At 48.0% G+C, this 68,823-nt stretch overlaps 4 protein-coding genes across 11 annotated transcripts in view; 1 reads left to right on the top strand and 3 right to left on the bottom strand.

Annotated features, from left to right (window-relative positions):
- The first annotated feature begins 34,879 nt into the window (after window positions 1–34,879).
- On the top strand, window positions 34,880–35,504 carry SFTA2 (surfactant associated 2). The gene is made up of 3 exons (XM_047103058.1): window positions 34,880–34,940; window positions 35,180–35,268; window positions 35,418–35,504. The coding sequence occupies exons 1-3, from the start codon at window positions 34,880–34,882 to the stop codon at window positions 35,502–35,504; spliced, it is 237 nt and encodes a 78-aa protein (XP_046959014.1).
- Window positions 35,505–38,935: 3,431 nt separating this feature from the next.
- On the bottom strand, window positions 38,936–50,681 carry VARS2 (valyl-tRNA synthetase 2, mitochondrial). Of its 5 annotated transcripts, none has more exons than XM_047101962.1 (30): window positions 50,522–50,681; window positions 49,871–50,097; window positions 49,650–49,731; window positions 49,433–49,533; window positions 49,007–49,128; window positions 48,821–48,887; window positions 48,627–48,724; window positions 47,827–47,908; window positions 47,533–47,652; window positions 47,141–47,252; window positions 46,433–46,521; window positions 45,827–45,917; window positions 45,466–45,593; window positions 45,222–45,325; window positions 44,148–44,229; window positions 43,756–43,832; window positions 43,601–43,676; window positions 43,206–43,311; window positions 42,936–43,006; window positions 42,680–42,805; window positions 42,354–42,458; window positions 42,144–42,212; window positions 41,940–42,018; window positions 41,691–41,818; window positions 41,418–41,570; window positions 40,837–41,043; window positions 40,021–40,132; window positions 39,687–39,862; window positions 39,386–39,514; window positions 38,936–39,291 (listed from the first exon to the last, which is right to left on the bottom strand). In XM_047101962.1, the coding sequence occupies exons 2-30, from the start codon at window positions 50,069–50,071 to the stop codon at window positions 39,196–39,198; spliced, it is 3,189 nt and encodes a 1,062-aa protein (XP_046957918.1). In that variant the 5' UTR covers window positions 50,072–50,097; window positions 50,522–50,681; the 3' UTR covers window positions 38,936–39,195. The 5 variants fall into 5 exon arrangements, with proteins under 5 accessions (XP_046957918.1, XP_046957920.1, XP_046957919.1 ...); XM_047101964.1 differs by having other exon boundaries at window positions 50,496–50,681; XM_047101963.1 differs by having other exon boundaries at window positions 49,871–50,681.
- A 91-nt stretch (window positions 50,682–50,772) lies between these two features.
- GTF2H4 (general transcription factor IIH subunit 4) lies at window positions 50,773–56,785 on the bottom strand. 3 transcript variants are annotated; one of them, XM_047101968.1, is made up of 14 exons: window positions 56,571–56,785; window positions 55,797–55,939; window positions 55,434–55,538; window positions 54,953–55,084; window positions 54,578–54,674; window positions 54,401–54,489; window positions 54,093–54,204; window positions 53,889–53,957; window positions 53,603–53,686; window positions 52,811–52,943; window positions 52,494–52,585; window positions 51,772–51,819; window positions 51,546–51,624; window positions 50,773–51,075 (listed from the first exon to the last, which is right to left on the bottom strand). In XM_047101968.1, the coding sequence occupies exons 2-14, from the start codon at window positions 55,934–55,936 to the stop codon at window positions 50,903–50,905; spliced, it is 1,353 nt and encodes a 450-aa protein (XP_046957924.1). In that variant the 5' UTR covers window positions 55,937–55,939; window positions 56,571–56,785; the 3' UTR covers window positions 50,773–50,902. The 3 variants fall into 3 exon arrangements, with proteins under 3 accessions (XP_046957924.1, XP_046957923.1, XP_046957925.1); XM_047101967.1 differs by having other exon boundaries at window positions 52,494–52,624; XM_047101969.1 differs by lacking the exon at window positions 51,772–51,819 and having other exon boundaries at window positions 52,494–52,624.
- A 5,468-nt stretch (window positions 56,786–62,253) lies between these two features.
- The window catches only part of DDR1 (discoidin domain receptor tyrosine kinase 1), a 14,982-nt gene continuing 8,412 nt past the window's right edge, over window positions 62,254–68,823 (bottom strand). For both annotated transcript variants that reach the window (XM_047102850.1, XM_047102849.1), the window contains 8 exons: window positions 68,049–68,214; window positions 66,966–67,076; window positions 65,607–65,851; window positions 65,306–65,433; window positions 64,842–65,060; window positions 64,129–64,363; window positions 63,376–63,525; window positions 62,254–63,269 (listed from right to left, as the gene is read on the bottom strand). In XM_047102850.1, the coding sequence (XP_046958806.1) occupies window positions 63,129–63,269; window positions 63,376–63,525; window positions 64,129–64,363; window positions 64,842–65,060; window positions 65,306–65,433; window positions 65,607–65,851; window positions 66,966–67,076; window positions 68,049–68,214 (1,395 nt within the window). In that variant the 3' untranslated portion in view covers window positions 62,254–63,128. The remainder of the gene's footprint in view (window positions 63,270–63,375; window positions 63,526–64,128; window positions 64,364–64,841; window positions 65,061–65,305; window positions 65,434–65,606; window positions 65,852–66,965; window positions 67,077–68,048; window positions 68,215–68,823) is intronic.

Below are 68,823 nucleotides of genomic sequence, written 5' to 3' on the forward strand. Positions count from 1 at the left end.
CAAAATAAAATAAATTTAAAAAGATAAGGGAAGGCCCATGAAGAGCCAAAAGTTGAAGAACTGGCTTTAAACTGTAGCTAAGAGCATGGGCTCTTCAGTCAAGCTGACTTGGATTGAAGCCTTGCCCTGTGACCTTTAGCAAGTTACCTTAGTCTCTGACTCTAGTGTCCTAGTCTGTGAAATGGAATAATAAAAGTATGTTCCCCCAAGGTGGTTATACAGAGTAAAAGAAGGACACGGCTATTTTGCACTCTCAGCTCTGGACCTTGCACCTAGTAAATAGTTAATAAAGTGCTAGTTATTATTGTTACATCTTTATCTTTTTTTGAGAGAGAGAGAGGGAGAGAGAGGAGCTGAGGGGGAGAGAGAGGGAGAGAAAGAGAGAGAAGAAGGAGAGAGAATGAATCTTAACCAGGCTCCATGCTGAGTGAGCCTCAATGCTAGGCTCTATTCCACGACCCTAAGATCATGACCTGAGCCAAAATCAAGAGTCAGACGCTCAACGACTAAGCCACCCAGGTGCTCCTATTACATCTTTATTTTAAACATTTGAAGAATTGCTCATGGCTGGAAAGTTGTATTTTGTTGTCACCATGGTGAACAATCAAGATTCTGAGGTAAGAAACTCAAGTAAACCGATTGGAAATTATGCCAGCCATTTGTGGCTAGTGTGTAAATTTCTCATTTATTTTTGTGGGTCACTCTAGAAATGCTGAAGACTACTTCAAGGAATACATAAAACCAAAAGAGGAAATTATAAATATATTTTTAAAGATAAAACAAGAAAAATACATTAAAATAGAAGATTAAGACCAGGATAGAGAATAGAATGCAGGGATGCAGTCTGCTGCTAGTATGTGGGCATCACACCACAGAGAAATGCAGGGGGCTCTGGGCCTCAGAACATGTCGCTTCTCAGAGCATCAGAAGCCTCCCCTACAAGACAGTGGGTGTTTCTGTGGTTTCTGTCCTTGAGAAGGGTATTTCCTTCTTATCTGCCCTTTTAGTATTTAGTGAAGTGTTTTGAAATGTCCAGCCTGTTTGAGCTGTGCTAAGAGGTACCTAGAAAAGTGAATTTCCTTTCACTTGGGTAAAATCACAAAAGGAGGGGGAAAGAACACATCTTCACCCCCTCACCTTCAGAAGCAACATCTGCCATGGAAATGAAAAACCTGTTGGAAGTTCAAATGTTCATCACTTTCTAAAGATCCTTTTTCCAGTGCTATTGTTTTCAGCAACCTTATAAAATATAAGCTTGCCCTTGTATTCTTGACTGTCTTCCATTCACAGCACATAGACTCATACACTTACCTCTCCCATAGACTCCACTTCACCTTTCTTCTTCCTTTTACTGCTTCTCACTACATCTGTAATTCACATTTTCTGTCTTTCCCTCTCTCATGGTCTTTATATCATGCTATTTGGGAAAATGAAAAACACACTGAGAAAGTAACAGTCTGTCCTGCCATTCCTCAGGCTGGAATGACAACATGGATAAAGCCAGCTGCAAGGTTCACAGGAAAGAATATTTTCCCCAAAGACACATTGCAGCTGTAAGCCTTCATAACAGCCCCCATCTTTCAGTGACTTACTTTCAGTGACTTTGTCAATGAAAAATTTGATTCTCTAAACACATAGACTATCACAAATTTCCTGTTTGAAATTATATTAGTAAGAAGCAAATCCTATTCTTGTCTGGAGAATCTAAGTTACTTTAACACAGAGAAATAGTTTCGATTTCCAACCAAGGGGCAGATAAGAGTTTCTGAATACATTTGACCCTTGAACAGCATGGGTTTGAACAGTGCTGGTCCACTTATATGAAGAATTTTTCAATAAATATAGTACAATACTGTAAATCTATTTTCTCATCCTTAGAATTTTCTTAACATTTTCTTTTCTGTAGCTTATTTTATTTTTAGAATAGAGTATATAATACATATAACATACAAAATATGTGTTAATTATTTATGTTACGGGTATGACTTCCAGTCAACAGTAGGCTGTTAGTAGTTAAGTTTTGGGGGAGACTAAAGTTATACAGATTATTTACTGTGAGGAGTCAACTATACAGCATTTCCCATCTATTGTAACTTTGTCATCCCCAAGGAAACCAAGTCCAGTTCACAGTCTGGAGCAGTTGTTGACCCTGTACTCATCCTGCATAGTTGTGAGCTTAAGAACACTCTGCTTCATTTAACTTTGACCCAAACTCCACACTCCCCCAATACTATAATGACTCTTTTCCTTAGTTTGGTACAAAGCTCCTTAGTCTCTCTGGTGTACAGTTTCTCTTACTGCAATGACCTTACAAAGCTGACTTTGTGAGATTACAGGTGTGCTCCTGCTGCTCTTGTGTTGACTGGGCTAGGGTGTATGTGATCTCCACAAACTGCTTTCCTGTCCTGAACATCCTAGCAGTTCTATTCTCATTATCCTATTCCCACTCATGATCCATCATGTAGGTGGTTCCTGCATCTCTACTCACAGTAACTCACCATACAGAAACTCAGTCCCACTAACAGTCCAATAGTCACTACGACTCCAGACAGATGAGAATGATGCCCCAAGGGTGCAAATATCCACTTGTTTACTCTCATTTGTTGGCATTTGACTCTTGGTAACTGTGTTTGTGCCTGTGGTGACTGGGCCTATTTGGGGGGAGGTAATGCTTCTTCCAGGAGTGGAGATTGACTCCTGGGTGGATCTCATCCTGGTGTTCCTGGTACCTGGAACAGAGGTGGTAGATGGTGCTCCAACAGTGGATGTGCCCAGGTAAGAGCATTTGGGGCTCTCTCAGGGACAATATTCCTGGTGGCAGGGGGTGTAGAGTCCATTGCAAGGGCCATGGTGATGGGGTGGGGGGAGGTACTTTCCCTGACTCCAGAGTCCTGGTGCCTAGGAAACAGGTAATCAAAAGGGAGGCGGGTGTACTTAGAGAAGAAAAGTTGATATAACCCACTAATGGGAGTGGTGGTTTGAGAAGAGCTGTTGTGGTGAGAGGAGAGATGTTAGAAAGTGATTCACCTGAGACCATGGTCCCCAGAGTAGAGGTGAGTGTCTTAGAGAAGAGGACGTAGACTATGTCCACTGGTGATGGTGAAGGTTAAGACTGAGGAAATGTGACTGTGATTGATGTAGGAGAAGATTTATTCAATTTTAGAAGTGATCACCCAAATAGAGAAGGTGGGCCGGGATAAAAGGGGCAGAGTCTGATATTCTTGTGATGTACTCAACTGGGCATAAGGACATTGCTGGAAGACGGGATGATGGACTCAGATTTACTCAGGGGTGAGACAGTGGCCATGGCTGGGAGCACAGGTTACATAATCTAACACAATCGTGGTGGTCAACAAAGGTGAGGTGAGTGTGCTCAGAACTTGTGTGGAAGAACCTGACTCACAGGGAGGAGGCTGGCCCTAGGGACAGGAGAGGCTGGCTCAGAATAAGGCGGGGGGAACTAATACCTACAGCAGGTGGCATTGGCAGCAAGGATTGTGCTTAGACTGGAAGTGGTTACCCTGATACAAGAGCAGTGTCAGTCACTGGAATAGCAGTGAGTGGCTCAGAACAAAATGGGTTGAATCACATTCTCCATGAGTGCTGATGGCAAGTGCAGAGGTGATTTTACTCAGAGCAAGTGGAAGAATATGAAAAAAAAATCACTTTGGTCTTAATCAACCTTGGAGCAAGGGTTGGCAAACTTCTTGTAAAGCGTCATCAGGTGGCATATGTTTAAGCTATTTGAGTCACAAAGTCTCTCTCACAAGTATGCAAAGTAGCTGGAAAGCAGCTATAGACGTAAAGGACTACGTGCACCTGTGCTCCAATAATACCTCATTTGAGAAAGCAGGTAACAGGCCAGATTTGGTCCATGAAGTGTAGTTAGCAGCCCCTGGGCCAGCGCTCAATACATTGAAGATGAGGTGGCAATGTCACAGGCGGTGGGTGGGACAGAGCTGATTGGGCTTGGCACAGAAGTGATAGCATCTAACAAACTGAGATGTTTGTCGCAGTTGAGGCGAGTTCCCTCTAGGCAGAAGTGATGGAATATAATTAATGTGTGTGTGTTGGGGTGGGGGGGGCGGTTATTTGCAAAGAATCTGATTGGGATGGAAATGAGGAACACTGAACAAAAGAAAGTGAGACCAGAACAGAAATAAGTGAGATTCAAAAAGAGGGAACAGAATTATATCTAATAGGAGTGGTGGCTTGACTAGAGTCTAGAGCAGAAATGACAGAAACAGGCAAAATGTGATGGTTGTCACTGGAGGTAAATGTGTGTGCTTAGAGAAGACATGGTGGTCAGTACCCGATAAAGCTGTGTTGGTGATGGTCTGAGTAGAAAAGTCAGTGACCTTGGTGGGCACCAAGGTGATAGAAGAGACCATGAAAGGTCCAGAGACACTAGTGGAGACTGTGGGGACCTCAGAGGCAGAGGTAAAGGCCAAGGTAGGTGATAAGGCCAAAGTAAAAGGTGTGGTGACCTCTGAGGCTGTGGTAGGTCCAAAAGGTGAGGTGGAAGCTTCGGTGTTGCCAGAATCTGTTGAAGAATATATGATGGACCCGGATTCTGAGAAAGAAACTGTGGTGCCCATAGAAGCTGTCGTTGAGGGGCGCCTGAGTAGCTCAGTTGGTTAGGTGCAGGCTCTTGATTTCTGCTCAGGTCATGATCTCACAGTTTGTGAGTTTGAGCCCCACATCAGGCTGCATGCTGACAGCACATAGCCTGCTTGGGATTCTCTCCCTCTCTGCCTGTCCCAGCCCTACTTAAACACTTTCTCTCTCTTTCCTTTTCACTCTCAAAATAAATAAATTTTTTTTAAATAAAGGGGTGAGTTAAAGAAAAAAGAAGAAGCTGTAGGTGAGACAGTTAGGGTCTCTTCAGACATTGGAATAGCTGCGGAGGGCACAGATTCTTCTGGTGTCAGAGACTTTAGTGGATACTGTCATTGTCTCAGAGGCCAAGGTAGACACCACACTGCTGTCAGAGATCAGTGGTGGCCTTAGTGGTATCAGCAGTGGTGGTAGATGCCATGGTGGTCTCAGAAGTGGTGGGGGAGGCCATGGTAGTCCCAAAAGCTGTGTTCTTAGAGTCTGTGGTGGGCAGAGATGTAATTGTGGAGGCTGTGGTGGTCTCAGAGACCTTGGTAGAGGCCCCAGAAGCCTCAAAGTCTGGGATAGAGGGTATCATTGACACAGATGCTGCAATGGTGGACCTGAGGGCCTCAGAAGTTATTTGAGAGACTAGGGTAGTTGAAGAACTTATGGTGACTTCAGAGGCTATGCTGAGGGCTGTGGTGGGCACAGATATTGTAGTGGAAGGTGTGATGATCTCAGGAGTTATAGTAGAAGCTATGGTGGTGTCCATGCTTATGGAGATTTCAGAGGCAAGGGAAGAGGCCTCTGTGGACATGGTGATCTCAGAGCCTGTGGTGGACACAGACTCTGCAGTGGTGTTTGAGCTGCGGTGAAGTCTATGGTGGCTCTAGGACCTGTGATGATTTCAGAGGTTGTAGTGAAGACTGTGGTGGGCACAGATGTCATCACGGTGGGAGCAGTGCTCTCAGAGGCTGTGAAGGACAGAGATGCTGTGGTGTCAGCAGTTATTGGGGTGACTGCAGAAGGCACAGACTTCAAAATTGTCACAAGAGCTTTGGTGGAAACTGTACTGATATCAGAGGCTGTGTTGGCAGGTATTGTAGTCTCAGAGGTGGTGGTAGAGGCCATGATGGTCTCAGAGGCTGTTGTAATCTTTGAGCCTGAGTTGTAGACCATGGTAGGCACAGAGGTTATTATGGAGGACACGGTAGTCTCAGAGGCTGGGGTGCAGGCCATCATTGGCACAGACAGTGTAGTGAAGGACTTCATGGTTTCAGAAACTGTATGGAAGACTGAGGTAGTCTCAGAGCCTGTGGTGGTTTCAGAGGCTGTGGGAGAGGTCATGGTGGATACAGATGCTGTGGTGGAGGGTGTGGTGCCTCAGAGGCTGTGGTGATGGTTGTGTGGTCTCAGAAGCTGTGGTGGAGACCTTGATGGCCTGAGAGGTTGAGTTGCTCTGAGGACCTGTGGGAGGAGCCCATTGTGGACACACACACTGTGGTGTCTCCTGAGGCCGTGATTGTCTTGGTAGTGTGCCTGGCAGCTGTGATCAAGGGTATGGAGGGCTCAGAGGCTATGGTGGACCCAGGAGTTGTAGTCCTCCCTAAAATACATTAATTTATATTTAGGAATAACCCTAATTTTTGCATTTTTTGGTACTTAATTAAGAATATTGTGCAAATTTGTCATTCTTGTTTCCTTTAAGTCAGCAGAACTACTGGTATCTAGACTGCAGTTAATCTCCGCCCCCCCCAATGTGGATGCTGTGGGCGCGCCTGCTGAGTCACTTGTGCTTCTGTGTTGAATGAATCGTTTGATCAGTCACCTCTACACTCTTCTTTCCTCAAGAATTTTGCTAATCAGGGTCCTCAGTCTTTTGGTTTCTGTGGGGTTTTTGTTGCTGTTCGCCTAGGTGAATCTTAAAATCTAACAGATGTTAAGGAGGCAACACAAACAGAAACTGCATATCATTTCTCTAACACGAAGGATTGTTGGAGCTCAGATGAAGGAGAAAATGTGTTGTTTGAAAACATAGAGGTCATCTGGACAGATATCCCCAGAAGCATTCCCTCAGCTGGGTGAAAGTAAAGGGGAGGTCACACCAAAACGGTAGGACACTTGAGCTGAGACCCTCAAGTGCAAATCCCCCCTTGATTCTTTGCAACCTTCAGCATACTGTCCCTGCCTGAGCGGAACCCACAGATTATTATGCATGAAATGAAGGCAGTCAGGTTGTAGCTTTTAGATGAGGCTAAATGCTGCATGGCCACTACTGGATATTTATGCAAAGAAAATGAAAACACTAGCTTTTAGATGAGGCCCAATGCTTCATCACCTCTTAGACAGTGAAGGTCAGAACTGATGTGTTAGGCAGTTTGTATCAGTTCTCTCAGTAAAAAGACACAAGGAAATGGTAAGGGAAAATCTTTGGAATAATTTCTTTCTTTTATTTAGTTACTTTTTAGTATAAATTGCTAGACCAAGTAGTAGCGGGGGGAATGGGTTAGAGAAGAATCTGGGAGATTGATCTAAATTTCTCTCTGATAGGTGCTCTCTGTCCCAGTACTTCATTTTCATCATTCAAAAATATTCCTCAAGAAACATCTGTAAAGGAGCGCCTGGGTGGCTCAGTTGGTTGAGCATCTGGCTTTGGCTCAGGTCATGATCTCGCAGTTTGTGAGTTCGAGCCCCGCGTCAGGCTCTTTGCTGACAGCTCAGAGCCTGGAGCCTGTTTCGGATTCTGTGTCTCCCTCTCTCTCTTCTTCTCCCCCACTCATGTTCTGTCTCTGTCTCTCTCTCAAAAATAGATAAACATTACAAAAATAATTAAAAAAAAAAGAAACTTCTATAAAGCATATAGGATTCCAGGCATGGGACACAGTGTTAAAAAATAGGTATGAAGCTTATATTCAAGTAAGGGAGAAAGACGATGAATAAATACACAGATAATATATGAAACAAAATAACCTATGAATCTCTGTCTAGGACTCTTTCAGGGTCCAAAAGGAAGATGCTGTCTTGCCCTTCAGACAGACTGTGGAAATAGTCGCTCAAAAGAAAGATGAAGGGTTGGAACATCTTATCAAAGCAGATAAATACTTGAAAACTGCTTTTTTTTTAATGGCAACTAGATACTGATGGTAACACTTCTGAATCTGGAGACATAAAGCTTCTGAGCAAGCAGGCATGATGTTGAAGGAGATGCAGGAACTACCAACTGATGGAGAAAGCCAGCACAATATTTCTAGAAAATATCACTCCCAACAGAGCAACCTTGAAGGAACTGAAACACAGCAGGCACTGGAACTAGCTGGAAAGCTCATAGAAAATGTCAATCTGGAAAACTCTGGACAATTTTATCAACAGACAGCCCACATGTTTGAAAATGAGAAACACTTCAACAGGAAGTTGAATGCTTAGGGAAAGCCTTGAGACTGCTGGCACAAGAATTGATCGGGCAGCACTCTATTCAGAAAGAAAAAATATTAATAAGGACAATAAGAATTATTCAATGGGGTATAAGAAAACAATTGCTCAAGTCTTAGTTTACCTATTCAGAAATGACTACATGGCTACAGAAAGCTATGTCAAGGAGAGTCTAGCACATAGGGTCCATGGAGGTAACAGCTGTGCTACCTTAGATCAGCTTCTGGAAGGGTATGAACAGCAAGACCAAGCTGCAGCATCAGAGGTCTGCCCCTCACCATTCACCATGTTTCAAGTACTTGGACAGAGACCACACTAAGCCAGGCCCGAGTGTGTTGGTTCTGGGAGGCAGAATCAGAAATCAGAAACAAGTCACCAGCAATGGTACACAACCATATGAATGTAGTTAATGCCACTGAACTGTTCACTTAAAATTGGTTAAAATGGTAAACTTTCTGTTATGTATGTTCTACCACAATAAAAATTTTGAGGAAAAAAGGAGGAAGAGGAGGAGGAGAATGAGAAGAATTAGACTGAAGAGGAAGAGGAGGAGGAGGAAAAGGAAGAAGAAGAGGAAGAAGGAGAAGGAGAAGGAAGAAAGAAGAAGAAGAAGAAGAAGAAGAAGAAGAAGAAGAAGAAATCAGTGACACTATGGGCCAAGCCTGATGGTGTCCCTACCACAGAACTGATGAAGCGGAAGGTGCATATGCAGAAAACTCTGCTAGCATTCTGCTTTGCAAAAAAAGAAAAGGAAAACTTCTGGTATACCATTTCATGGACTTGGAGCTTGTTGAAGAGCATTCCATACCTCACTACAACTAAGAAAGATTGCCATTTTTCGTTACCAATTCCCCAAATCACCTGTTTGTGCCCACTACCTGTGAAACATTTTTTTTCTTTCCATAAGTGCTTTCTTAAGACACAAGCAAGAGTTAACAGCCAATGTGCTGTCATGTTTTAACACAGTTGATTTCAAAATTTGTGAGCCAGATGTTAGATAAATTATTTTCTGAGAAAGTAGGATAATAGGTGTGGATATTCTCTCTTGGGCCTGTGTAATTTACTATGAGAGAATTTCTTTTTCACTTTATTTAATAATTGTTGCTAAAAATGAAGTTAACTGATAAGAAAATTAATTAGAATTTTAAAAACATGTTTTGTTTTGAAAAGGATATTTATTCCCCATGATATTGGATATATATAAATTATTAAATCTTTTCCGGGGGAAAAATTGGGATAAGAAGTTTTTGAGTCTTACAATATTATTTAGCCTAATTAAAAATGCATTCAAGATCTTTGTTAAAAATCCAGGAATAGCAATATAATATGAATGTGTTGTTTATTTTTCTAAAATTTTTTAATGTTTATTTATTTTTGAGAGAGAGACAGAGTGCAAGCAGGGAAGGAGCAGAGAGAGGGGAGACACAGAATCTGAAGCAGGCTCCAGGCCCTGAGCTGTCAGCACAGAGCCGGATGAACGGCTCGAACTCACGAACCATGAGATCGTGACCTGAACTGAAGTTGGACGCTTAACTGACTAAGCCACGCCGGTGCCCCTAAATATGTTGTTTAAATCTGTAGGTGCAAATACCAAGAGAAAAAGCTAAAAGTTGGAAGTTGCTGCCTCTGGACAGCAGGCATCAGGTGTGAAAAGGAGGGGTGCATCAGAGATGGCTATTTTCTGTAATGAGCCTGTAGGACTACTGGACTTCAAAAACTACATGAATTACTCTGATAAAATCTGCAAAGGAAATATATACACAGTGAGTAGGAGATGAGAAAATGAATACTGTGTTTATAGGGAATTATTTCAAGAAACTTGGCAATGACAGAGGGTAGAGCTGGGAAAGATATGGGCTTATTAAGGATGGATACTGGAAGAACAGAGTTTTCAAAGTGTGGTCACTAGACCACAGGCTTCAAGGTTGGTTAAGAGCTTGTTAAAATGCAGATCCCAGCCCCTATCCCAGATTTACCGATTCAGGAACCCTAAGGGACAGGGACCAAAACCTGCATTTTAGAAATGATCTCATATATATAGAATGAAATATTATTCAGCCATAAAAAAGAAAGAAATCCTGCCATTTGTGACAACATGGATGGACCTTGAAGACATTATGCTAAGTGAAGTAAATCAAACAAAGACAAATGTTGTATGATCTCATATGTGGAAGCTAAAACAAAATAAGCTTATGGCTACAGAGAACAGATTGGTGGTCACCAGAGGCAGGGGTTAGGAGTGAGCAAAATGCATGAACGGGATCAGAAGGTACAAACTTCCAATTATAAGATAAATAAGTCCTGGGGCACCTGGGTGGCTCAGCTGGTTGAGTGTCTAACTTCAGCCCAAGTCATGATCTCACGGTTACTGAGTTCTAGCTCCACATTGGGCTTTGCACTGGCAACGCAGACCCTGCTTTTGATTCTCTGTCTCCATCTCTCTCTGCCCCTCACCCCCCAAAAATAAAGAAATGTTAAAAAAAATTTTTTTTAAATATAAGTCCTGGGGGTGTAATGTACAGCATGGTGACTATAGTTAATAATACTGTATCACATATTTCAAAGTTGCAAAGAGCATAGATATTAAAAGTTCTCAACACACACATACACACAAATTGTAACTATATGTGGTGATGGATGTTAACTAGACTTATCGTGGTGATCATGTCACAATATATACAAATATCCAATCATCTGGTTGCACACCTGAAACTAATATAATATTGTATATTAACTATACCTCAATTATAAATAAATGGTTTTTAATAAATAAATAAGTAAACAAGTAGAATCTCTTCCAGGTGATTCTTGTGTACACTTTTCTAGAGCTTGTTTGGATGCTGATGGACGGACCCCAGAGAAAGAGAAGTAGTGTGGGAGGGGGAGGAGAAGCCTACTGAGAGGCAGGAAGTGTGGGATGGGAACCAGAACCCAGGTTGGAGAGACACTCCTCCAATGTAAAGGGGGAGCAGGGAGGAAGAGAATGAATGCCAATGAGGGAAACTATGAAGACCTGATAGTGGGAAGATGAGGTGGTGCTTGCCGGTATTTTTGCATACTTAAAAGAGTTATAAGTATTTGTGTGTCATTCCTTGTGTGATATCTGCCTTTCCTGGTGGATTGTGAGATCTTTACCTAAAGGCAGGACCTGTTGCTTGCTTTATTCACTGATGTTATCTTCAGATCTAGCACGGAGGAAATGCTCCAAAAATGTTTGCTGGACGAATACATGAGCCTCATGTTTGATATGATGTGACATCCAAGTGAAGATGTTATGGGAAAAATAAGCCTGGAAATACAGGACTGGATTTCAGAGCAAAGAGAGGCTAATGATGAGTCTGGAAGTCCTCTGCAGTAATAATGGTTCCAATCGAAGGGGTTCACAGAGAGGCAAGAAGGAGAAAGAGAACAGAATGTGCAAGACAGCTGTCTCCAGGAGACAGTCATTGGGAGGGAGCAGATGGAGGATGCAAGAAATAAATATCAAAAGAAAAAGAAAAACACCACCCAAAGTCCTTTTGCTAATCCAACCCAGGCCTACTTCTGTCAACTCCACACTTACCCTGCTACTCCCTTTTTAGGCATTCCATCCTACAGTGGAAATGAAGAGTTATCTGGCATTGTTTTTTTTTTTTTTTTTTTTTTTTTTTTTTTTTTTTTTTTTTTTTTGGCATTGTTTTTAATACTTAAAAAGAGAAACTTGAAAGTCTGGAGGAGTCTAAGAGAGAAGTCAGGTGAAATGGCTAGGAACATAGGAGCCCAGACTTTACTTCTCCTCTGGCTAATTTCATCCACAGTTCCCACTGCCCTGGGGTTTCTGTGGTCCCTCTGCATGTGTCTCTATCCAGGGAGAGCTGACCAAGGATTCACATTTAGGTAGCATTTCTGGTAGGGATATTTTCATTTCCCTTGGCTTTATTCAGACTTGGAGGCTAACTCTAATAAGGAATTAAGGATGACATAGAAACTAGGATTTTCATGTTAGATACAAAACATTTATCAAGCAGCTATTACACTCCAGGATTCTAAGGGAAAAATAAAAATAAAGTTGCTATTTGTGTTCCTGCTTATAGTTGAAGGTTGGAGGGAGAGGAGAAAGGTGGATTTGCTGCAAGGTGAAGGTGAGGGCCACAATTGTGGTCAATGGGGGCTAGGGTCAGTACTGACTTTCACAGAAATAGGAGAAAAGAAGTTTATCATCTTTGCTTCCAGAAAAAGAATGAGAATATGCAAGCAGAGTGCCTTGGACAGAGACCTTTGTCTCCTGACTTTCTGTGGCTTCCATATCCTCTGTGATTGATGGATAATTCATGTACCAGGTCCCAGGATTCCAAAGAGAAGCTGCATTAGGATGCAGGAGGCAGGCGATAATTTTCCTCTCTTCATCTTGAAATAATCCACATTGGAAGTTGTTATCTAGCATGGTGGGTTCTACAGCAGAAATGGACTACATAGGATGAATTGATGCCTGGAGTCTCACTAGGACATGAAGTTTCAGGAAGAATTAAAAGCTTGCCAGGGCCAGGGTTGTGGGAGGAGGAAGATCAACTGGGATGAGTTCCGTGGTAGTAGGGAGCCAGGGACTTGAACAGCTGGATTCTTGGATTCTAACACTTGCTCCACAATATGCCCAGCTTACTTTCTTGTCTCACTTGGCCATTGCTATGGGCTTTGTAGTTGCTGCTAAGCAGGGGAAGCCATAACTTTTGGCCCTCCCTCTACAGAGAGGGGTGCTTCTGGCAATTTAGGGGGGTAGGAACAGGGAGAGAGAGAGAACAAGGGGATCAAATGTGTCAGAAGAAAAGGAGACCCACCCTTGGGGCCAGAGATCAGCAAAAACCTGTTTTCTCTGGGGATGTCTCATTTCTGGAGCAGAGGTCTTTGTAGCAGGCAGAAGGGAGAAAAATGAGGGTGACTGGGTCCCAAATCATTCGATATTCTTACTGTGCCAGCATTCACTGTCCAGGAGCAGGTGGACAGAGAGTGCTAGCACAGTCAGCTGTAAGGGGGTCTGGGTGCTGGGAGGGAGGGCAAAGTGCTTCTGCCCTGTGGGGCCAGAAGAACAAAACTCTGGAAGTCCAAGGGGCTGAAAGGGGAACCTGGACTCCAGAAGAAGGAGCTGGACCTTTTCTTGCACAAACCTCAATTATACTTTTTTCCTTAGGTGGTCCCTATAAACATCCCACCCATCTAGATCATGCTGCCAAGTTACAGGGATCCTGGCTCCACTAAGGGACAAAGTAAAGTTGTGTTGGGAGAAAAACTCTGCTCCCAGGAGCTGTGTGGGTTTGAACAAGGTTCTTCGCTGAGCCTCGGTTTTGTCTTCTGTCAAACAAGCTTAGTAAGAAAGAACTCGCAGAGTTAACAGAAGATTGAAGCACGTGATGTGGTGAAAGAAAGCACAGCGAAAACTTTAGTTTTATTATGGATGGTGCGCAGATGGAAGGAAGCCGAGGCCTGTCAATCTGGCTCTCAGGGCAGGAAGCCAGGGCTAGGAACTGCACCCCAACTCCGAGGGTGGCTGGCGGTGCGGGGCGTGATCCAAGGGCGTGCTCATGGTGGCCAAGTAGAGGGGGCGCCTGGGTGTGGCTGGCCTTGAACCACCAATCCACTCAGTTACCCAGCGAGATCCAGGAGCCTCCAGCCAAGTGGAACCTAGAGCGAAGGAAGGAGGCTGCTCTGGTCCCCTGTCCCTCACCCCCGATCCTGGCCCGCCCTGCCCGGGCTCACCCCTCTGCCCTTGCACCTGTTGCCCACTTCAGCCCTAGAGGTCTTGGGCACTGATCTATCCTGGGGATGTGGGGATTAAGCTTGTGAGGAGGGAACAATTCCCTCCTTGCCACTCATTATGTAATTTTCTCTAATGAGAGCCCAACCCAAGAGCTTGTCAGAGGATTTCCCCCCGTAGATTTCCAAGTAAGCATTGTAGCGGGAGAGGGAAATGGGAAGGGAGACAATCAGCAGCTGTGGTGGGGCCCACAGTCCCTGCAGCACTTGTGAGATGGAGAACCTCCTATACACCCCCAAATACACACCCTTTGACCCCAGAGCTCCATTTGGGTCCTTTTGCAGGGAGGCCTCCGTGGGATTCAATGTTTGGCACTCTAGGGGCAAAGGTGCTCTTGCTTGGTTTTGTTTTAGTTTTTAAATTGGGGTCCATGCTGGAGAAATTCAGTGGTTATAGGCTAGGTATAGAGGGTATCTACTTTCCTCCCAGAAAGAGTGACACTCCTGTCCTGGCAGCTGCCGCATGCTGACACCATCTGCCCGGATGACTACAAGCCTGGTATCCTTTTCTTTTTTTCCCCAGGCACTCCAGCCCTTTCCAGAAACCAGGTGTTCTGAAGAGAGGGCTCTCTCCAGGGACCCAAGTCTGGGGTTCCTGTGGCACCTTTCTGGGATCCAAGCTACAATCCTGCCTTTAGCAGAGTAGAGCTCTGGTGGGAGATTCAGAGAGTTCCTGAGCCTGCAGTGTGCCCTGGCAGATAACTCAGTGGCATGAGTGTCAAGATTAAGACCACTGTCTGTGGTAGACTTCCAGATTCCTGAAAATGGGAATGCCAAAAGTAGCAGAGAGGGTTGCTATTTTATTCTCAATGAAGTTAAACTTGGAAGGCCTGTGCCTTTCTGGTCAGGAAAATTGCTGATCCTCCTTTGGTAAGAGTGAGCCAAGGCCATGTGGGTGATGGGCAGTTGGTCTGCTGGGAGTGATGTTTGGGCATGGAATGGCTTTGGAGCAGGGCTATTATCCTAACATAAATTTGGGATGTAGTAGTTGCCCATGAATATTGGGTTTAATTCATTAGAGTCATGCTTTATTCTATGTAGTACTGCCTTGTGAGAACTCTTACTGAATTATGTATTTAATTTCCCTATATTTGTGTCTCAGGTGGTAACTATATCTTATATTTATAATGCTCAACAGATTTTATAATAGGTACATGGAAATACTGGCTTATTAATGAATACATTTTCTCCTGCTTTTGCACCATGCAGATGGGCCCAGCAGGAACTCAGGCTGGCTCCTATCTAAATCCAGGAGTGACTCATTTTAGGAGCAGTAGAAATTCAGCCTAATTTTCCATGACACTCTAAAGAATTCCTGTTCTCTAGCCACTGCTGCTCAAGGTCATATGTAAGGTCACAGCAGCCAGAGTCAGGAACACTAGTCAAGGCTTCTCCCAACTGACAGTTCAATAATTATGGTGTACTTACTTTACAAATATTTTCTACTTTATTATAAAAAGACCAATAGATAGGAAGCTATCTATTATCTGTTCATTCTTTCCACTATGCCAAATCAGTAATAGGTGAAAGGGCTTTAATAAGTTGGAGAGAAAATCCAGATGATATGCCTAAAAGGGGGAATATCAAAATCTGGGGTGAAAGTGTGAGTAGAGAGAGAATGGGGGCAGTGGAGAAGGCAAGTGACTCTTCCAGGAAAAAGCCTGGACTGGCTTTTGGTAGAACTGACAGGAAAATAAATAATGAGTGGGGAACACCATCAGGGACAGTCTGGAATGGGGATAAATGGATAAGACTGCAGACCACACAAAAATCCCTCCCTCTGTGCCACCCACAACCCAGAAAGCCAGACCAGCAGGATGTCTACTGTAGACATTTAGAAAAAACTAAAGGATTCAGAAGGAAGAGGGAAGAACCATCTGGATGAGAGACATTTATGATCTTTTCTGGAATTTTCCTTTCTCCTTGGTATAGAGAGGGTGAAGGAAATAAGTTCTCTTTTCTTCTCAGATTCTACTTTTTTCATTTTAAAAAGGAGGTAGGCAAGTGTCCTGGGAAGTCAAAGACGAGCCTGCTTATACACAAAATCTAAGTAATAGTACATGGAAATATTATAGATTGGTCCTGACACCCAGGAGCTCTGTCCTCAATCTCCAACTCACAGTCAGATATGGGGCATTGCCTTCTAAGGCCCCCAAACTTCCTTTAGTCATGCTGCTCCTCCCAAGACTCAGTGTCCTATGTTGGTGTCTACCCCATGTGTCCATCAAACATGTTTTCATTCCAAGACCACCATCTTCTGCAGAGAACACTTGCATTATTCATTCTTTCTTCTTTATCTCCCTTCTTGCTTCTCCTTCTTGCTTATCACCTCATCCCTTGACCAGTTTCAATAAGAACACAGCTGATGAAGAGTTAATGCTGTTAACTGCCAGTACTCTGCCCTTCCTGGTGTCCAGGAAATAGGAATGGTGAGTCTAATTCCTCATCTTAGGAAGGGCATGGAAGAGCTGGGACCTTTCTGAAGGATCACCGTGGGGAAGGGATCTGGCCCTTGCCAAGAGTCTGCTGCTCCATCAGGTAGACTGGGTAGGAATTAGGGCCCCCATCATCCTCTGGGTCATTGTCCTCTGTGTTTTGGACCAGTGCACGGTGTGTTTTCATCGTACAGGCAATCTGTGATTAGGAGAAAGGAGGAATGAGTTTCATCTGCCATGCCACTTGCTTTCCTCAATACCCATAATCCTTCAATTCTATTCTCCCTGATCCTAGCCATTTAGCTTCCTTCTTTCCCAAGATTCCATCCAAACCTTGATCCTTATTACAGCCCCAGATCCCATGCACTAAGTCCCAGACTTCATCTCCAATTCCCTCCTCTGTCCAATTTTCCCTCTCCTGATATTCCCTGTTCTCATATCCCAGATTATATCTCCAGCCCCCAGTTTTTCCCTATTCTATTTCCTTTTCTCTCAGCCACAGACTTTTCTTCAATGCCACTGTTCATGCCTCATGCATCTATTGTCCTTCCCCAAAGTTTTCACTACCACTACCCCTTTATTACCATCCTCCCACCATGCCTCTTTTCCTGGGCTAATTACTGCCTCTTGTTCAGATCCATAATCTCTCATCAACTCCCTGTCTCATGGGTTCACTCCCCTGTAGCATCCCTGCCCCTTACCAAGAAGATAAGGCCAAGGAACACCAGGAAGAGAATCACAGCCACCAGGACCACAATAACTATGGCCCATGCAGGGAATGAATCATTCTCCCTCATTCCTCCAGCACGAAGACCTCCCTGTGAGCCATCTTTGTTCTGATATGGATGGTTTTGGTTGCCTGGGGCTTCTGACATGATGGAACTCAGCTCTATGTGAGATGTGGTGAGTGTAAAAGAACCAATGGGTACCCCATGGGTAACATCAGTTTTATTTGAACCAGGAGAGGTATTAGTGACAGATTTGTCTCCTGTGACATTGAATGGAGGTCTTATAGTCTCTGTGGAAGCTGTGTTTTTTCCTACACTTTCTTTAGGTTTTCTTGGGGGTTTTGTGGTCTCAGTGACCAATGTGGCCTTTACTCCATGTTTTATAGATTTGGCTTGAGTTCTTGTTGTCTTCTTATTGGCTGGAGTGGCATTTTCTCCATGTTCTTTGGGCCTCTCTGGGGCTCTTGTGGTATTGCTGTTGGCCGAGATGATCTTCTCCCCATGGTCTGTGGGAATTCCTGGGGCTCTTGTGGTCTTCCCATTGACCGTTGTGTTCTTCTCCCCATGGTTCTTGGGCTCTTCTAGGGCTCTAGTGGTCTTCCCCTCATGGTCCTTGGGGCCTTCTGGGGCTCTCGTGGTCATCCTATTGGCCAGTGTTGTTTTCTCCCCATTGTCCTTGGGCCCTTCTGGGGCTCTTGTGGTCTCCCTGTTGGTTGGGGTGGTTTTCTCCCCATGGTCTGTAGGAACTTCTGGGGCTCTCGTGGTCATCCCATTGGCCAGTGTAGTCTTCTCCCTGTGGTTCCTGGGCCCTTCTGGAGCTCTTGTGGTCTTCCCGTTGGCTGGGGTGGTCTTCTCCCTCTGGTCCTTGGGCCCTTTTAGGGCTCTGGTGGTCTTCTCCCCATGGTCCTTGGGGCCTTCTGGGGCTCTCGTGGTCATCCCATTGACTGTTGTGTTCTTCTCCCCATGGTCCTTGGACCCTTGTAGGGCTCTGGTGGTCTTACCCCCATCATCCTTGGACCCTTCTGGGACTCTTGTGGTCTTACCATTGGCCAGGGTGGTCTTCTCCTTATGGTCGTTGGGCCCCCCTAGGGCTCTAGTGGTCTTCCTGTTGACTGTGGTGGTCTTCTCCCCATGATGCTTGGGACCTTCCAGGGCTCTTGTGGTCTCCCTGTTGGCTGGGGTGGTCTTCCCATGGTCCTTGGGCCCTTCTGGGGCACTCGTCTTCCCATTGGCTAGGGTTGTCTTCTCACCATAGTCTTTGATCCCTTCTAGGGCTCTAGTGGTCTTCCCCCTATGGTCCGTGGGCCCTTCTGGGGCTCTTGTCGTCTTCCCATTGGCCAGGGTGTTTTTCTCCCTGTGGTCCTTGGTCCTTTCTAGGGCTCTAGTGGTCTTCCCCACATGGTTCTCAGGCCCTTCTGGGGCTCCTGTGGTCTTCCCATTAGCTGGCGTTGTCTTCTCACCAGAGCCCTTGGGCCCTTCTAGGGTTCTTGTGGTTTTCTTCCCATATTCCTTGGGGCCTTCTGTGGCTCTCGTGATCATCCCATTGGCAGATGTAGTCCTTTCCTCATGGTTCTTGGACCTTTCTGGGGCACTTGTGATCTTCCTGACTGTGGTGGTCTTCTCCCTGTGGTCCTTGGGCCCTTCTGGAGTTCTTGTGGTCTTTTCCTCATGTTCCTTGGGCCCTTCTGGGACACTTGTGGTCACCCCATTGGCTGATGTAGTCTTCTCATCATGTCCCTTGGGGCCTTCTGGGGCACTTGTGATCTTCCTGTTGACTGTAGTGGTCTTCTTCTCATGATCCTTAGGCCCTTCCGGGGATCTTGTGATTTCCTTGTTGGCTGGGGTGATCTTCTCATGGTCCTTGAACCCTGATGGGGCTCTCATGGTCTTCCCATTGGCTGGGGTGGTCTTCTCCCCATAGTCCTTGGGCCCTTCTAGGGTTCTTGTGATCATCCCGTTGGCTGATGTAGTCTTCTCCCCATGATCCTTGGGGCTTTCTGGGGCATTTGTGGTCTTCCCGTTGACTGTAGTGGTCTTCTTCTCATGATTCTTAGGCCCTTCCACGGGTCTTGTGACCTCCCTGTTGGCTGGGGTGGTCTTCTCATGGTCCTTGGGCCCTGCTGGGGCTCTCATGGTCTTCCCATTGGCGGGGGTTGTCTTCTCACCATAGTCAGTGGGCCCTTCTGGGGCCCTTGTGGTCCTTCTGCTGTCCGGAGTGGTGTTCTGTCCATGTTTCTTGGACTTTTGGGGGGTTAGTGTGGTTTTCTTATTGGTTGATGTAGTCTCTTCTCCATATTTTGTAGATTCTGTTGGGACTCCCGGAGTCTTCTCATAAGGCAATGTGGCAACTTTTCCATGTTCTAGTGAGTTTTCTAGTGATTTTGTGATATTTATATGAGCTGATATGGTGCTGTGTCTATGTTCTCTAAGTGTTGCTGGTATTTGTGTGGTCTTTTCAATGGCTGATGTCCTGTTTATACGTCCTGTAGTCTTCATTATCGTTGTGCCTGAGGCAACTGTAGTTCTGAGATTAGCAGCTATTGTATGATCTCCAGCTCTTTCTGACCTTCGTGGGGTTCTTGTAACCTCATCTGATGGGGCTGTTGTGCTTTTGCCTGAGGAATACATAGGTATTTTTTTGCTCTCCGAATTTCCTGAGTTGTGGACAGGATTTATGGTCTTCTGTGAAGTAGCGCTTTTACTCTCTGAAGTAATGTTTCTCAAAGATGTTACACTTTTATCTGTTCCCGTACCTGATTTGAACTTAAGGCAAGTTGTTTTGATCTTGGGTGCTGACGTTGGATGTTTTACACCAGACGATCCTTTATGTGTGTTAGTAGAGTCAGTAGGATCAATAGACCGTCCATTCCGAACATTTGGGTCTCTTCCTTGATTGCTCGGGGTTTTTTCAGAAGTAGGAAGAACTTCATGATGACTTGTAGAGTTTTGGGAATTACCTATGTGTTTGTAAATCGGCTTGAGATGGTGTGTAGTGTTGCAATTGCGTTTTAGATTATGGGCTTCTGTAGATTTAGTGAGGTCTAGAGGGCTATGGCTTGACTGAAGAGCAGTATGATCAGGGGGTGCACTATAAACAAAGCCTGAAGTAGGAGGGAGCAAATTATCAGATGCTGGGGAATCACCAGTTTTCTGAAGTTCTTGAAATGTGATAGCACCTGTGAAGGAAAAGAGGCAAATAAGAAACTTACATTATTTTCTTCCTTGTTTCTCTGCCCACCTATCCCTCTAAGGGTCCCTTTATTACCCTAGATATATCTCCCCAGCCAGTATCCTCAAAATACTATGACTTAAAATCCCCATTCTCTCCTCTAGTCTCTGGACCTTTGTTCAGGTTGTGCCTTCAGCAAGAATGCCACTTCACCTCTTCTCCACTTCCACTCCTCAGTTCTGAAATTCAGACCTTTCTGGCTTTATGGCATCTTTCCAGATCCTTCCAAGCATATAAGATCTAGTTTCATCTCAATGCTCAAAAAATTCTTTATTAATACTCTTTCCTGCTACCTTCAACCCAACCTTACAGTTATTTGTGTGCCTATCAACCTCTGCTTCCTGCCCTACCTATCAAATCACAAGATTTTGAGATCAGATATTGAGGGTATTTTGTTCCACAAATGCTCCTTTAGAGTTTATATACTTATGAAATGGAGTTCCCTTTCCATGACAGGGCTGAGAGGAAAGGGAACAAATATCAGAATCTCCATCTTTCCATAACATTCCAGCTCCATCTCAAATGTAATTGTGTAACAGACTGAAGTAAGACTTCTGGCAGAACTTGCCATAGGATTAATAAGTAGACACAGTGATGAATAGGAGGAGGATAAAAAGAGGAATGGAAGATGGATAGAGGAAGGATATGGAAGACTTCATTTTGGTGTTAAAGTTTGGTTTGGATGTAGAGAAGTAGATGAGATGACTCAACCCTATGGTCCCCCACTGGACACCCCTCTCTTCACACGCCTAAAGCTATCTGGGATAGATGAAGTTTGCCCGCTTGAAAGAAAAAGATGTCTGCTTGGGGGTCCTGAGATGAGTGAATGAGGCAGCTGAATTGTAGAAGGGACTGACTGTGTTTAAGGACAGGGTGTGAGAGAAAACACCTCTATCAATAAACAGATATGGGCCTTAATTACGTGGGAAAAAAAAAACCAACGGGGACAGAGGAGATGTCTCTGATACCTAGTCAGGAGATCGCCAAAGAGTGAGGGAGATAGTGTTGTTACGTAACTGAGATTTCCAGTCTGTTAGCTCAAGGTGGCAACCAGAACCTGGACCCATTCCCAATCACAAAGAAACAAAATCCACCCACCTCCTTGCTGCCAAGAAGAGTAGAGGCCCGGGGAACTCTTTGAAAAAATATGGGTGGGACAAGAAGGGGATGAGGGTCCCAAGTCTCTTATGGGAATCGAGGTTAGGGAGAGAAAGGATGGCTGAATTTTCAGGCCCTCACTTCGCTATGTTAGTTCCACTCCTTGGTTCTCTCAGCAGCAATACCAATGATAGCTACTATTCATTGGGCACCTTTTCTGAGCCAAAAGCTCAGGTGGTTGCCTTACAGACATTCTTTTTCTGGATTCTCTTCTAGGGTCACTGATCTCCCGGCTCCCCAAAAGTAGACACAGATGATGAATGGGAGGAGGATAAGAAGAGGAATGGAAGATGGATAGAGGAAGGAGATGGGAGACTTTCATTTTAGTGTTAAAGTTTGGCCTGGATGCAGAGAAGTAGATGAGATGACTCAACCCTATGGTTCCCCACTGGCCTCCCCTCTTCACACACCTAAAGCTATCTGGATAGATGAAGGTTGCCCTCTTGAAAGAAAAATGTGTCTCTTTAGAAGCGTTACAAGCTATTAACCTCCCTATTTTACAGCCAAAAAACTTAAGTTTCAAGTTTCACCCAAGAGGAATGGTGACTTGCACACAATCCCACAGCAACAGCAATGGCCAACCTTTCTTGCACACTTACTATGAGACAGGCAGGTCTTATGAATGTATTAACTCATTTACTTTTCACAACAGCCCTTTGAAATTGAGAACTATTTGTTATTCTCCCCCTTTTTATAGATGAGGAAACAAGGTTCAGAGAGAATGAGTAATCTCCCCAAGGATACTCTCCAAGTCAAAAGTTGAGCTAGAGTTTGAACACATATTCTGGGTTCCCAGACCCAGGCTCCTACTGGTTAAGACTACACTACACAAACTATAGTTCAGCCCAGCTGTTGGGAAAGGAAGAACACTGGCACTTGTGGAACGCCTAAAGGATGCTGTCTATACATTTGTTTATTTAATCTTCACCACAAACCTGTGAGACAAGCATATGATCTTACTATTTTATAGGTGAGAAAAGGAAGTTCAAAGTGATGAAATAATTGGCAAAGTCAGGCTTCTCACTAAACCCCAGATGCTGTTAAATGTGATAGGGGATGAGTAAATATCCAGAAAGTGAATAAATGAGCAGTAGCAGTACAGTAGCAAATTCCACTGGCTTTAAAGAATCAGAGGACAAGATTAGAGTTCAGGCTCTGTCCCTCACCAGCTTTGCATGCTTGCTTGGGTCACTTAAATATTCAGAATATCCATGTCCTCAACTGTAAATAACAATGATGTCAACTGCATCAGCTTAGGCATAGATTATTTAAAGCATTTGTTGAATCTGAATTATAGTCTTTCAAACAGTCTCATACTTTGCCTTGTTCTCCTGGTAGTAAGGGGAGCCTGAGCCTGTGGCCTTCTACAGCCCCAGGTATCTCTCCTGTCCCATCTGCTTCACACACCTCTGAGGCCTGCCTTGACCACCTCGTCCAAAGGGCAGCCCCATATCCCTGGGCCACTTCCCCTGGCTGTGTTTTATCAACATGACACTCATCATTTTCTATTTATAATAAATACTTCCCACAATGGCAAGGATTTTTAATTGTTTCATTCATCGCTATGTCTCCAGCTTAGAACAATGTCTGGCCCACAGGAAGCACTTCATACATATTTGTTGAATGGGTGATTAACAGTATCTTAAGACTGATGAAAACTCTTCAGAAGCAGTGCCAACAACCTCTCATTATGCACACTAAGTAAAAAAGCATATATAACTGTGACCTCCATAAGTTGGAAAACCAAAGGGTAATTTCTGCCACATGAAGTAATTGAGCCCCTGAGATGTTAAAAGAAGACCTACAGCCCACCAGTTCTGGGATACTGGTTGTCACTTAACCCCAGGGCCTATATAGTCAATAAAGAGATTCAGATAACTAGATCTTAGAATTCCAGATCTACATCACACAATTGTGGAACCATTGGTTATTAAGTCTTGAGTTGAAGCTCAAAGGATTCCTTGGTTCTGAGCTCAGCCATGGAGGAAATCAGTGACTAACTGCACTGCCCACCCATCCCACCCCCCCCCCCCGCCCCAAGATGAGATGACCATCTCTTCTCCCCAGTAGCAATTTTAGTTCCCTAGGAAGTTTTTACCGTGAGATATTCATTTCGCCAACTACAATAATGGCCCCAAAATAACTTTTTTGGTCACTGATACATAGGCGGAGAGGAAACTCTGGCTTTAGCACAAGACACTGAAGATGGATGCTCAGCCTGGATTAAAGAATGAAAAATATCCCACATCAAAACTACGTGTAATTCCAAAGGTCTGTTCAACATGTTTCATTCTCACTTATCATGCTAAGTGATTCATGATGCAGGGTCTCCATCAGAGCAGCTTCACGCAGAAGAGTGTATCTGGTGTTTCTTGGTGTCCTGCCCCTAGAAAATGGCTTACTCCATTTGCAATAATACGGGTAAATGCTTTAAATGTCTATAGAACACAAGCTCAGTACATGGCCTAAAACTCAGAGTAAAACAGACTAAAGAGAAATATACTCAAATGGTTGCCTGCGTGGGTAACTGGGGACTATTATATTTTATTTTTCTTTCTCATTTTTTTTCAGTTTTCCAGTTTCTATAATGAGCATATTTCTGTCAGATAAGTTACATCAAATAACATTTATTAGAGGAAAAACAAGACATCCTTTTTAGACTTGCTCCAAGACCCCATTTGTGCTCCCCTCAGAGATGATTTAATCTACTTTCTGCACCTCTGGTTCTACAACTGCATGCCACAGACTCTGGGGTTCTAAGACCCAGTTATCTGAATCTGGGTATTGACTAATCCTGTGCATAAATGATGGGGAGGGGTCAGAACTGTGTACTAAAGGTATTCATCCACCTCAGTCATCACACTTTCCCTCTCTACCTTGGCCTCACTGCCTGCTGGACATAGCCATATGCCCCATCAGCCCCACATTCCAGTTCCACCCTCACCCCACCCCAACCTTATCCCAGTCTCACACCCTCCCTACCTATCACCCACTTGCTCTTCTCTACAGGATCTGAGTGTCCACTGCCCTGGCCCTCCCCCCAGCCCTCTCCTCCGTTCCACCCAGGCAAACTCTAGCAGCCATCTCCCCAGACAAAAGCCACAGAGCCCAGAGTGTCCTATTCTGGAATTCAGATCTCAAGTCTGCCCTACATCTGCCTGTGCCCTAGAGCAAATCTTCCTCAAAAGTTAATGTGTATGGAGTTGTCTCATGCTTCATTCCCTTCTGCTTTGTACCTACAGATCCTTCTTCCTGGGCAGCAGCACAACAGAAGGTGGCAGAGAGCAGCAGGTGGGATAGCAGCATGACAGGAAGGAGGAGAGAAGAGACCCAGGATTGGGAGGCTGAGGACGGCTCTGGTGCCTCTGTCCCCAGACCATTGAGATAGGGAGAGAGGTACAAGTCAGAGCACAAACAGAATGCACTGCTGAGGCCTAGCAGAGGCAGCTCAAAGATTCCTCAGCCCCTGCCCCTGCCAGCCACCATCCACTTGTTTCCCTCGCTCCCATCCCCACTGGCCCCAACATGACCTGAGCTCAAGGAAGGAGAAATTTCCTCCAATATCACCCTCTGTCAAATACTATTAGAAGAAGAAGCTGCTGCCTGCCCTACCCTAAATACTGTCTGCAGCATCCAGATTCACAACTTTCTGGGTCCTGGTTTGCAATCATCAACATCGTTGCCATGGATGACCCTATCCAGCACATTGCGTCTCTCTGAATTTATTTGTGTGTGTCTACCTTGTGAAGACCCTCCTTTGAATCACCCAGGTCCCCTCTAGACTTCTCCTGTGTTTCACCTCTCCGCTCCCTGGGGTCAGTCACAGAACTATTTCTTAACTAAGTGAACTAATTTGGTGATTTCACTTGAACTTGTAGGTTCTGTTGTGCTCATTAAACTTTTCCACATACTTTTTCTCACTGAAGCTCTGGAATGTTTCCCAACTGTAGAATGGGGACAAAATCATGCACACCTTATCGAGTTGCTATGAGGATCAAATAAGTAAATGTGAACAAAGTGCCTAGAACAATGCCTAGCACATAGTAAATGCCTGGTACGCGTCATCTACTGGTATTGGCCAGATGGCATTCTTCTAAGCTTATAAATGTAGGAAAGCCCTGACTAACTAAATGGGCCAGAGTCCAGAATAGAACCAAGATTGGCATAGAACAGAGCTCTTGGGAGAGAAATGCACCTCGGGCCCATGAGGGCAGCAGGCAATGTGGAATGGCAGAATTCCTGCTTGCCACCCTCTAACTTCATGACTTTGGACAAGTCCCTTCACTTCCTCTGCATCATGCTCTCCTCTCTATAAAGTGCAATATGAACCATCTCAGGAGATTTGAGGAGATGAAATGAGATGAAGTACTGTGAGCACATGTGAGTTCCTTGAACATAACAGATGCTCAGCGAATGTCAGGCCCCACTGCTGTCTACCCAAGACTGCTGGCCTGTACAGTGTCTTTATGTAAACTGGAAACAGCCCCTCTGTGCGTGGGTGCAGCTTTGCAGGCTATGTCTTGAGAAGCAGAGCACAGGCTGGATTTCATCTCCTACCTGCTCCTTAGACAGTAACCTTAAGCAGTGAACACCCTAGGCAACTGTATGCAACAACCCTATACCCACATCCCTTCCCACCACACATTCACCTGCTATTCATTTCTATGATTGGTCATTCAACCCTACAAATGCTAAGAAACAATTCCTCTTTGTCTTCTGTCTCCTTGTGTTATGGTAACCCCTTTGCCTCTGAAGGCACCTTACCTGCCTCCTGAGAAGCTAAAAGGAAGATGAGGCAGCAGTGGAGGCCAAAGGTGGAGCGGATGCAGTGGGCTGGCTGGGCCATGTTGGAGTTGGACAGCTGCTTGGGACCATGGGCTGGGGTTCTCTCAGCTTAAATGGGTCCATGTTTGACGTCATGAGGGCTGGGGCCCCCAGGTCTCAACCTTAAGCAAATGGAACCGCCCCACCCCACAAGGGTGCCCTGATAAGAGGAGACCGCAACTGCTGTGTCACAGAGCCAAGCACCTGGGCGCCTGCTGAATGGGTGGGATCTGGGAAAAGGAACACAGAGTAGGCAGACTCCTGACCCAGCCCCAGCAGAGGGAGAGGGGACTGGGTGGGGGCAGCCTCCAGGGCTCTGAGGAGATAGGGAGCATATTACTGGGTTCTAAAAGGACTGGGCTCTGATGGGTGAGGCAGATGGGGGGCGGTGATTGGGTGCTCAGGTTCTGGGAGGAGATTCACATTCTGGTTCTCCAGCTTCACATTTGCCCTTCCACTTCTCTCACGTCAGCCCTGTTTTCCACACCCCTTATTCACACATGGTCACTCTTTTTGCCATGGGTGGAGTCATCCATGAGTATCAGGCGAAAGAGCAAAGAAGCGGAAAGACCTCACATGGTCCACTACTGCAGAGACAGGTGTTTCCAGATGTCCAGAGATGACACAAGATGTGGATACAGTGGGGACAGTGACAGAGACAAGCTACAAGACTGATACAGAAGCCCAGGACCCAACATCACACACCTCACCAGGGACGCAGATGGGAATGGAGGCTGAGTTCTTTGGTAGAGATGCTTGGTGTACAGGGGCTCTGCCTTCAGCCCACCCCTTCCCTCCTCTCCCACATCAGCCCAGCAGCCATCACTTTGCCTCCAAGCCCCTATCACCCCTATATAGAAATGCAGACATCTCACTTCTAGAATCTCCTGGAGTCTTCTTCTTTCCCTCCTCCTGATTCCTTGCCTAGAGCAAGCGTTAGTTCAGAAGACTGTCAAAATTAATTCACTGGACTTCCAAGTGGCAGTACCTGGGGCTGGAGTTGTGGGGGACAGACTACTGGGGCCAAGGAGAAAGTCATGCGTCCAGGTGTCCAAGTCACCACCTCTTTATGGCTCACTTGATTTGTTCACCGTGTGTCTCCTCTCATGGAAAGTAAGCACCCTGCAGGCAAGGTCTTTGTCTTGACCACTGCTGCTTTCCCCGTCACCTGAGATAGTGTCTGGCACACAGTAGACAATCAGTAAGCACTTACTACTCGGCTATACAGAGTGGGTGTCTGGACCGTCTGCTGCCTTTCTGGGGGAAGTGGAGCAGGCAGAAGGAGTAGAGGGGGTCAAGATCTAAAGGTCAAGAAGCCAGGGGCTCAGGGCAGTGGGGCTCATGGGAGGACCAGAGAGACACTTTGGGAGAACATATGAATTGTTCTCATTACTTGGTGTGACTTGTCCCTAAGCCCTAGGCAGGGCTAGAATGAATGAGAAGAGAACAGGCCAACTTCTCATTAATGTAATTAATGGGAAATTAATGAGGCTCCATGGAGTCAGGCCAAAGACTGATTACTCAGAACTGGGTGGCCTGCCTCCCTGGCAATGCACCCTGAAAGATGGAGGAACTAAGGCAGCAGCAGGCCTTCCCCTGTAGCTCCATCTGGACCCAGAGTGACTAACAACTCCCTTTTCCATTAGTCCCCAGCCCCACCCTTTCCCCCAGGAACCTAGGCCTCTAGGAGAGTGGTTCTCAACAGAGAGGGACAGTTTCGCTCCCCCAGCAAACATTTGGGAAAGTCCGAAGATATTCTTTTTTTTTTTTTTTAATTTTATTTTAGAGAGAGAGAGTGGGAGTGAGAGGGACCGAGTGAAAGAGAGAGAGAGAGAGAGAGAGAGAGAGAGAGAGAGAATATCTCAAGAAGGCTCCATGCTAAGCGTGGAGCCTGACATGGGGCTTGATCCCACAACCCTGGGATCATGACCTGAGCCAAAATCAAGAGTCGGACGCTCAGCCAACTGAGCCACCCAGGTGTCCCTAGAGGTATTCTTGTCACAACTTGGAGGGGGTGTCACTAGCCTCTAGTGGATAGAGGCCAGAGGTACTATTCAACATAATACATAATGCGCAGGACAGCCCCCAACCCGCAACAAAGAACTCTCCAGCCCAACATTTCAGTGGTGCTGAGATTCACAATCTCTGCTTTAGTTGCATAAATAAACATCCGCCCTTCTCTTTTAGCCACAACTTCCTCCAGAGGACCCATGCATCTGGGTTAGAGAAACTAGGGGGTAAGTAGAGGCTCAGGTTGATCTCTTAGTGTGAGTAGAGGTTGTTGTGTCTGAGTTAGAGGCTGAGGGGTTAGTCACAAAATAATCCTACTAATTTCTAATGTTTGAGCATTTCTATGTGCCAAAGAATATGCTAAACACCTTACCTTCTTATAACCTATGAGATTAGCAATGTTAGCTTCATTTTACCGATGAGAATAAACAGTCTCAGATTAGGGAAGTGACTTGCCCAAGGTCACACACCTGGTAAGCAGGAGACCAGACTTGGTCGGTACCTGCATAATGGCAAAGCACATGTGCTTTGACAAATACACAATGACTAGGAGACAAGTGGAGGGGGTGGTGTCTTATTTAGCAAGAATTGTGTCCTTCATCCACTCAGAGTGGTCTAAGGAGGCATCACAGAGCAAGACTCCTCGCCTGTGTGAGGACTGGAGGTGTTGGGAGGGCCAGGAGCCAGCCCAAAGGGGCTCCATATGGAAGGAGCTGTGAAGGGAGAGCTTCCCCATCCTGCACATGGGATGTCCAAAGTATCCCTAGCTAATGAGGCTCTCTAAGGAAGAGGGTGGGAATGGGAAGAAAGGGTGAAGGACAAAGGTTCCAACTGCCCAGACCTAGACTTCATGAAGGCTAGAAGACTCCTGGAGACCAGCTAGCCCTGGTCCTTCCTTCTGCAGCTGAGAAAACTGCTTCAGAGAAGTTAGGTCCAAATGGCAGGCTGGTGGCAGGACCCAGACCAGAACCTCAGCCTCCTACTTGGTGACTGATCCCCTTATACTGTTGGTGAAGGAGACCTGGATGGGCTGGTGGCCCCAGGAATCCACCCGCAGGAAATGGTCCCAGCTAACTGAATGGGAAGGCTGAGTCTGAGAATGAGTCTGTTTTGGAGAGGAAGAAGGAAGGTTGAAGGGAGAGGGATACTCTACCATCCCGGCCCCACCCCTTCATTTGACAGGGTAGTGGCTGGTGTCCCTATGGTGGCAGTCATAAGGGGTCACAGAGCCACTACCACACCCCACACTCATCTCCTTCCAGAACTGGCAGGCCTGAGAGACCATGGAGAGGGTGGGTCAACTGAGGGCCCCAGGAATGTGCTTCCCAGCCCTCAGCTCTCCCCATGGGCTGCTCCCTCTCCTTGACAACTCAGGTTCTCAGCATCCCTCTTCAAGTGAAATGATAGTAACGATGAATAAGGGGAATATTGAGCATTAATGCCAAGCAGCTAAGGGCTTTACATGTATAGCTCATTTCATTCTCCAACAGCCTTTTGACCTATCATTCTCATTTTATCCAGCACTCATCTATAAAATGAGGGGTAATAATATTATTTATATCACAGGTACATAGGTATGTATGTACAGCCCCTGGCACATAATAAGTGCTATTTAAGTATTAGTTATTATTAATGAGAAATCTGGACACAGAGAGGTTAAGTAATTTGCACAAGATCACACAGCTATATTGGTGGAGCTAGGATTCAACACCCAGGCTAATGTGACTCCACACAGTCTTCACTGCCTGGATAGAGCTGAATTTAGTGTCTCCCTGAGCTGGTCAGCCTCCAGCACTCCCCATTCTCTCTTTTGGTGGCCCCAACTCCCCATCCCTACTTGGTCACTGACAGGTACTGACATCCACATCACTGACATCCACATCTTTCCATCTTTCTGAACCTTCCTCCATATCTCCAGCTCTGTTGTCATATATATCTCACTCTGCAATGTCTCTACTATGAGGATGCCCAGGTGGGCCTCTCTCCTTCTTCTGAACCCCAGTCTTTCCCACTGGGAAAGTGGCCTGAGCCTGCTCCCCTGTCTTTCCTCCCTTAATTTCCTGCCTTTAGCTACTGGGGAGTGTGGGGTGGTGGGGGGGAAGCTGCCCATGCCATCCCTGCTGGGAATGGAAGGGAGAGGAGAAGGAAAAAGAGGGAGGAAGGGGAACAGGATCCTTGGAGGGGATGTTTCTTACACCAGAAAGATCAAAGCCATGAGAAAGGAAGTTGAAAACTTTTCAAGGAAGCAATCAGGTAACAGACATCTGGCTATTGGTGTGACCAGAAGCTCAAGGGAGCACCGAAACCCCGTTAAGAACTGGAAACATCATCAGACATACTCAAAACACAGTTGAAATCAGGCACTAATGAATGCCTGTACTCCCCTCCAGGAGCCAGAGCTGGCTGCAGAAGAGTAAGAGAGAATGGGCCCAACCATCATCTTTACTGGTAAATGGCCCAATGCAAATAAGAGCGCCTTACTGGTCAGGATTCTGAGCTCGGGGCATGTGGTGGCCACTCCAGCCATTATGGGAGTGGAGCCTCCTGAGACAGCCGTGCTAGCTATGTGGAAGGCCAGACCCAATGGGAGCCGTTCCAGGGGCTGTCGTGAGGGATGCAGATCCTAGAAGGGAAGAGAGAAAAAATGGCCAGAAGAGATCAGAAGTGAGAGCAGAAGCAGAAATTACATTCAGTGTTCCCTCAATCAAAATCCTAGCGACTTATAGGGGCATCTGGGTGGCTCAGTTCAGCGTCTAAAATTTGCTCAGGTCATGATCTCGTTGTTCCTGAGTTTGAGTCCTGCATTTCGCTCTGTGCTGACAGCTCAGCCTGCTTCAGATTCTGTTTCTCCCTCTCTCTCTCTGCCCTTCCCCTGCTCACGCTCTGTCTCTCTCTCTCTCAAAAATAAATAAACATTAAAAATAAAATAAAATAAAAATCCTAGCGAGTTGTTGGTATAAATCGATGAGCTAATTCTATGAAAATGAAGACTGAGAATGGCTGAGAAATCTCAAAACAAAACAAAAGTAGAAGACTTAAACTACCAGATCTTGTAACTTGCTACAAAGCTGAGGTCATTAAGTACTGTGGCACTGACCTAAAAATAGACACAGAAGAACAGAATAGGGGCGCCTGGGTGGCTCAGTTGGTTAAGTGTCCAACTCTTGGTTTCAGCACAGGTCATCTCACAGTTTGTGGGTTTGAACCCCACATCAGGCTCTGCACTGACAGCAAATAGCCTTCTTGGGATTCTCTCTCTCTCTCTCTCTCTCTGCCCCTCCCCCACTCATGTGCACATGTAAACTCCCACACTCTTCCTCTCTCTCAAAAGAAAGAAATAAACTTAAAAAAAAAAAAAAAGAGGAACAGAATAGAGTCCAGAAATAGACCCACATGTATATGCTCACCGGCCTTTTGATAAAGATACTCACACAACTCAATCGTGGGCAGAGAGGGAGGGTCTTTGAAATAAATGGCTCTGAGGCAACTGGTTATCCATACAGGGAGAAAATGAACCGACATCTACCTTACTCCATACACAGAAATTAATCGAAGACAAATCATAGGCTTAAATTTCAAAGCCCAAATAAGAAAGCTTCCAGAAGCATGCATAAGAAAATATGTTTATGACTTTAAAGTAGGCAAAAAAAAAAAAGTCTTAGGTAGGATACAAAAGACACTAACTACAAAAGAAAAAGTTTATGAATTGAAAAGCAGGGGTGGGGTTGGAGGGGGTGCTTTGTATAGCCACCAAGCCCAGGGCACTGCTTCAATGAGATTTTGGGGAACTGTTGACTTACACGTGGCTGAGCACAGGAAGCCCCCGCCCAGAGCCACAGGCCAAGCTAAAAAGCCCTCTAGAGATAGATTGAGAAATAGAAATATCACCTAACAACACCGAGAACGTTACTGTAGTGCTCCCAGAAATGGTTGTAGCTGAAATCTGAGAACTACTTGGAAAACTCCCAGAAGGTGAAGAAACTGTTGAGAAACTTGCAAAGAACGTGCAGAGATCGGCAGAGTTCTACCCAGAGACAGTGGGGAGACTGGTAGACATGGCGGGGAGACTGACAGAGATCTTCTCAGAGATGGTAGGGAGATTGGCAGAGATGGCAGGGATACCAGCAGAGACAGTGGGGAGACCAACAGAGAGATATCCTCAAAAATAGGAGGCTGGCAGAGACGGTGGGGAGACTGACAGAGGTATCTCCAGAACCTGAGGGACTCTCAGAGGTTGTCAGTATGCCTCCAGATGCTGTTTCCTGATGAGGTCAGCTGAGCTATTGTTGGAAGAAGAAAAATGAAGTGATGGGATTAGAAGAGTTGGCCAACTCCAAAGGCCACCTCTTTACCCCAACAACCCTTTTCAGAGGTTGGTGTTCCTGCAGGCCCAGGAATAGCACCCAGGTGCGTCCATGGTGCCTGATGGTGTGTGCCTTTCCAGATCTATTTCACCTGCCCTTTAAAGGCTCTGAGGCTTGCATCACCTGAGGTGCTCAGTGAGTTGAGCATCCGACTCTTGATTTTGGCTCAGGTCATGGTTCCAGGATCGTGGGATCGACCTCTCCGCTTAAGTGTGGAGCCTGCTTCAGATTCTCTCTCTGTCTCTCTCTCTGTCTCTCTCTCTGTCTCTCTCTCTCTCTCTCTCTGTCTCTCTCTCTCCCACTGTCCCTCTCCCCTCCTCTCAAATTAAAAAATACAATTAAAATCAAAAAAATAAATAAAGGCTCTGAGGCTGATTATAAGTCTCAGGAGAGCCAGGTATGTTAGTATTTCCACCAACCCCAGGATCTCCATCTCCAGGGAGAGGTCACCAAGCTGTCCCCAAGGGATTGTCCTCTCCCAACCTGATCCCAGGAAACATTGGGGGGTGGGGGAGAGTGAGTGAGAGGCTGAGGATTCCCCTACCTGGCTCTCAGGCTCTTCCCAGACTTGGGACCAATCTTTCAGTCCCAAGTCCATCTCTAGCTCAGACCTTTCGCAAAGGAAGGAGGCCCAGGTGTCCAACCCCAAGGTCCTCTTCCTCCTAGAAGCACAACCATTGGGGGTGAGGATAGATACACAGGTCCCTGGGGAAAGAGAATTTGGGAGCTGGATGAAGGTGTAGAATGGCAAGGTCTGGGGCTTGCATCTGACCCTTGGGAGACCTCAGGGCAGGGTAAACACCTGAGCCATCTCTCACCTAGCTGACTGGAGCCCACAAAGTTTTCCATTCTTTTGGCAGAGAAGGGCCAAGGGAGAAAAGGAGCACCAAGGAAGACATGCATCATGTTCAAGAACAGTGCAATGCAGAGGTTCAGAACCTAGCTCTGAAGCCAGACTGTTCTGAATCCACTACTCCCAACCTGTGCAATCTCAAGCAAGTCATTAAAGGAAATAGTGGTTCTAATGTTCCTAGCATGACTATGTAGAAAGAGTTGGGGGCACCAGCTGGGAAAGACATAAGGGTGCCTCTGCTCTCCTCTTAAGAAGACTCAGATGCCCAAAGCATCTCTCTATGCTCCTGCTTTCTACCCTTTCTCATACCTCCTGTGCCTGCTCATCTTTCTGTCCACTTATTCTTCCCATTCTTATCTTCCTGCTCTCCCACAGAAGCCTGAGAGCCCTTGGATGTCCAAACCTGAATGTCTTTTGCTTTTGCTTTTGGCTTCTCTCCCTGACTCGGCCCATTGCTCTCACTGCTTCCATCCCTCTGTGCTTGGGCCCACTGGTTTCTAAGGGAGAAGGGAGATAATACATAGGAAAGCAAATAGGAAGACAAAGGGCATGTGCTTTTGTGTGTTCCAGGGGGCTTATGTGACTAGTGTGTCAATCTGTTGAGCTTGTCCCTGTGTCTGGCATAATGAGGGATGGCTTCTAATCTCTCTGCTATTGGCTTGCTGTGTGGCCTTAATGAGTCATATGCCCTCTCTGGGCGTTGGTCTGCTAATTTGTAATGAAAGGTGGTAAACTAGATGGGCTCCAAACATTCTCTATACATCTGTCCTTGTTTTTGCCTTTTGGAGTACCTGTGTGTAAGGATGAGTGCATAAGGCAGGGGGTGGGAGAGTATTTGATGAAACTCATGTCTCCACCTGAGTATATAGGATGTTTTAGAACAACTAATACAAAACATTCAAGGATGAAAGTTCCCCCTTTACCCAGATTTCTCACAGAAAGCCAGTGTGCCTGGGGGAGTAGGATACCTGGGTTTGGGAAGAAACTTGGTGTAATCTACCCCTCCCTTTTGGGCCCACATTCCTGAGCCCTTTGGTGGCATGAATGATGGAAATTAATTGCTGTTAATAATTAATCCCTAAAGAACAAGTAGAGGCCCAGGCTTAGGTGGGGCCCAGACACCTGCAGGAGGGACACCTCCTTAACTTCCCTCTCTGTAGAACTGGGCACCATCCCCATCAAAGCCTCCAGACATAGGGAAGGGGTGGGGCACAGGATTGAGGAAAGGGGACCACCTTCTATTTTCCCCAACAGCCCAGTGAATGGCCCTCTTCTGAGTCCTCAAAGCCATACTGGGAGAACTGGAAAATCCAGTTACCCAGCTTCCCTCTCCCATTTCCCCCCCAAACACTTATGCTAAGGATTGAGTGGAGTATAGAAAGGCAGGCCTGGTAAGGAGAAGCTAGCTGGGGCTTCAGACATCTCTTCTGTCCATCAGAGAAGCAAGAAGTGAGGTGGCCACAATGGGGGCCAGGCTGCCCTTCTTCCTCTTCCTGACACTCCTGAGCAGCTCACAGGGAACAGGTGAGGGCTGGAGGGCTTGGTGCCTGGGTGCTCATAGCAGGAAGAGGCCAAAGAGGGGAGTAAGAGAGGCATCCAGTCCTGAGCTTCCAGAGGTCTGGGGCTGAACCCCTGCATCGAGTGGGTCCTGAAGGGCATTGTCAGGGAAGAGCAACTTGGGGTGGGGGAGGCAGGGGTGCCCGCATCTCTGAAGGAATATAGCCCTAATAATTGGACACTAAGCTGTATTTTTTGATCCCTAGGGCCAAGAATGATTTTGCAGCTGAAGCTGAAGGACTCCCTTCTAGCAAATTTCTCCTATGATTCCAGCTTCCTGGAATTGCTCGAAAAGGTAGTTCTTTGGGAGGGGAAAGGTGAGGCTGTGTGAACTTTGAGTGTGTTTCTGAGTCAGTGTGGGCCTCTCTGCTGGGGTCTGGCCATCTCCAAGGGGTGAGTGAGAGCCATCTTACACCCTTCCCTCTAACCCTTTCTCTTCCCCAGCTCTGCTTCCTCCTCCACCTCCCACCTGGGACCAATGTCACCCTCCATCATGCAGGATCCCCACACCGTGCCATCTGCAAAGTCTGAGAACAGTCGAAACCTGTGTCCTCCCTTGGCCCAGGCATTTGACCACCAAGGTACAGGAAAGATGCCCTAAACCCTGCCGAGTGGCAGTAAATATGATGAATTCAATGACTTGCCTTTGTGGGTTTGTGAACAGAGAGCTGGCAGGAAAATGGAATTGGACACCAAACTCTCTGACTCTCCCCCTTATTAAGCAGAGGGGTTCCGGGATGGACACCCTCTCCCTCAACACCAGTGTGAAAGGCCTAGAAAGAATCTGGGAAGTTAACTGTTTGAGGACCCACGCACCACACTTATACATGCATGTGCGTGAACACACACTTCAAGCTGAGATCTTCAGAATACCTAGGAATAAAGGCAAGCAATGTACTGAATTCCTACTTTGTTCCAGACTTGATGCTTTCCCATTTCAATGCTTGCAGTGATCTTGAATGTGGAATAAGTGTCACTGTCCAATTTCACGGATGAACACTGAGGCTTACAGAGGGTAAATTACTCACTTTAGGTCCATTAGCAGTGGACACCAGACAAATGCCTTGACTTAAGCAAGATTTTCATTTCATCCTTCTTTGCTTGGGAGGCAGCTCCAGCGATAGATGAAAGGTTCCACCTGTGAGAGGATATCCGGCCAGCCAGGTGTGAGTGGTGGGGAGGGTGGGTGCTAGCAAAGCTTGTGCTGGCTGTGAGGACATACAGTCCCACAGGCCCACACTTGAGTTCTGGGTAAATTTCTTATCTCTCAGAGCCTCCATTTCTTCACCTGCAAAGTGGGAATGATAGTACCTGATGCTTGGACTGTTGTGAGCACTACATGGAGAAGCTACGTAGGGTACATGGGCAGGCAAGTGAGCCTGAGTAGTAGGGATTGTTAAAATTCAACCATGGTCCTGACATAGAAGTCCTAGTCCCCTCAAGGGTCCAAGGTCTTCCTTCTGATTTTCTTGAGGCAGGCACTCCTCTGTCTCCTCACCCAAGATGATCTTGACTTCTTGCCAGCTTTCTCAAAATGCAATCATGCAGCTCAAACTTGACCATTTGGGGGTACTGATGTGACTGTTTCCTGTTCTCCACAGTCCTCTCCCCTACCTACCATACTCCCCACCTACCCAGTATCACCACCATGGGAAATTAGAGGCTGACTTCCTTGGAGGGAGGAGAAGGCAACGGCTCCAAATAGAGCATCCCTGAAGATGAGGGGGGAATTGCAAGTGGGAAATGAAACAAAAAACTTCCAAAACAAAATTCCTCTATTTTCCTTTACAACTATCCTGGGATCAGCAACCTGGAAGAGAGGTAGCTGGGAGCTAAAAAGGGTCCCAGTGTTCCATGACTTGTTCTTTGCCTGCACTAGGTGCAGGTGACACTCATGGGTCAGGTGTGTAGGCCCTACCCAAGTTGGGGAACTGGATGTCTGAATTTCCAAGGAGCAAACAGCTAACTGCCTCTCAACCTGATTCCTACATCTCAGGGCCTGGGATCACCAGGCTGTGATTTCCAGATTCTTTCCTCAAAAAAACTCTCTTCCAAGACTCGACAGAGCAGTACAGGGAAAAGAATGCTTTGGGATTGAACACACCTAATTGCCGTTCTTCTCCTTTTGGGTAATCACGTAAATTCTAGCTGAGCACATGGCTCACTTACATTTAGCTTAGCACACAGCTCATCGTATTTCCCAGCGTGTCAGCTAGGAATGGCAACAGCTACAAGGAGAAAGGCAGTATACAACTTCCTGATGACATCTCTGAAAGGAGAGGCACTTTTATTTGAGGGAAGAAAACAAAGTCCTTCCAGTAGCCTACAGGTCATAGACCAGTGCTTTCCAATAAACTTTCCATGATGGAAATGTTTTAGAACCTACACTGACCAATATGGTAGCCACTAGCCACATGTGGCTATCAAACACTTGAAATGTAGCTAGTGTGACTGTGGAACGGAATGTTTAGTTGTACTTAATTTTGAATTCGTTAAATGGCAACCATTTTGGACAGCACAGCCCTAGATGATCTGCCTTGAGCTTTCCTGACTCCCTACCCCACAATGGACTTTATCTCCTACTCTTCCCCCCAACACTGGCCTGCTTGCTGCTCTTTGAGCACTCAGGATATGCTCCCATCTTAGTTTTGCTCTGGCTCTTCCCTCTACCTGGAACACTCTTCTCCCAGGCATCCACTTGGCTAATTCCTGCACCTCCTACAAGTCCTTGCTTAAATCTCACTTTCATAGTGAGTTCTACCCTGACCCATTTAATACTACAATCTGTCCCTTTCCACATTGCCTTATTCTACCCTTTTTTCCCCATAGCATTTATGACTCTCAGACATAGTGTATAGTTTACTTTATTTACATGTGTTCTTTTTGACTCTCCTTGCTAGAATTAAAGTAAACAAAGACCTTTGTTTCAGTCATTGATGAATCCAAGGGTCCAGAATAGTTCCCAGCATATAGAAATATTTGAACTGGGGGAAGACAGAAAGGAAGCTGCCCAACCCCTCCTCTCCCTCCTCTCTCTGGGTAGGATGGGGGTGGGGGTAGGGTGGAGCAGATCTTAGACCTAGAGTTGGAAACAGTGTATCAGAATGGCAGGAAATAAGATTAAATGGGGTGTGGGCCTCCTTTATTACAGAACTCTGAACTGCCTCTGCTCAGCAAAAGAAATGTCCACCTTGCCTAACCCACCATTATATTTGATGCTTGGTTAGAGCAGCCAAAATGAACCTGCACCTATGTACTGGGTTGAATCCCAGTTGATACTTTGGACAAGTTACTTTTATTCTCCAAGCACATTTCTTCATTTCCAAAATGGAGCCAACACCCACCTCCTAAGGTTCTCAGGAGGATTAAATGCACCACGGAAGCTACAGACCATGATAGGCCTACCATAAGTAATAGCCTCAGAGCTGCTAGACAGAATATAACTTGGGCATGTAAGAGGCAGGTCCCTGAATTCCACGGAGATGACACAAGGTGTTTAGGGTGGATCAGTGGGTGTCTGCATCAGTGGGGATGTACATCTGTTGGAGGTTGGTCAAGATGTCCCTGGCAGTCTGGTATCAGGTACACAGAACAGGGGCAGCATTCAAGCCCTAGCGTGCCTTGCAGCCCCTCGGGCCCAGAGGAAGTACCTGCTCCTCTTAGCACACCCCACCCCAGGATAAAGCCAAGGAGCGGGGTACCTTCCATTTGGTGAGGAGAAATGGCCTGCAGGAGCCAGGACACTGTCAGTAATTCCAAGAAGTAGGTGGAACCCGAGTCACAGTACCCAGGCCTTACCAGGACGCTCCTCTTTCTTCCAATAAGGCAGACATCGCCAGCATGCACACTCCCACTGCAGCCCAGAGCCCCAGGCCTAGCCCCAGGGTAAGAGGCAGCCCCCCTCTTTTCCTAGACCAAAGCCTCAGGGAACAATTGAAAGGCAAGAAAATCACCACTAGGAGAAAGAGGAATAAAAAGACCAAGTTTATCTCATTCCTAAACTTCCAGGTAGGACTGCATAAGAGGGAGGCTGGGCAGGAATGTGAGCATCTTGAGGACACCCAGTGACACTGACCAAACCAATCGGTTTCCTTATTTACGAAATATGGGAAGTGAGCCACAAGGTCTCAGAATCTCCATCATGCTTGACAGCTGCTAGATTCTGTCTGTCCTCAAAGGCAGATCAGGAAGAGAAGAAAACCACCATATAGTGAGCTGGAGCTCAGAGCTCTCTGGGGCTAGGACATGCATCCATCAGCTGCCGGAGGTGAGAGGCTGCCTTGTCCAGCTTCGACAATTCCAACTCGAGGGAAGAAAGCTAGCCGAGAAGAGAAGCAGGTGAGGATCCAGATATAAGGCCCATCCCCTCCAGCCCACATTCCCACAGGGAATCAGGCTTCCTCCAGCCTCACCCTCTGCTGCCTTTTAGTCTCCGTCTCCCCGTCTGATGGGGTCCAGGCCATGAGGCCATCAAGCTGCTTTTGCAACTTGTGTCTTCGGGCAGCTAGCAGAGATAGATGGGTCTGGGGGTCCACAAGCCCCTGTGGAAGAACAGAGAAGGCTCAGCCTTCTTTGTAACATCTGCGGCCTGTCCAGTACCTGTCTCCACCCCATTCTCAGGAGCCCTTCTCACTTTTTACAGAACCCACCATTTGCCCTCCTCCCAACATCCTTTTCAATCCCTCCCTTCCCCCTCCAATCTCCTCTAAGCACCTGCAGCTCCATGTACACCTGAATGGTATCATTGAGTGGAGCGTGGGCCCAGCCAGAGGGAGCCAGTACACCTGGGGGTAAGAAGCCCACAGCCCCACAGTGGCCCAGGGTGCCTAGAGGTTCCAGAAAGGCCTCGAAGAGGCCTTGCTCTTCAGGCTCTGAGCTCTGCAACAGCACTGAGGAGGAAAGGGAAACTGTCAGCGTCAAAGCATGAGATCCTGCTTCCCTCCCCATCCTGCACCTCCTAACTCTGGGCTCTGCCCTCCAGGCTCTCCCCACTCCTCCACCAACCTCTTCTTTCTGCAGGGACTCAGGAGCCCAGGACCCATCTCACCTCGGGGCCGGGCCTTTGTGAGCTGGTATGTGGCTCGGAGAGCCCTCAGTGCCTGCACGGCCTCTTGGACCCGGGAGAAGCGCTGTTCCAGCTCAGGCTGGTGCCAGTGTTCCTGGAGATGAAGACCCAGAGCTGATAAGCAGGCCCCTGGGAGACTTGATATCAGCTCTCCTGGCTCTACTCTCCACCTGACCACCCTGATCTGCTAAGGGCAACATACTCTCTCCTCTCCACTACACACAAAATTCACCACCTCAAGGAACAGAACCCAGCAAAACCTGGGGTACCATCTAAGGACGTCTTAGTTGATGTTTGTGTTGATGTCTGTTAATTGTTCTGGTCAAATATACCAAACAACCAAAAGTAAGTTGGAATTTAAACCGTATCATTCAAAACTCACAAAACCAAATAAGCATAAAGAAATTTAGATAATTAAACTTTAAAATTATATTTTGGGTGAGTCTGTAGTATTTTTCCTTCTGAAATTATTAAAGCTTAAAACTGCAGCAATTTGGGGACCATCCTATTAGTTCTCATCTAGTTCTCATCACAACCATGCTATTAACTATTACTACCCCTGGTTTAAAGATGGAGAACTGAGGCATGGTCAGTCTAGGGACAAAGTTCTGCTCTTGTCTATGGGGCTAATACTGCCCCCAACACAGACCTGTGAGAACAACCCATCCTCCTAAAGACTCTACACTAAAGTACAAATCACGATTGTTGAGGACCCTACAGCAGCAAACCCTTTGAGAAGACTGCTCCCCAGCCCTTCACCAGTGGTCCCATACCCAGACATCAGGGATGCGTACTCACCAAGCTGCAGGCAGTGGGGTAGGGGGCAACAGAGATGCTAGGGGCAGAGGAGCCTCCAGGCCTGGGGGGCAGCCTCTGCCAGAGCTCTTCAGCCAGGAAGGGCATCAGTGGGGCAAGGAGGCGGAGACCGATGTCAGCACAGGAGAACAGGACCTGAGGGGGGCCTTGGGGACGGGGCGAGTGCAACAGCACCGGCTTCACAGCCTCCTGGGGAGGGAGCCAGAGGGTCAGGGAACAGGCCCAGGCCATTATCTGTGTCCTTTCTCTACACACTCACTGCCCTGACAGTGAAGAGTGCTGTGGGTGAACATGGGCAGGAGCACAGGGCATCTTGGACCCCGTCGGCTGTCCCAGAACACACTCTGGAGCAACTGAGATGTAGAAATCTAGCGCAGGGATTCTCAGGAGTATGGGGAGGTGTATAAAATTGTCAGTGTGGTTTGCACAGTTTCAGAAGAAAAGCACTGAGTTCTCGGCCTATCAAAAAGAGGCAGAGCCCTTTGCCAGGGAATTGGATCTCAAGGCGAACAGGAAGCAGGTAACAGGAGTGGAATGCCACGCCATGACCCCAGTCTACTCACCAAGTAGACATCACAGAGGTTATGGAGCCAGAAGTGGTGCAGGGCATGGGTGACAAGTGAGAGCTCTTGGGCAAGGAAGCCTCGCCCACACTCCCGGGCAGTATGGGCAAGACGGCTCAGGATCCAGGCATCCATGGGCGATGAAGGGGAAAGCTGCGGGCAGCAAAGGGCTTCAGGATGGGGACGACTCGACTCCCCTGTGTCCTTTCGCTCCAAATGCCATCTTCAGCCCCCAGAGACCTGATGATTCTGCCTCCCAAGCCTCTCTCTTACCTCTTCTGCAGGCTGGGGCACAAATTTCTCCCCTAAGGCATTGAGGATAAAGCGCAGGGCATTCCAGATTTTGTTGCAGAAATGCCGGGAACTCAGGACTTCGGAGACAGACAGGTGCAAGTCGCCCCCTAGAGGAACAGGAAGAGGGGGAGTGTACACGTGGGTGGCAGCAGCACAGGGAATCCTTGACCTTGCCCCACCCTCTACAAGGGTGCCTACAGCCCGGACCCCTCCCTTGCCCAGGCTTACCTAAGGCCCCATGGGAGCACAAGGTGAATCTTAGGGCATCTGTCCCACACTCAGGGATCCCATGAGGGAAGTCCTTTCTCTACAACCAGAGGGAGAAGAGGAGTGGCAGATGCCTACGCAGCTGCAGGATCAGAAACCTGGGCTGTGAAGAAAACCAGAGGCCTCGAGCTAGAGGCCGAGATGAAGTGGACGCTGGTGACTCACCTGTGCTGCAGCCGCAATCGCCAGCTCTGTAGAGTCCAAGTTCCCATCCCTCAGCTTTTCCTGCAGCACCTGAGATGGGTAATTCACTGGCCTTGGTCAAAGACCCTGCTGCTACAAGGGCCCCACCCACTCTCCCTCCCAGCCGGGTCCTCTCCACAGGCTCCGTTCTTCTCTCCCACAAACCCATCCCTTGCCAAATTTCATCCTGACCTGCAGCTCCACCCCACTGATGATGTCTCGTGGGTCCAACACATTCCCTAGGGACTTGCTCATTTTCCGGCCCTGCCTGTCCCGAACCATGGAATGAAGAAGCACCTGGGAGCATGAAGGGAGTCAGCAGAGGGGCTAGGGGAGCCTTTCCCCGGAAGTGCCCAGGGAATCTCTGGCCTCCATGCAACAGGGGTTAGGGTAGGAAGAGAATCAGGAAAAAGGAATTGGGACCACAGAAAATACTTCATTAGGGACTAGAACAGAGAACAAGATTTAGGGAAGACTGGGGAGTCCACAAGAGGGGCTCAGCACTGAAGTGCTGTTACCTTGCTGAAGGGGAGCTGCCCTGTGAGCTGGGTCCCCAACATGACCATGCGGCCCACCCAGAAGAACAGAAGGTCACTACCAGTTTCCAAAAGTGACAGGGGGTAGAAACGAGTGAGGTCTGGGGTCTAGGAGGAAAAAGATTAAGCAGTGAGAGGCCCAAGCTCTGTTCTTGCAGCTCTCCTTGAGGTTCTCTGGAAGGCCAAGTGTCTACTTCATCATCCCCACCTTCACTCTCCTCCCCTCACCTCGCCTCACCTCTTGGGGCCAGCCCAGGGCAGCAAAGGGGAAAAGAGCTGAAGAGAACCATGTGTCCAGGACATCAGGGTCTGGGAAACAGAACAGGGAATGGGGGACAACTGGAACCTCCAGCCCACAACTGTGTACCTTTCCAGCCCAACCCCACCCACAGAGACCATGGCACTCTGCCCCATTCCCAACTTTCCTAACCCCACCTCCTCCACCTCAGTATCTGCCCCCTCAAAGGCCCAGACACTCTCCCCTGCCCTCCACAACACAGACACTCACCCCTCTGCAGGATCAGCTCTGCCGCTGGTCTCCCTGTCAGCTCTGAAGCTATTTTTCTGGCCTCGGCCTCTGTCCTCCCAACCACCCAACAGTCCTCCCTGTCACCCTACAGAAAAAGTAAGGGGTGGGGGAGAACAAGGAAGTTCTGCCAGTGTGAAACATCACCGACTTTCGTGTTCTCCCATGTGGTCTAGGGATGGCCGACCCCCTCCAGCAGTGAGATGAAGAAGTGCCCGCTCAGGCGCTCTGATCCTGCAGTGGGTTACATGACTAAGACCATGAAGCTCTAGAAAGGCAGGGGGTTGGGACGGGTGCTCAAAGTCTCTGATGCTTGCGCTATGGCTATTTCTCTTTCCGCCGTGCCCAGCCCTCCCCGTCCCCTTCCTCCTACCAACCTTCGTTTGCTCCTCTACAACCAGGTAGGCGGGAATCTGATGGCCCCACCACAGCTGCCGGGAGATACACCAGTCTCTGCCAAGAGGACGTCAGTGATTTCTCAGCATAACCAGGGCATCGCCCCACCCCACCTCCAAGAGCCCCTTACCCTTACCCAATGTGGGAAAACCAGTGCTGCCAGTTTTTCTGGTGGAAGGAGGGACTGAGCTCCAGAGCTCCTGACTCCACAGCCTGGAGAAAAAGGCCCTTAGATAATGCTTCTAAAAAAGCTTAGATAATGCTTCCTACACCAGCAGCCCTCCTGAGATGAGACAAGCGTCCTCTGAGGTGGTGCTATTGCTCATAAAAGACCTCCAGAGGCTCCTGAGAAGATTCGGGGTTTGACTGGAATGTGCGCCAGCCCTTTCTGGGCCTCCCTACCTCCATCCCCACAGCTCTCCTCTCAAATGCCAGGGCCAGAGGTCTGTGGGGCAGGAGGGCCCAGCTTCTGTTTTTTCATTCCAATTTTCAGGGAATTCCCATTCCTTCCTCACCCTGCAGCCTTACCTGGGCAGCTCGATCCCCCATCTCCCGGCAGCGGACAAACCACTGGCTCTTCAGTAGGTATTCTACCACGTCCCCAGAACGGCTGAGAAAGAGGCAGGGTGAGTCTGCTGCTCCTCAGGCCCTGTGCCTTTCCCCACTGGGACATAGTACATACTACATGCCAGGCCCTCAGACCTGAGAATACAGCAGCAAATAAAACTGACACAGGGGAGGGGCACCTGGGTGGCTCAGTCGATTGAGCATCCGACTTGAGCTCAGGTCATGATCTCACGGTCAGTGAGTTAGAGCCCCGTGTCAGGCTCTGTGCTAACAGCTCAGAGCCTGTTTCAGATTCTGTGTCTCTCTGTCTCCCCCTGCCCCTCCCCCACTCATTCTCTCTCTCCCTCTCTCTCTCTCTCTCTCTCTCTGTCTCTCTGTCAAAAATAAATAAACATAAAAAAAATTAAAAAAAAAAAAAACTGACACAGGGGCACCTGGGTGGCTCAGTCGGTTAAGCATCCAACTTCAGCTCAGGTCATGATATCATCATGTTAAGTTCGAGCCTCACATCAGGCTCTGTGCTGACAGCTTAGAGCCTAGAGCCTGGAGCCTGCTTCAGATTCTGTGTCTCCCTCTCTCTCTGCCCCTCCTCACTCTTTCTTTCTCTCTCTCTCTCTCTCTCTCTCTCAAAAAAATAAATAAACCAGGGGCGCCTGGGTGGCTCAGTCGGTTGAGCGTCCGACTTCAGCTCAGGTCACGATCTCACGGTTCGTGAGTTCAAGCCCCGCATCAGGCTCTGAGCTGACGGCTCAGAGCCTGGAGCCTGCTTCCGATTCTGTGTCTCCCTCTCTCTCTGCCCCTCCCCCATTCATGCTCTGTCTCTCTCTGTCTCAAAAATAAATAAACATTAAAAAAAAAATTTTTTTTTTAAATAAATAAAAATAAATAAACCAAAAAAATTAAAAAAAAAAACAAAAAACTGACACAGAGCTTCCGTTCCCTTGCAAGCGGTATGGAGTCCATCCTATTGCACTATTAGCTTCATCCACTCCCTTCCCAGAAAAGTCCTAAGTAAAAGGGTTAAAATGGGGTTACCTGCAAATAGGAAGCACCATAGGGTGGTTCTGAAGGCCCCGGAACAGGCCCCGCTCCCTCAGTGCAGACATAATCTTTTCCCGGGCCACAAATCGGTGAAGACCCTGGGGAAAAATGGCAACAGTAAAGGTTAAAGGCCACTAAGTGTGTGTGAGAGGAAGGATTGAGGAAAGTGTGAGAGGGAGGATTGAGGAAAGGCAGAGGGTGCTCCCAAAGGATGGGGTAACACTGAGGCCAGTACCACCTGTAGCCAATCCCCACAGAGGGAAGTCATGGTCCCATCCTCTGCAATGACACTCAGAGGGCTCAAGCCATGTCGGGCTCCCAGCTCAGCATCAGCAAGACTATGTGCTGGAGTCACCTTCACCGCCCCTGGGGGTACAGAACCACCATGAACACTGACCCCTGACCTTTTCCAGAGATTTCGTTGTCGCCCACACCCCCATCTCTCTTTTCTCTTCTCTGTCCATGCCTCCTTTTCGTCCCACTCCCCACTGAGACTACCCCAGAAAAGGCTTTCCCTCCCTTCCTTTCTTCCTCTTCCTGATGCTTCCCCACTCCTCCAGAATCCCCAGCCTGCTCTCCCTCCCGTGGCCTCCACCCACCTGTGCCCATGTGTGGCTGAACAGCAGAGTCTGTGACGAGGGGGAGAAGCTGCCCAGTCAAGGGGTGACGAAGCTGTCGCCCATGCAGATGCTGAAAGGAAGAGAGCGAGATCAAGGCCAGGCACATGTGTGGGGTGCAAAGGTCTGGGCTGAATGTAAAAAACTCTGGGAATAAGAGGGTGAAAACCAGAAGGTAAAGAGCTAGAGCAGTGGTCACTAAACTTTTTCTCATGGGGCCAGAGTTTATTGTAGGCTTTGCAGGCCACAAGGCAAATTTGGTCTCTGCACATTTACTCTGCTTTGCCAATGCAGCGCAGTTAGGTAATAATACTCAGTTGCAGGTAATACATAAAACATGCAAGTGCGGATATACAAAAACAGGCAGTAGGATGGGTTTGGCCCACAGGCAATAATTTGTCAACTGCTAAGCTAGAGACTAAGTAGGACATCAAGAAAAGAAAGGCACAGAGTCAGAGACACTGGAGAGTGGAAACGAGACAAGTCTTAGGAAAAGGAAATCAAAGGAAAGGAGTTACCATCAAACAGGAAGGGAAGAGAAAGCTATGTGTAGGAAAGTCAGCTGGCAGAAAGCACAATGTGTATTACTGTGTATCGGGAGTCATCAGGATGAACAGCCACAGCCACGTCTCCAGGCAATGTCTCTGGCCTTGTGGTTCCTACTACAATCTCTGTGTCTGAAGACAAAATTCAAGCACTTAATGCTGGTCATTGCCCTGGTCCCTCACTCGTGTAACTAAAGCCAGGAGAACCAGAAAAGGGAGGGGACAGGAAGCAGTCATGATTGAACAGACCCCCAGGTATAACTAGAGGAAATTAGGAGCCTGGGGTTTCCATGTAAGCTCATGACCAGAAGCCCAGGAGGCTATCTGGTGCTAAGGAATTTCTCCATAACTTGCATGGAACAAACAGGTAGAGCATTAACAAAAGCAACTAGAATCCTTACTTGGTGCTAGAGAACACTGGGGGTTCTCAGTGCCCTAATCACTCGTTGAGAAACTTCCTCTGTCTATTCCAGCTAATCTTTCTTCTCTTTCTCTGAGAAAGAGAAGGGGTAACAGCCTCCTGTAGAATTAGGTCAAGCTTCCAAAGGGCAGTGCCCATGCGCACTTTTCTTACATGGCCCAGAAGACCCAGAATAAATGCCTACAAGAACACCAACACTACCAAGGTTCCCTATGCACCTCCCACCAGGCCATGTAGGAAACAGGCTGGTGGGCTCCCTCCCACCAACCCCACATGTGCTCAAGAAAGCAGTTATGATAAGCAGACAACCTCTCTGAGGACTACCCTTACCAGGTTCTCCATCCACAGGGAAGGCCACAGAAACAAGGAGGCCAAAAGACACAGGGATGGGGCAGCCAGGCAGACGAAGTTCCGTGCGGCCAGGCAGGGGCCGGCTCTCCACCTGGAAGAGTCACAGCAGCAGGGCTGGAGAGCAGCCTCTCCTCCACTCACCAGCCTGCCCTGTGGCCCAACTAAAGACATTCAGAGGATTCAGGAGCCACCTCCCCCTCCCCTAATTCAGTCATAGTTCAAAAATATTCACCGAGCACTTACACCACACTGGGTATTGTGCTGAACACCTTCCATGAATTCTCATTTAATTCTCACAACACCCCCTTGACACAGGCATTTCCATCATCCCTAGGAGCTCTCACAGACCTGCTTCTCCTCCTCTGCCTCACCTCGATATCCGAGATGGCTGATCTTAAAGCACAGGACCAGTTGACAAGCTGCTGGTTCCGATACAACAACCCTGCCTCATAGAGTCGCACAAAAGCTTCAGTCACGGCCACTGAGGAGCCCTAGGGGATGATCTCAGTGTCCATATCTAACAGCCCATTCTCAGCCCATCACCCTACTCAGAGACCCAGGCATTCCCACCCTGCTACCCCCAACACACACAACATCCCACCTGTCTGCACATATCTCTAGACACCTCCTCAACACCCACAGGGATCAAGGCATGGAGCACTCACAGCATCCATAGTGAAACACTCTCGGTCCCAGTCCAGGGAGGCCCCCAGAGCTTGGAGCTGCTCACAGATCTCTCCACCTTTCCTGTGCCCAGAGAGATTTTTGTCAGCAAACTTGTCCTGAGCACCAACTATGTACAGGCCCAGTGACACTCCCAGCAATGTATGGCATTGATTTAGTCTCTAGAAGCTAACGGAGACACGCACACAAACTCAGTATGGGTCTTCTATGGCATTAAAAGAAGTATAAAGTTCCGGGGTGCCTGACTGGCTCAGCTGGTAAAGCATGTGACCCTTGATCTCAAGGTCATGAGTTCAAGACCCATGTTGGGTACAGAATAGGAAGGAAAGAAGGGAGGGAGGGAGGGAGGGAAATAAAGTTCTGCAGTAACAGAGGAGGGGGCAGCCAATTTGGGAAAAACCCAAAGAAGCTTTACAGAGAAAATGGTTTGTGATAACAGACACCTATAAGAATGAGGGTAATTTCAAGTAGATGGAAGGTAGGGATAGGTAAGTAAAAGAGACGAGGAAATCTAGGCTAGAAAAAATGGGGTAAGTGCAGAAACAATATACATATATACCCACACACACAAATTCATGCATTTTCAAGTATGTAATACGCACACACTCACAACGCTTAGAGACCCCACTGAATGCTAAAGGAATCCAGGGCTTCCCTCTCTGAGGGAATTTAGGGCTGGATGCAAAGAGCCCATCAGGTTAGGGAGAGTGACTCAGAAGCAAGGACCCAAACCCTCCATGTGCAGGGAGGTGGGGGGGCAAACTCCACCCACCGTACTCACTCCTCCTTCCACTTCCACACCTCCCTAAGGAAGTCTTCCCGGCTCAGCTCATGTCTCCTCACTCCTTGCTCCTTCCAAAGTTGCTTCTCCACCACAGCCTACGGTAAGAAAAGGAGGCAAATGAACAGAGAATCAGGTCATTTTAAAAGAACTCTCCTTCACCCAAGAAAAGGGAAAAGTGGCAAAATTCATACTTGTGTAGCAATTCCTGCATGATCTGAGCCTGGGACCCACAGCACCTCATCCCCACACATCCGGTGCCTGCAAAACAAATACCCTCACAGGAACCCCCGAGCCTCCATATTTACTCTCACTCCCTGCACACTAGCACACTTCCTCCTTCCCCTCCAAGACCATAAGCAGCCCCATTCCCCTCTCACCAGCGCACCAGGGCATCCTGTATGGCCACTGTCAGTGCATGTCCAATATGTAGGGAGCCAGTGACATTGGGAGGTGGGATACACATGGAAAACGTCTCCCCTGTGGCCTGGGGCAGCCTGGTCTAGAAAACAGAAAAGTCAAAGGGCAAAAGACGACTGGATGTTACCTGGGGGAACAGCACCCTCTGGTGCCTCTGAGGCAGGAAGAACTGCAGGAAAAATAGTCCAGCAAATTACAGGAAAGGGGAAAACCTGCCAAGAAAACGCTTTGGACACCAGGAGCAGAAGACAAGTTCTCTGTTTTATTAAGCAGGTTCTGCAATATGGCTAGCTGTAAGCTCCAGACTCTAACACTCAGCTGTGCCCAAGCTCAATGGCCATTCTGTGCTGGGGACCATTTAGTACCCCTCTCTTCCAGGTACTAACCTGATATTCTGGTTTGAAGAAGCCCTCTCGCACCCACCAAGAGTACCAGGCAGCCTCAACATATCGAGGGCTGTATGCAGGAGGCAGGACCCGGGAGACATCTGCAGCAGCAGAGGAGAGCTCCACTAACTCCTGAACTTTGTTCCCAGGCTGCATTTCAGCAGACCAAATGGGCAACAAAAATGTGGGAGAAAAGACCTTCAAGTTCCCTAGTTACCTTTCTTTTCACCGCGTTCTGTGGGAATTTCATATACCACCACCTCCTTAGGAGTCCAGGACTTACTGGATTCTGCAGGTGACTGGAGAGAATGACCAAAAGTGGGGATGCGGGGATACAATTCCCAGTAAACCCCAGGCATCTGGAATCCAACCAGTCTCTCCTCCAGCCCCCTCCGAAGTTTTCTCAAAAAACCAAGAACAAGCTATCTGACCCCTAACCTTGCTCTTCCGGGCTACCCCAGCCTCCAGCGCCGCCTGCTTTTCTCGCTGGCGCTTCTTCTTGGCTTCATGGTTTCTCCGGGAGAGGGAGGATCCATGGGGCTTTGACTGGGTAGAGAGGGGATACGACCTGGGGAAGACCTGTGACGGCCTCAGCCCCCAGAGTGGTGATCGAAAAGAAGCCAGAGGCATATGAGGCATCAGGAGCGCTTGGAAAGGGCCAAGATCTGTTCCAGACAGACAGAGCACATTAGGAGGATACGTGGGTGGGTGGGCGTGGGGTGTCACACCGTCTTCCTTATTCCCGGCCTTCTACTAGCACTGGCCTGCTTTCTATCTCCTCCCCCCCCCCCCCACGACGCTTCCCCCGTTAGGACTAGAGTGCATGGTGTCGGAGTTTGTTGCCCTCTTCCTGTGTATCCGCGACGGTGAATGACCGCACGGGGCGGGGAAAGGACTCAAGGATTCTGGGAGATTGTCCACATCAGGGTGCCCGAGAGCCAGCAGAGTCTCCTCATTGCCATCTCGGCCTGCCCAAACAACGCACCCACTGCCCCCGGCCCTGCTCTGCCCGGCTTTCCTGCCCGTCGCAGCGCGTGGATCTCTACAGCGCTGAGCCACGCACCCCAAGCCGCTCTTGCGCGCGCTCACCCGGCGAGCCGCCGCTATCCCAGGGTGCCCCGCAGCCGCCGCAGCATGGAAGGCTGAGGGAAACCAACGAATCCGACCCCGGAATGCGACCCGCGAGCCGTGCGGTGCAGGGAGGCGGGGCCACGCCCGGCGCATGCGCTGTAGCCTACTCGGGCCCATTCGCTTTCCGGCGGTCAGGTGGGCTGCCAGCGCTGTAAGGTGCAGGTCCAACGAGGATAAACGAAAAGCCAGCGGGGAGGCGCCCAGGGGGCACCGTGGCTCACTTCCACAACTTTATTAAACAATAAGAGTCCGGCGTGTAAATAAAAAAACACCTGAGTTCTAAGGCTGCGTCCGCCTCCACGCAGCCGCCCCACCCCGCCCGGGTCTGAGCCCGCACTCTCAGGAGCTGTGCTTCTGCCGCTTCCAGAAGCGCTTGACGTCGCTGTGCCCGGCCGGGGTCACCACCATCAGCCTCTTGGCCGAGTTCTCGAACACCAGAACGCCCAGCTCACGAGCGTGGGCCAGCAGCAGCTCAAAGTCCACTTGCGACAAGAACTGATTATACAGTACACCTGGAGTCCGCAGGAAAGGGGCGGTGGGAGAGAGAAAAGGCAAGAACTGAGACCCCTGCGTGGCAGCCTCGGGTCATTGGCCTGGGCTTGCCACCCACCACAATCTGAAAACTAATTCTCTATGCTTGTCTGTTTCAGGGCTCATCCTAACACTAGCGTGATCCAGCCATATTCAGTAAGGCAATGTAACACAGTAAAGAAACCCAACTAATGCTCACCAAATCGGAGAAATTAATGTGAATTATCCCTCCCAATTCCCTCTTCTACTGAATCCAAATTGCACAGATTTGAGACAATTTACTTACTACTACAGGCTCATCCCCAAAATAAAAGTGTTTTGCCAGCTTTTCTCTACCAGCCCATACAGTAAACAAAAAAATAAAATGCATGAATAGCTTTTTCAGTTCATCAAGACTAAATTGTCTTTCTTCTGGCCAATGACCAAGAACCAACCACCAGAAGCCACTCACCCTCAGTGAACCGGAGTCTGTCCCTTTCTAGCTCCCACAGCCGAATCTGGTCCGTGATGGTGGGCGGCAGCACAGGTGACTGTAGAAGCAAGAAATGGCTATAAGATTCAGGAATACTGCCCCAGGCAACCCCAGCTGTCTACTCCCCGGACTTGGATGCCCCTTTCTCTTTTCCATCACTTCATCACCAGGTGCCAGGGGCTGTCAGCCTCCAGCAGCTTGATACCTGTTTGAGCATCACTGGGTGGGCCCTTGTCCTTAGGAAATGGATGATCTAAGAAAACAGACAAGAATGGGATCAGGAGCTCAAGTAAGAGGGCAGGAAAGCTACCTAAGCTGTCATCTGATGTCAGTAAAATATCACCTTACTATTTAAAAATCCATAGCCATGCCTGTCTTTAACCCATCCCTGTTCAGATGTTGTCCCAAGTTGCTGTTCCTATTGGTTATGTCTGCTAAATGTGCTCTAGCACATTTGCCCTTTCCATAGTCTTGTTTTGTTTTTTTCTTTAAAATAGCAGCAACTATTAACTTTTGAGCACTTACTGCATGGCAGGCTCTGAGCTAAATGCTTTACTGCTATTCTCTCATTGAATCCTCCCAAAAACCCCGTAAGGTGAGAACCGTCATTATTTCCATTTTCCAGATGAGGAAACTGAGGCTCAGAGAAGTGAAGCAACCAAGCTGTTTATGCAGATAGGAAGTGGTTAGTAGTGAAGACACAAATCTATACCTCCTCCCCCATGTTTTTGCCCATGGAGGGTCTGCCTTTTCCCACAGTTAAAGCCTTGACTTCTCTTCGTATGCATGGTCTATACTCAAACACAAAGAACTCACCGCCATCTACTGTAACAGAGCCAATGTTAGCCTCTGTAAGATGAGTACATTGTACCCCATAGCCAAAGTGCAGTCTATCTTCCCACCCCCACCTTCCCCAAGTGGGGGTACCTGCTGGGCTGTGATGCCACTGGCGATGGCCTGCTGCACGCTCTCCCGGGTCACCTGCGCCACCACCATGTTGGGGAAGCGATAAAGCATCTCTGAGAAGAGAGCAATCAGGGCGATCTGCAGCTCCGACTCTGACCCAGGGATAGGAAGAGAAGATAAGGAGGCTATCCCCATACCCAGACTCCCTCATTACCTTCAAGTGTGAGGAGGAATGTCAGAGAACTCTAAACTGCCAGGTAAATATAAACGTAAACTGGCACTCCCTCCCCACTCCCATCCCCAACCTGCTGTCCTTGGGGCCCTCTGTCTGGCCTCACCTGTGTAAGCATACAGTCGGTAATTAGTTTCCACAACAATGAAGCCTGGCTGATGGGCAGTACCCCCAGCTCCAGAAACACCTGACGAGAGATTAATGGCCAGTCGTGTGGGGTAGTACCGCCGAGATTTCCTCTGGAAAAGACAGAAGGGAAAGGCAGGGGGCCCTCGCTCAGGTGTCACTAACCAACATCTTCCTATCTGAGACAGACCCCTTCCAGGGCACAAAGCCTCAACTCACAACTTGTCTCCTCCAAGGGACCCAAGTATTCAGTCCTGGCAACTACTTCCTGCTACTGTCCCCTGGGACCCACTCTTTTTGTTTTTTGTTTTTTGTTTTGTTGTTGTTTTGGTATAGTTGACATACAATGTAACATTAGTTTCAGGTACATAACATAGTGATTCAACAACTCTACACTTACCCTATACTCACTACAAGTGTAGCTAACACCTGAGACCCCACTCCTTTTTATTTTATTTTTTTTTTTTTTTATTTTTTTTTTTAAATTTTTTTTTCAATGTTTATTTATTTTTGACAGAGAGAGACAGAGCATGAACGGGGGAGGGGCAGAGAGAGAGGGAGACACAGAATCGGAAACAGGCTCCAGGCTCTGAGCCATCAGCCCAGAGCCTGACGCGGGGCTCGAACTCACGGACCGCGAGATCGTGACCTGGCTGAAGTCGGACGCTTAACCGACTGCGCCACCCAGGCGCCCCTCCCACTCCTTTTTAAAGGCCAAGGCAACAGACCACCCTGCCTCTTCCCTAGAAGCCGTGTATCTGGGTATTCATACCTTCCTCTGGAAAACAAGCCCAAACTCACGCAGATGTTGCAGGAAATTCAACAAAGAATCACTCATACCTTCCACAGAGTAATCCTGGGAAAGAGAGGTGCCCAGTTGGAATCCAAAATACATCCTATTCTCCCCCTCTCAACCCTATACACTCATTCCCTCTTTTCCCATCTGTGCTTTGTTCATTCTTATCTTTCACACTTTTGTCCATAACCTGACTTCCCCTTCTCATCTCTCCACCCATCAGCTTGCCCACACAAGCCCCCAGCTCCATCCCCCTGTTTACCTTGCCCAAAGTAGAGAAGCTGAGCTGGAAGAGGAAGGAGAGAATCTCCACCAGGTCCATGCCCCGACTCTAGGGAGGAATGGACAGAAACAAAGTAGGAGGGATGGAAGGGAGAGAATGAGGGAAGAGAACATCAGGAAATAGTCTGCAGGGGTAGTCTCTTCATGGGTCTTGAGAAGAGCAGAGCATGCCTGGCCTCCTCACCTGGGCTGTCTGCAAATACTGCAACATAAAGTACCAGAGCTGGGCAGGGGTGTCCAGCAACAGGAATTGGAAGCCGGCCGACGTAATGCAGGGTGGCTCTCCAGGTTCAGTGCTAGAGACATAGACAAAGACAAGGGTAGAGGGATGCAGAGAAAAGCCACCATCCCCACTTGTCCTCTCATGTTTTTTCTTGATTTCTCTCTGGCTGTTCTCCACTCAGCTCTCCTTTTTCAGTTAACCACCTGTAATCCTAACCCACCCTGGACACTCAGTTTAGCAGGGATCTGATGTACCTCTGGTTTCCTTACCTCTTCATGAGCCCAGCCTGGCTGAGAAGCTGAGCCAAGTCCTGGCTGACGGCTGCACTGGGGGAGCCCACCATGAAGTGCAGGACCACCTGAGAAACAGAAGTGAACAGAGAGAACAATGCTCTATGGGCCAGTGGAAGTATGAGCACAAGCCGAGACAGAGTCCCAAGTCCTCACCTCCCATCGCTCCTCGGCATACTTGTCAAGTGAGGGAACATCCCGGGCGTGCTTGTCTGGACCCAGTTGACTTGTGTCATCAGACCAGGCCTTACCCCTATGCCAGGATGGGCAAAGAGTAAGGAACCCTGCCAGTGTTTCCTGCCTGTTCCCCTGCCCTATTTCCCCCCCTTATCTCCATGGGCTATGAGTAGAAGACATTTCTTTCCTATAGCATGCAGCTACATCTAGTCCAACTTATTCCTAAACAAGCTCCCAAAGGTGGAGCCCACTAAGTCCCAGAGAGGCCCCTCAGGGGCACCCCCTCCAGCAGTTTAATTAGCAGTTTAATTCCTAGTTCCCCTCTCCTAGCTTAGGAAGATGGAAGTGACATACCCACCCAGAAGGGCAATGCGGAGGTTCTGGCGGAAGATGGGGTTAAGGATGAGGCCCTGGAGACCACCAGGGAGCAGCTGGGTGTGCCAGATACGGAGGCCACTCAGCAGCCCTGTACTTTCCTCTTGAGCTCTGAAACAGAAGCAAAGAGGTGAGGGGGTGTCTAGAGAACAAAAACAAGGAGGCCCACAAAGGCTCCTATTTCTGCCTTTGCTGAACTGGTAATCCCTTGGAACACTATTTCAGAGTGAAATCAGTGTCTTCTTAAGGCAAATTTCTTACTGCAATACCTACCAGAACCTTGTTGTAGACATCACATCTTTCCAAGGGGGAAAATACAGTATGCAGAGTTTCCCAAACTTATTTAAATACAAGCTTTGGGATATATCCATTAATATTTCCTGGAAGTGTCCCAAGGAACACTTGGAATATCTAGCTGTTGAGAAACGTGTATCTGGCTGAGCATGCAGCAGAGACTCACTTGCTGAATTCCTTCTTCACCCACAGGGCTACAGCAGCTTGTGGCAAAGGCTGCTCCAGAAAGAGCATCCGCATCACCCAGTTCTTAGCCAAAGAGGGGAGCTCCCTGGAAGGGGGTAGAGATAAAATGTTATTATCAAAAACTGCCTCATCTGCATCTCTGCCCTCAACAGCCTCTTAAACATCTCATCCCACTCCCCACACCTTTACCAGTCTTGCTGCCCCCATTAACTCCATCTGTTTTGGCCTGACACACTTTAATCTCCAAGCCCCCCAAAGCTAAGCTTCAACCCATAACTTATTCCAGTGTGCTGGCCCCATTACATTTCCTAAACGTGGTCCCTGCCATGAAGGGGATCCTTACCTAAACACAGCCAGACAGGTGGCAGGGTGCCCATACAATCGGTCCAATATGCCAGGGCTCAAGCCCCCTAGGAATTCCTGCAGGTTCCTGCATTGTAGGTGGACTCGGTTCAGTCCGCCCCTTGAGGGGGTGCTCTCCATCACCTGAGAGATGCAAAGTCAGAAATGCACCCCCCCCAGTCCATGTCAGTGTCATCCCTCACCTCACCTCCCAATTCCAGATCCACTGGCCCCCACAATAACCCATTCTTTCTGTGATTTCCTTTTCTATATCATTCATCTCTCCTTTCTCCCAAACCTAACCAACCTCCTCTCCTCTCCTGCCTCCTCACCTCACTTCTGGCCTTAACTCCAGTCTTCTCTCAATTTCCAAACAAATGAATTGTTAATAGTCCCATATTGGCAAAATCATTTTTTTTTATTTCAATATCTTGTCTCATCTTTACCAAAGCAGTGACAAGGAAACTTGTTTGAGCCCAATCCTCTCTCCCTTCCACCTCTTCTGGTCAGATCAGCTTATGAGCTCCAAATCTGTCAATCCTTCCCATCTTATTTCTCGGCCCCACAGGTCCTGCCGGGCACAGCAATGAACTACCTTTCTCCTCCTTGTCTCCCAAATCTACGCCCACCTTTCCTCTTTCCCCTCCAAGACTATACCGCATTCACCCTGATCCATACGTCCGATCTCCTAACTTCTCTCCTACTTTCCTCCTACTCCTCGCCTCTCACTCAACTCTCTTATACCTCCCCAACCCCTCTCTCTCGGCCCCCCTACCACTCTGTGACGATTCCCCCGCCCTCGTGCACCCTGAGTCTCAAGTCGTCGCTTAACCGGAGCTAATGTCTGGCGTTGGCTCCCTGGAATAGGAGAATGTACGATGGAAAACGAGAGAAAAAGATGGGGAGAGGGACAAAGAACTAGACAGGAGTCCAGAGTGTAGGATTCAGAAGAGAAGGAAAGGAGGGGAAGGAGTGGAAAAGTAGGAAAGATAAGAACAGGCACTGCACTCACCCGCCCGCCGCGGGGCTTTCTGGGAATTGGAGTCTTTTCTGGACTCACCCTAGGGTGAGCGGAAGCGCGTCTGACTACAACTCCCAAAAGGCACCGCGGGGAAGCCAAGAGGAGGGAGCCTGGCCTTTAATTGAGAGTCCGAGACACCGGAGGCAGCGCCACTTAGTTCCGCGTCGCTTTCCGCTCACGCAGCTAACGGCGAGTCTAACCGACCTAGGCGGAAGGCGGGACCCAAGGAGGAGAAGGGCCGCTAGGGCTTGCTGTCAGAGGCAAGCGTCTCCTAAGTGAGACGCTTAGTTCAGAGACCCACGAAACTGAGCTCCTTGAGCTCTTTGCTTCTCGTAAAATTGAAATACAGCACTCTCTAGAGCGTTTTCGCAAGTTAGGAGTACCACTCAATGCGTCTTACTCGGCTTGTAAGTACTCAATAAATCTTAATTGCCACGTCCACCATGCTCCCACCAACCCGTTTCGTTAGAAGATCCTAATACAGTTGTTTTAGGAAACCAATTGTTGGGTCTGATTTGATTTATGAAGCTGCTGCAGGAAAAGGGAAGGGAACGTCTTAAGCCAAAGCCAGAGCTACAAGTACCCCCAAGTTCCAATAAAGCAAGTTTTATTATTTCCACATTACAGACTAGAAGACCGAAACTAAATGGGATTAAGAAATTTGCCCACAGGGGCGCCTGGGTGGCTGGGTCGGTAGAGCGTCCAACAGCGGCTCAGATCACGATCCGGGTTTGTGAGTCCCAGTCCTGTGCCTCGCCCTCTGTCAGGGCGGAGCCTGCTTCGGGTCCTCTGCAGCTGCACCCCCTCCCCCGCCCCGCCCTTGCTCCCGTCCCCCTCCCCCTCACGCTCTCTCTCAAAAATAAACATTAAAAAAAGACGAAATTTGCCAATCATTCATCTAGAAAATCCTGAAGCTGGGATTTGAAGTACCTGTGAGGGACCGTGAACCAAAATGGCAAGAACTGTGTAAGACTTGGTTATGCTTTGTAGCTCACCTGGTGCTTGTTTTGTTGTTCCATCCTTTAGCAATTGGTGTATAAAGCCCACAAAGAATGACACAAAGCTGACAAAGCTTTTTTAAGGCTAACGTTAAGTACAATAAGAGACAAATTAGTCTGGGAAGAAATATTTGACAAAATAGACAATACAAAGAACTTTTACAAAGCAAGAAGAAAAAGAACAGAATAGAAATATTGTAGAAAGATGTAACAGGCAATAAACAGAAGAAATACAAATTGTTTATAATCGAATGAAAAAGCTTTCTTCACCAGTAATTAAGGTAAAGTAAGTTAAAGAAACAATACAATATCTGATTAGCAAATATATATATATATACATGTGTATATAATGTATATGTATATACATATAAAATACATATGTATATATATACATATATAAAATATATATTAATGTATATATAATGTATATGGGTGTGTGTGTGTGTGTGTGTATATATATATATATATATATATATGTAAACAAACCTCAATGTTGTCACCACAGAAAAACATACAGTAGTCTATACTTGTGTTGAAAGTTGACATAGTCACACCTTTTGGGGGGCAATTTGGCAGTATGTACCAATTATTTTAATGTGGCTGCCATTTGACCTACCAATTCCACCTTTAGAAATGTATCATGGAAATTCTCCCACATGGATACAGAGATTTACATGCAAAGATGTTTATTGAAGTTGTTATTGTATTATGAAAACAATGGAAACAGCCTGAATGTCCATTATGGGGGGTTAGTTAGATAAAATGTGGGTCATTCCAAGAATGTAAAATACTGGGCAACACTTAGGATACTGTATGCAGAGTGACTGAGCTATGTACAACCTATCATGAGGAGAAGAAAAGCAGATTACAAAATGCCATGTATAGTTCAATGCCATCTTTGTAAGAAGCTTCTGTGTGTATGTAAAACTGCAATAGGTCATATGCTTCATTTTGACAAGAGCAAGCAAGGGGAAGCTAGGCAGACCGGGTCACAGTTTCCTGCAGTGTAGCAAAAACTCTTTAAGGCTACCCTGTCCAGAACAGGAGCTACTAGCCACCTGTGGCTATTTAAATTTAAATTAACTAAAATAAAATTTTAATTTTTTTAATGTTTATTTATTTTAAGAGAGAGAAAGAGGACAGGAGCAGGGGAGGGGCAGAGAGAGAGGGAGACACAGAATCCAAACCAGGCTCCAGGCTCTCTGCTGTCAGCACAGAGCTGGATTTGGGGCTTGAATTCACAAACCACGAGGTCATGACATAAGCCAAAGTTGGACACTTAACCGACTGAGCCACCCAGGTGCCCCATAACTAAAAATTTTATATTAAGTTCCTCAGTCACATTAGCTCCATTTCAGGCACTCAATAAATAGCCACATGTAGCTATTGGCTACCTATTGGATGGTGCATCTAGAGACCATTTATGTCTATGATCACAGATTCTCTTGGTGAGCCCTGCTTGAAGGGATGCAGTGGATAGGGGCTAGTTGTCTGATGTCAAGAAATGAGCACAGGCTGAGTTTCTGGAGCTGGCCTTTAGGAAGATAATCAGCCTGGGCTCCTAGGAACTTTCCTTTTTAGGATTATCCAGAGTGTGATGGAGAGTTCACAACCTCCTCCCCTCAGGCAGCATCCTGGAGAGAGAACACAGAGCCAGGGGCCCACTGGCTGCTTCTTACCAGTTTTGTAGCTTCCTGGCTGTGCTGCCTTTGGCAAGTTGCTTAGAACAGAGACGTTTTCTTTTCTGTGAAATGGCAATAATTTTAACTATTTCATATGTTGTATTAAAAAAGATATAATATGTAATAAGGATGGTCCTGACACATAGTAGGTGCTCAGAAAATATTATGGTTATTATTTTCTTTTTTAAAAAATCACACCTGTAGTAAGTACGACAAAGAAGTCGTGTGTTCTGAGAGCATCAAGAGGATTTGATCTGGTTGGTCAAGTCAGGGAAGAGTGCCGAAGGACAAGCAGGACTTAACAAGGCAAAGACAGCAGGGAACTATGTTCCAGGCAGGGGAACAAGATTCTACAAAGGCCACGGCAGGAGGGACTATGGCCACTTACAAGAACTGAAAGTAGGCCAGTGATACATAAAAGACAGGGTGGGGAAGGATGCTGAAGGAAGGAGAGGGCAAACTTGGTCAGAAGATTTTATTTATTCTAGGGTCAACAGGAGCCATTAAAGGATTTGAAATAAAGTAGTGGGGATCAGATTTATGTCTGACTGCAAGGCTGAAAACAAATCAGAGAACAAGAACAAACCCCGGGAGACCACTGCAGTGGTCCCAACAAGATGGAGGTAGTGTGTGCCAGGATGGAGATGGAGATAGAAATGATAAATTTGAGGGAAATCTGGAAAGATCAACAGAGCTTCATGATAGACTGCACTTGGGAGGTGAGGGTAGAGGAAAAGGGTGTCAAGGATGCTCCCAGGTTTTTGGCTTGTGCAGCTGAGTGGATGATGCTGCCATTCACTGAGTCAGGAAACCATGAAGGAGCAGCTTTGAACACACCAAGACAAGTTCAAATGAACACTAGGTGGTTGCATAGGCCTAGAGCTTTGGAGTTCTCGGCTCATTGCTATGGCTTCCATTGTTCACCATGCTGGGTTGTGGCCTCTAAACTCCTGACCCATCAATGCATATCTTAAAACATGGGTCACAGTGTTCGGACCTTCAAAGGTTTCAGCAGAATCTGTGACCTGGATCCCAAGGGGCTATTAATTCAACATAAGATTTAACTCTCTTTATTGGTATCTTCATTACCCATTTGGCTCATTTTGTGAATATCATCAACTAAGACTCCAGGGTCTTTATTTCACAGGAACTTCCATCAAGATAGGTCTGCCTTGTCCAATACTTGCAAGTGATTTTTTTTTTCCCCAACCAATTTAAACTCTGTTAAATACTCTCTCGGTGGTTGTGGCTCATCCTTCCAAACCTCTGAGATAATTTAGGCTCTTGATTCTAGCTCCCATCCAAAGAGCTCACACCTATTAGGTCATCTGTACATTTGATCAGCCTAATCCAAGGATTCTCCCCCTGGGACTTCCAGACCCTGGAAGGGAGTCCTAGAATTGGCCCCCCCAAAAAAATTACACCTCTGTTTTTATTAATCTCTAACTGAAATTTGGCACTCCCTCCAAGAATGAATATGAGCAAAACCCTCAGTAGTATCAGTAGGACCTGGGTCTTGTCACTAAGACACCACATCTATTTTCATATCCCACTACCTTTATAGAAATCTCCCAGTGTCAAGTATTTCTTATGCCTATTACTATTTGGAGACATTAAGAGTTACTACACCTGCTGTTAGATCTTGTTATTAAATATATTTAAAATTTTTTTTAATGTTTATTTATTTTTGAGAGAGACAGAGACAGAATGCGAGTGGGTTAGGGGCAGAGAGAGGGAAACAGAACCGGAAGCAGGCTCCAGGCTCTGAGCTGTCAGCACAGAGCCCGACATGGGGCTCGAACTCATGAGCCGTGAGATCATGACCTGAGCCGAAGTCGGATGCTCAACCAACTGAGCCACCCAGGCGCCCCTATTAAATATATTTAAAAGAAATATGTAGGTTACTGTGTTTTTTTAAACAGTTAAATGTTTTTTAAACATTTTAGTAAACTCAATTGATCTCTGTGATATATATGTGATATATACACATTTATGTGTGTGTAGTTTTTTTAATGTTTATTATTGACAGAGAGAGACAGAGCATGAGTGGGGGAGGGGCAGAGAGAGAGACACAGAATCTGAAACAGGCTCCAGGCTTCGAGCTGTCAGCACAGAGCCCGACGCAGGGCTCGAACTCATGGACAGCAAGATCATGACCTAAGCTGAAGTCGGACGCTCAACCAGGCGCCCCATAATGTTTTTCTTTTTAAGTTTATTTATTTATTTTGAGAGAGACAGAGACAGCATGAATAGGGGAGGGGCAGAGAGAGAGAGAGACAGAGAATCCTAAGCAGGCTCTGCACTGTCAGCACAGAGCCTGACCTGGAGCTTGAACTCAGGAAACCGTGAGGTCATGACCTGAGCCAAAACCAAGACTTGGACACTTAACAGAGACTGAGCCACCCAGGGGTCCCTGTGTAATGGGTTTTAAAATAATTCTCAGGAGGAATCAGTAGACCTCTCCACACTGCCAAAGGGTTCCATGGGTTAAGGTTAAGACCCCTGGCCTAATTCACCCCCCTCCAAGCCTCCTGCAGAGCTCCCAATGGAGCTGACAAGGTTCATACATTCACGTAGGACCTGAGGTCCCAGAGGCAAGAACCTGGCTTATAGAGAGACAACAGAACACTGTGTTGGGCAAAATACACAGTAGGAAATGGAATGGGGAGAAAGAGACAAAGGGAGAAGAAAGGAAACGAGTTGGGAGTGGATACAGGAAGCAGATTTTACCAAAACCCCAAGAAACCCACTCACAACTGTGGAAAACTCAACCTTTATTATTACCTGCCTAGTGCAGGATATTAAAATTGCATTGAGCTAGATCCATATATTAGTGTAAAAATCTGTGTCTCTCCCCCCAAAAATGTACAAACCCCAAGTGATTATAGAAAAATCAATATGGCAGCTACAACAGAGATGTCCAACCCCAAGGCCACAGGCCCTTGCTCCCTCTTTTCCCCTAATCCCAGTACTTAATCCACAGAAACATACAGGCTGAGAGAAGTTCTAGCTACAACACAGCAGGTGGGAAGTAGGGATGGCTGGGGGGGGGGGCGGGGAGGGGACAGGAATCACCCCCAGGTCCAGTGTTTCAGAGGATAGAGGAGGGAGAAGCCAAAGCCAAGGACAATTCCAGGAGTAAGAACAAGGCAACACGGGAACATCCTCCCTTTCTTGTCCTCCTCATCCCCAGATTATTAGCCAGTGGGGTCCAGTGTGCGACGGAAAGAGAGGCTGGGGAGGCCACAGCCTTCTCTCCAGGAACCAGTGTTGTCCAGTGGGGCCCAGGTGCTCCAATAGGCCTTATCCAGTGTCTGCCCTATATTTGCCCCCATCCTCCCCTCCCAGGGATGACTAGAAGAGGTCAGAGAGGATCCCATCCACAGGGCCAGCTGGGTGGGTGGCCGAGGCTTCCAGGAGGGGAGCAGGAAGGGGAAATGAGAGTGTGTCCGAGGAAGGGAAGGCATCAGCTCCCTGGCAGGCCCAGCCCACCTATGGTCACATTGCCTCTCTCTCAGAGGTGAAGGGTGGTCGGGAATGGGAATGGAGTGGGGGTGATGTTAAATCCTCTTGTTTATTGCCTCTGGCTTCACCTGAATCCTCCCTGAGGAAGGGGCAGCTGGGTGTGTGATTCACACTGTGTTGAGAGCATCTTCTGCCAGAAACCTATGTAGCTGGGAAAAGGGTGGTCGCTGCTCAGGCTCCCGGCTCCAGCACCGAAGCATCAGCTCATACAGGCCTAGTGGGCAGGCAGGGGGCCGAGACAGGTACACCTGCATTGTGGTGGGGTGGATGAAAGGCAGGGAACAAATGTTCTTTAGTCCCCAAGATGACAGGCTCTGGCCCTCCCAGACCCACAACCCTCTCCTCTGTTCTGACCTGCCGGCCCTGGTCCCGGAAGAACTCCCCTGCGTTCTCGATGACTTGCTCATCAGTGAGCTGCCCAAAGGGCTGGGCCCGGCAGAGCATCAGCACCTCCCACAGGGTCACCCCAAAGGCCCACACATCACTTGCAGTCGTGAACTTCCCCTGGTACATGGATAAAGCAACAAAGGCAGACAAAGGCATCAGGCCACACAAACCCTCCTCCTCTCCCCATAGGGAGCCCCGTGTCCACTTAGCACTTACCCCAGCAGGACTCCCTCTTGGCTGGCCCCCTCTCCCAACAAGTCTGCTCCTCCCTCCTTCTGGCTCTGCCTTCTTTCTCAGGCTCTAGTCCTCTCTTTCGCCTCTTTCCTTTTCTACCCACCCTCCCTCCCCACCCTGCCCCCCCCATTTTCTGGTCCTGATTTTCTCCCAACTCGCACCTTTCTATCTCTAGCCTCCTGTCTCTCCTTACTTCTCTTGCTCTCTGCCACCTTGACTCCAGCTCTTGTACCCACTTTTGGCTCCTGGACCCTTTCCCATCATACCACTCCTCCCCACTTTCTCTGGGCCCTAGAGCCAGAAAGAACCTTACAGAGCACTGGCCCAAACCCTCACTTTATTGAGGAGGAATCTGCAGTCCAGGGAAGGCAAGTGACTGACCAAGACCACAGAGCAGCCTGTGCTCTCCTCCCCTGGCCTCCCCATGCCCTGTCTTCCCCCACCTCCCCTCCCCTGCACCCTGCATGCCTCTCTCAGGCCTCTCACCATGAGGATGCATTCCCAGGCCATCCACCGGATGGGCAGCACTGCCCGGCCCTGTACTCGGTAATAGTCCCCAGCGTAGAGGTTCCGGCTCATGCCAAAGTCAGCGATTTTAATGGTGAAATTTTCCCCAACCAGGCAGTTCCTTGTGGCCAGGTCCCGATGCACAAAGTTGAGGGTGGCCAGATAGCGCATGCCCGAGGCAATCTGAGCTGCCACGTGTAGCAGCATGGGGTAGCTGAGGAAGGGAACCAATAACAGAAGGTCACTGGGGCAGCCCCAGACTGATCCCCATCTCACAGATTCCCAGGAGAGGAAGGGGAGCCCACTCCCTGGGACTGGGTTACATCTATTTCTGGTGCAGAGATGGAATGCCCATGTAGAGGCCAGCGGTAGGTGCCCACTCAACATTTGTTTGGTTCATATGACCCAGGGAACTACACTTTATTGTCTGGACTCAGGCAAGGGTGAGAGAACGGGGGGGATGCCTGACAGAGCCCAAGTCCCTCACCACCTACAAGATAGTAACTTTGGCCTTTTGCTCCTCAGTCCCCAGATGAACATGGCCACATGTTCCTCATCCCAGCTCCCACCCCCCTGAACATCTACCTGCCTCCCTATCCCATGCTCCCCTCTCTCCCTCTGGTTTGGAACGAGGGGAGAGGAGACCGCCTTGGGGAGCTCTCAGGGAAGGGCCAGCCTAAGTAAGTGGGTACCTGATGGTGGGCCCCTGGGCAGCCTCCCCATCCCCGGGGGGCCCCTCAGTCGCCTTGTCCTCTAGCTGGTGGGCACTGAGGAACTGGTTGAGGTCACCATTCTCCATGTAATCAGTAATCATGCAGAGAGGGTCGTCCTGCACACACACGCCCAGGAGCCGGATGATATTTGGATCCTTTAGCCTCGACATGATCTTCACTTCCTTCAGGAAATCATTCCTAGAGAAGCAGGTAGGTGGCAGGGACACTGAGGGGCTGACCTGCACCATCTCTCCTGCTCATGTAGACCAGCACCCTAACCCCAGCAGGCAAGCTAACTCACTAGTGGCACTGAGACCTGGGCTGAGATCAGCCTAAGATGGAAACTTCTTTCCCCAGACACTCCCCCTCTGTTGGTCTCTAGATCACTCCCCACTCTTCATGGCCTCCCTTCCTTATCTCCAGACACCATGCCTGCTCCTCACCTGGCATTCTTGGTGGCATCTGGCCGTAGGATCTTGACAGCTACCAGCAAAGGGTGTCCCTTGCACACATTAATGGGGAAATCAAGACTGACCAGATCTTGAGGATTCTCTACCTCACACAGATGTACCTGGGGAAAGAAGCTCATTTGTTAGATAGTCACACAGTTCACTGAGGTCACAGGGTCAATTGGAATAACACAGTCACAGCTGACAGATTCCAACCAAGAGGGACATATGGGCATGGCATCAGAGTCCCAGATAGTCGAGACACTACTGAGAGTTGGGCAGGGATCTTCCTTACCTCCCCAAATTGGCCCTCGCCAAGCTTCTCCTTGAAGCGGAGCCGAGACCGAGGGAAATCCACTCTGGGGGGCCCATCCCCAGCAGCCCCTGGGGGCAGTGCAGGCACAGCATAGGTGTTGCCCCCAGTGACGCCCTGCAGGGTGACAATGTCAGCCTCGGCATAATGGGGCACGCTGTTCTGGGGAGGTGGGGGAAGAAGCGGGGCACCCGGCTTCTCAGGCTCCATATAGTCCCCACTGCAGGCTGGAAAGTTGAGGGGAAAGAAGACAGGACAAGGCATCAGGAGCAGCCCCTGAGAGCCATGGCTCTCCACCACAGGCTCCCAGAGGCCCCCTGTCTCCCTGTTGGGTGAAAGACTGGGACTACTCTCCATCTTCTTGGTATTCTACCCACCAACCTCAAACCGGAGAAGACGCTGGCATGAGATGAGAGTTAGTTAGCTGTTCCAGAGTTTAAGGCAATAGAAATGGTTGAACAAAGAATGACATAAAGTCTATTCTCTAGGGATCCCAGCACAGCCCAAGAGACCATGAGGTAACTCTTGGCTGGAAGAGGAATTCCTCTACCCACCACTGGAAGAAGGATGGTGCCAGTCATCCAGTCACCCCCTACTTTCCAAACCCTTGTTCCACTCACTGTCAGCCCCTCCTGTTCACAGCTGTTCTACTCACCTCACACCCCCTTGCTTTCAGCCTTGGCTCCTCCCTGCCGTGGTTACCCAAACCCTCCCTAACCCAACACCCCAAGCTCAAAGACAAGCAGAGACAGGGGCACACAGAAAGGAGGAGAGGAGAACAGTTCCTCACAGCCAGCACAACAAGGAAACTACGGACAAAGAAGAGGAAGCAGAGCTGTCCTCTCTTAGCTCTGGGAGGGGGGAACAATGAGAAGGCAACATCAAGAAGAGGAGGAGCAGACAGGAAAGGCAGGGTGTGAGCCTTCACCTCTGGGACTGCAGAGAGAGAACACATGGGGGGAGAGGGCAAGCACCCAGGGTGAGAGGCCCTCCTCCTGGCACCTCTAGAGAGAGGGGAAACAAAGAAGGAGTTACAAGAGAACCTGGGGTCAACATAGCAACCTCCTCTCTGGGTCTGGAGAGCAAAAAAGATGGGGTGGAAGAGGAAAAGGAGGACAGAGCTGAGAACCGTTGAGCTTTCTGCTCCTCTGCTCAAGGGAAAGGCCTTAAGAAGGAGCAAGCACAGCACAGAGCTAAAGGCATAAGAGCTTCCTCCTTGGGAGCTCAGGAGAGCAGAAGAGGCCACAGCAGGGAGAGGAGGGAGTGCAAGATGTGAGGACTTTTCCCTGCCCCAGTAGAGGTATGGGGAACCTGGAGAAGCCCAGGGGCAGAGGGGCTTACCCTGGGTGTTGGTGGGTTTGGCCCAGGCGGGTGTGGGGGGGCCAGGGCCTCGAGGGGGACGGGCGTAAGTGGCCAGAAGGAGGCGGTAGGCTGGATTGGAGAGCAGCAACGCTGTCGGGAAAAGGAAGGGGGGGAGACACGGGGAAGGGATGAGACTCAAGGCTAGACAGACAGGGAGACCTGGAATAGGGCAAGACCAGAGCTGATGGGGATGGATGTACTGAGAGACAGGGACAGGATAAAACAAGGGTCTGGAGGGTGCTGGATAGCTGGATGAATAATGAATGAAGGAATGGATAGATCAGTGGATAGATGCATGGATGACAAACAAATAGTTGAATGGATGGATGGATGGGCAGATAAACAAATGGATATATGAGTAGATGAATGGGTGGGTGATAGATGAATGGATAGATGGATGGATGCATGGAGAGATGAACAAATAGATGGATGAATATGTATGAATAGATGAATAGGTGGATGATGGATGAATGGCTAGATGGTGGATGGATGGACAGATGGATGAATAGGTGAATGGATAGATGAACATGGATTGATAATGGATGAATAGATGGATAGACAGAGGATAGATGGGTGGTTGAATGGATGATGGATGGATGAAAAGATGTGTGAATATTTATTGATAGATGGATGGATGATAGACAAATGGTCAAATGGTGGATAGACAAAAAGATGGACAGATAGATGGATGGATGTATGAATTCAGATAGAAGGATGGATAATGGATGGACAGACGGACAGAATGAATGCAGTGAATCTAGGAGAAAGGAGAGGGGCCAGGAAGACATAATGAGAGGGAACAATAGAGAAGAGAGATGTGTATGGGACACTGAGACAGGATAAGGCCACTAGGGATTATGGGTAATACATAAAAAATTCTTAAGAAAGATTATATGGTAGGGACATGGAGTGACACAGAGTGTGGTAACCAGGGGCACAGAAATAAGAAAATGAGTTGAATCTGGAGAAGACAGGAAAAGGGAATGGGAACAGAGAGGAAAAGGGATACCATAAGAAAACAGGCAGAGGATGGTGGTGGGACTAGAACAAAGCAGGTCTTACCAGAGCCGTTGGGAACACTGGGAGCAGAGTGGGGCGGATTCCCACGAGGCCGGGGCTCCTGGTAAGGGGGTGGTTCAAGAGGGCCTGGGCGGTTGTTGATGAGGATGGTGTCCCCAGGGACAGACAGATGAACTGTCAGCTCCTCTTCTAATACCCGGCGCTCAGCCTTGTCATAGGAATGGGAAGGTTAACTGTGGCTACTGTTTAGTGCATGATTCCAGCTCATTAAATGCCATGCCCACCTTCTCCCCTTCAGTCCTCACGACAGTCCCACAGTTGTATCTACTATTAACTCTATTTCACAGGTAAAGAAACAGAGGTTCAAGAGCATACGAGTGAGTCCCCTGATGTACCATTCTGGGATTCCAACCCAAATCTGACCAGATAATTATGGAATCATTCAACCTTCATGCATATCACCACCACTGATTCTTGCCAGGAAGACATGGGCTCAGAGTGTGCCAGGCTTCTTCCTCTAGCTCCTCCCTGCCTCTCTAGCTCCACTCTCCACCTTTCCCATCCAGCTTCTACCCCAGAAGGTGGACCAGTGTGGACTGTATCAACAGGCTTGGTTTCGGTTGGAACCGAATTCCAAGAGGAATTTGTTGGGCAGGTGAGAAGTGAGGTCAGGGTGATTATGCTCCCAGCCTCTCCCTGAGAGGTGTACTTAGGCTAGCTGTGTCCCTGAAGCAAAGTCCACTGCCCCTCTCAAGGAGCCCTTTCCCCAGACTCACTCCTCCAGTTTCCAGCAACTGCCCTCCTCTCATCTTCCAGG

Source organism: Lynx rufus, unplaced genomic scaffold (assembly GCF_022079265.1).
Source record: "Lynx rufus isolate CCGP_SWC_20201006 ecotype Redwood Valley unplaced genomic scaffold, mLynRuf1.p SCAF_6, whole genome shotgun sequence".
Lineage (NCBI taxonomy): Eukaryota > Metazoa > Chordata > Mammalia > Carnivora > Felidae > Lynx > Lynx rufus.

Coding starts and splice junctions, on each gene's coding strand:
- SFTA2 (XM_047103058.1), top strand. CDS start 34,880: ATGGGGGCCAGGCTGCCCTTCTTCCTCTTCCTGACACTCCTGAGCAGC. Junction 34,941..35,179: donor GAGCAGCTCACAGGGAACAG/GTGAGGGCTGGA, acceptor TTTGATCCCTAG/GGCCAAGAATGATTTTGCAG. Junction 35,269..35,417: donor TCCTGGAATTGCTCGAAAAG/GTAGTTCTTTGG, acceptor TCTCTTCCCCAG/CTCTGCTTCCTCCTCCACCT.
- VARS2 (XM_047101962.1), bottom strand. CDS start 50,071: ATGCCTCATATGCCTCTGGCTTCTTTTCGATCACCACTCTGGGGGCTG. Junction 47,909..48,626: donor GTGTGGAAGTGGAAGGAGGA/GTGAGTACGGTG, acceptor CTCTGGGCACAG/GAAAGGTGGAGAGATCTGTG. Junction 40,133..40,836: donor ACCCCACTGCCTGCAGCTTG/GTGAGTACGCAT, acceptor CTTCATCTCCAG/GAACACTGGCACCAGCCTGA.
- GTF2H4 (XM_047101967.1), bottom strand. CDS start 55,936: ATGGAGAGCACCCCCTCAAGGGGCGGACTGAACCGAGTCCACCTACAA. Junction 54,205..54,400: donor CAGGCTGGGCTCATGAAGAG/GTAAGGAAACCA, acceptor CTATGTCTCTAG/CACTGAACCTGGAGAGCCAC. Junction 52,625..52,810: donor CCGACTGTATGCTTACACAG/GTGAGGCCAGAC, acceptor TCCCTGGGTCAG/AGTCGGAGCTGCAGATCGCC.